Source organism: Gadus chalcogrammus, chromosome 6 (assembly GCF_026213295.1).
Source record: "Gadus chalcogrammus isolate NIFS_2021 chromosome 6, NIFS_Gcha_1.0, whole genome shotgun sequence".
In the NCBI taxonomy this organism is placed as follows: Eukaryota; Metazoa; Chordata; class Actinopteri; order Gadiformes; family Gadidae; genus Gadus; species Gadus chalcogrammus.
In genome coordinates, this window is record NC_079417.1 from 22,034,705 (window position 1) to 22,106,793 (window position 72,089).

At 44.7% G+C, this 72,089-nt stretch overlaps 1 protein-coding gene and 1 pseudogene across 1 annotated transcript; both read right to left on the bottom strand.

Annotated features, from left to right (window-relative positions):
- Nucleotides 1-511: 511 nt before the first annotated feature.
- LOC130384901 (monocarboxylate transporter 13-like) lies at nucleotides 512-6,330 on the bottom strand (annotated as a pseudogene).
- A 313-nt stretch (nucleotides 6,331-6,643) lies between these two features.
- LOC130384902 (tyrosine-protein kinase JAK2-like) lies at nucleotides 6,644-44,889 on the bottom strand. Its single transcript, XM_056593299.1, has 23 exons — nucleotides 44,352-44,889; nucleotides 42,040-42,278; nucleotides 35,084-35,207; nucleotides 34,579-34,696; nucleotides 32,317-32,462; nucleotides 31,636-31,927; nucleotides 28,125-28,244; nucleotides 24,893-25,050; nucleotides 19,733-19,844; nucleotides 19,393-19,579; nucleotides 18,711-18,835; nucleotides 17,784-17,918; nucleotides 15,545-15,635; nucleotides 13,884-14,011; nucleotides 12,632-12,770; nucleotides 12,035-12,186; nucleotides 10,361-10,511; nucleotides 9,960-10,096; nucleotides 9,562-9,751; nucleotides 8,814-8,938; nucleotides 8,138-8,310; nucleotides 6,987-7,104; nucleotides 6,644-6,670 (listed from the first exon to the last, which is right to left on the bottom strand). The coding sequence occupies exons 2-23, from the start codon at nucleotides 42,260-42,262 to the stop codon at nucleotides 6,644-6,646; spliced, it is 3,171 nt and encodes a 1,056-aa protein (XP_056449274.1). The 5' UTR covers nucleotides 42,263-42,278; nucleotides 44,352-44,889.
- Between the last annotated feature and the right edge of the window lie 27,200 nt (nucleotides 44,890-72,089).

A 72,089-nucleotide genomic window follows, 5' to 3' on the forward strand; every position in this document is an offset into this window, starting at 1 on the left:
TAGGAATTACACTCTATGTGCATGCGTTCCTAACTACTAAGGCAGCAACATCATGTAATGCTACAACTATACACCCAGGAGAAGGCTACTCTCAACATGACCTAGAAGGGAGGGCCCCTTGTTAACCACTTGGTGGGATGTGGATTAGCCATTACAAGACTCACTAATCAACGTCTTCCGTACTAAACACTGCGTGCATCTCTAACCCACTTATATTTGTTCCCGCTCTATATCATACTGCTAACATTGCCTTCAAACATGTTTCCTCATAAATAACATAGGCATAATCCTGATACTACCTCCAACATGTTTAGAAGTCATGTCAGCTGTCCCAACTCATCATGTGCAATGATAATGATTGAGTTGCACCTTAATTCAAAACAAGCAGTGACAGAACAATGTGATTGGATGTATTTGAGTTGGAGTAGCCTAGTTTCTTGGAATACCAGGCGCAGTTTTTACTACATTTGCTCTCGACAGCAACCATGGCTTTTCTAATAAGGTGAAAGGTTAGACACATGTCATTTATTAAAATAATATGCTGGAAATGTACAATTTACATTTTCTGCTACAATATAAGTAGACCCCTTAATATAATACCAGATGAATAGTTAAACAGGACTACCTGACCACATTAAGGGTTCCAACTTAGTTAATTATGGGGCATAATTAAAATCTCAAGACATACTATTGAGGTACCTTCGACAAACGGGGGAATGCAGTCGTCTACCCATCCAGCTACGGATTGGTCAAATATGGGCTACTGAGTCGATCTTGACCTCCCTGCTTGGGAAACAACAACGCTGGTCGTTTAATTCAACAGTTCTTCATCAAGCAATACATCCATTCCAGCCGCTCCCATTCTAGACTGCAACAGAAATATTGCATGCATGACTGCAAAAATATTTCTCTTTTTCCACACTCTCTCTGGCAATCATACCAAACACTGATTTAATAAAATGCATGGCTTGACATGAAATCAACATAACACGTCTAAGAGATAAAAGTTGAGGTAAAACGAATGTCACAGCAATAAACAAGCCTTGCAGAGTGTTTTGACAAAAACAATTAATTGAGCAATGTTTGTATTTAAAACAGTAATCCTGAAATAGGGTTATGGTTATATTCATAACGATTGATTGTGGAGCCAGACTCCACAGTGATGTCACAGACTCACAGAGCTGTGCATCTCTGCTCAGACTAGAGCTTAACTCAATAGAGCTAGAACCTTGCACCTCCAGTTCATACTGCATTAGCACAATTTTAACAGGAGACCGCACCTTTCTATTGTTGGTTTGTTGTTGGAGAGGAGTCTCCTTTTAAGCAAATAAAATCATTGTGCAAAAAGTTTGCTCATAAAAAATGGAACGACATTAAAACCAACGGTTCTCGCTCTACAAGAGGGGGTCTGGACAGACGATGTGGGGGGGGTGTGGCTCGGGGGTCCGGCGTCGGCAGAACTCAGGGGACGGCGGCTCCGTCCTGCGTCGCCGCGTTGGCACGCCCGCCCAGTTTCTTTTGGACGAGAACGTCGACCGCGAGCACAAACACACCAGAGCAGAGCAGGCAGAAGCCCGAGAGGAAGAACGCAGCGCTGAAGTCGTTCGTCTCGTCCACCAACCAGCCTTCAGACGCAGGAGGAGAAGGAGGAGACAACGGTCAGCCGAGGTCGATAAATAGAACATTCAAAGTCACCACTGTTGTGAAAACAAGTGCATCAGTATAAAACTTGGGGATAGAGAAGGTATATATAATATACATGAAATCTAAGAATTAAAACGCCAGTTAAACGCAAGAAATCAACAGAAAGGACTCAAGAAGAGAGATGGAGCCTAGCATTAGTGCATCGATCATGTTCAACCTGACTGGGGGAGGGGCTTGTTTCAAGGCCCACAGCAGCAGACCCGCCCCCCTTCTCACCGGCGGCCGGGGGGCCCAGGAAGCCCCCGGCGGTGCGGAACATCATGAAGAGCCCCAGGCCGCTGTCGAAGCGCTCCAGCCCCCCCACCACGTCCACGATGGCCGTGACGTGCAGCGCCACCACGCAGCCGAACAGGAAGCCGTAGAGCGAGGAGAAGGCCAGCGTGGCCCAGTAGCCGCGGGCGCCCAGGGGCAGCAGCACCACCACCACGCCCAGCGCCGTCACCGCCAGCGTCAGCAGCTGCAAGTTCCTCCAGTGCCGCCGATGGGCCAGCCAGCCGCAGAACAGCCGGCCGGCCAAGTCCGCCGTGGCCAGCACGGACAGCACCGAGGCCACGCGGTACGGGTCCATGCCCAGGCGGGCGGCGTGCGGCACCAGGAAGAGGGGCGGGATGAAGAAGCCCGCCGCCGCCGTCACCGCAAACACGATGTAGAGCAGCAGCTCCGGCCGGCGGAGCAGGCTCCAGTGGAAGATCCTCCGTGGTGCCTTGGGTGGGGCGCACTCGCCCCCGGTCTCCGGGTTCAGGGCGCCGGACCCCAGGGGCCTCATGAGGGCCCGCAGACGCACAGGTTCAGCTGGAGGCCCCCGATGAGCAGCAGGGCGCTCTGCCAGGTGTAGGCGTCAATGAGCCACTGGAAGAACAGGCTGAAGAAGGCGGCAAACACGCACTCACCGCAGCTGGCCAGGGCGTACGCCACGGGCCGCCAGTGCTGGAAGTAGTGGCTCACCATGCTGTTACAGGGCACCCAGGCCAGGGACATGCCCGTGCCTGGAGAGAGAGACATGGGGGGGATTAAGAAATAAAGAGAGCAGGGAGGAGGGAGGGAGGGGGAGGAGGGAGGGAGGGAGGGAGGGAGGGAGGGACGGACGGACGGACGACGGACGGACGGACGGACGGACGGACGGACGGACGGACGGACGGACGGACGGACGGGACGGACGGGCGGACGGACGGACGGGGACGGACGGGCGGACGGACGGACGGACGGACGGACGGACGGAGGACGGACGGACGGACGGACGGACGGACGGACGGACGGACGGACGAGACAGACAGACAGACAGACAGACAGACAGACAGACAGACAGACAGACAGACAGACAGACAGACAGACAGACAGACAGACAGACAGACAGACAGACAGACAGACAGACAGACAGACAGACAGACAGGGGCTCCTGAACACATTCAAAAAGCAACTGCCGAGTGTGGATTAGCACGCGTCGGTACATAACACTGCTAAAATAAATCAAGAGCAAGAAAAACACGCGCGCACATCCAACCCGTGCTCAGACACAAAAAGCGAAGAAGCAGCGAAATGACCTATAAAGTCAACGCAAAGACTGAAATAAATGCCACCTGCTTTTCTCCCCGTTAAGCAGGCGGAGCGGATGGCTTGGATGGCACGACGTCAACGACATGGTTCAGGTGGAACGATACTAATTCATCATTCGCTCGAGTTTAAACATTAAAAACAGTAAAAGAGTTTGTGCAATTTCAACTTTAGAAATATTCAAAAGAAAAGTGCTGAACAACATTGGCAAAATACAACTGAAACAAGAACAGTTAAAGAATTTGTGCAATTTTTACTTCAAATATTGTAAACCATTTTTTTATGACGACGTAGTTAAAGCGGCAGGCGTGTTGGAGCGGCCGCCTAAGCTGTAAAGTGCCCTGGGAAGCAGGTGTGCAGCTATAGAGCAGAGTCTTGGTTAAATGTCAGCCTGTTTCATGTTACACCAAGGAAACTCCCAAGCACTTAATGAATGTGTTGGGCCTCCAAGAAATTCAACCCCGGGGTGGGATTGAAGCACCTGCCTTGGTCAACGCAAATTTCGAAAAAATAGTTTGGAGGGTAGTAATTATGAAATATTTGTTGTTAATTATTGAGCGCCTTATCTTCAAGACGGCTCATAATTAACAACGCAATATTGTATAATGACCCTCCACCGAAGTGCGGATTGCAGGTGTGCATGGAGGGGACGATCATTCAGAGCCGCCCATAAAAAAAAATTGTGCCCACGAAATAAGTATTAAAAAAATCAAATAAATTCATAAAACATCCCGTCGACTGCGTTAAGTTCTGTGCGCGCGGGAAGTCATTTCTGTTCGCAAATGATGCGTTTCCATGCCCCCCATACGGTAATACGCGCTTCATTGTACCCAAGAGACATATAAACAAAGGAAGAAACGGCCGTTTCCTACAGGAAATATTGATTCCATGGCTAAAGAATGTTATTTAACTTTTCCCACTCTTTGGCAAAATTATCATACCAGACATTGATTTAGTAATAAATGTTTTGCTTAGCATGAAATAGGCTAGGCTACTATACATAACATGTCTAAGAGGTAAAATTTGAGGTAAATTATGTTTAATAGCATAAGCGCTTTTACAAAAACAATTAGTTGAGCAGGATTTGTATTTAAAACGGTAATCCTGAATTGGGGTTAGGGTTAATTCAGAACAAGGATGGAGGTAGAGCACAACAGTGATGACCACAGACTCGAAGCGAGTTTCCAGGGCAGGCACTACCTTGAGAAGTCCGTAGGCCCTACCTTGCAGGACGCCGAGGCTGCAGTACATCCAGGGGAGGCCGAGGTCCAGGGAGGCCAGCACCTGGCCGCGGTGCTCAGTATACCTCGGCCACGATTACGCTCTGTGAGAGAACAGGAGGCTCAAGGAGCTCGCCACCGGGCTGGAGGAGGATCAAACCGACCACTTTTTCAACTATGTGCAATAATGCTCACTAATTGACTTTGACTGTTTCTCCATTTTGTTGTTGGTCGACTGTAGGCCTACTGTACTGTCTTGCAACTGCATACATGAATTTTTCCCAAGGGGATGAAGTATCTAATTACGTAAGATTTGTAACTGTTCCTCCTTTACAAGTCTTCTAAACGATACGATCATTTACCTGCTAAATGAAACATGGCTATGGTGGTGGAGGTGACCCACGACGCGGTGGCTGTTAAGAACTCCAAAGTGACGCTGGATCTCCAGGAAGAGAGGCCGAGGTTTTTCATGACCCGGCGGTGAGGCCCATGATGATGAAGGACGAGGCGACGACCACCCAGCCATACCGCCGTCTGGAGGTCCACCCTCACGGGGCTTCATGGTGTGACTGTGCTGTAGCCGCCGGGGTTGGACGGGGGTCTGTGGCTACTAATATGTAGCACGATCCTACAGCCAAACGATGTCAGCATGCTTGAGGGTGTGACTGAAGTTATACAGACATGTTGCTGACGCAAGTGTTTCGAAGCCGAACTTGAACTGCTGCAGAATTGACTAGTGTGTTTGCGGTGCAGGATTTATCTTCACCATACTCCCCCTGTCGGTCCATCGGTTGTCACAATCCTGTCGCCAAGTCTGTTAATATTTTACAATTAAAAGTTGCTTTTTAAACTCTGGTGCTTATTTTAATGAAATGCAACTTCCATTGTGTTTTAATGTAAATGTGTTTCAACGTGTCCTATCTGGATTTTCCTGTTTTTAATGTCGCCTTTTTAAAAATTATTATATTGACTTCTGCACATGCAAGCAATGTCGAATTTACTTTTTGCATAAAAGTTAGACTGAGTATTTTCAATCCTAGTATCTTACGAATAGCATAAATATATAAACATCTACAATGGGTTTAGCGAGATGCAGGCCATACATTGTTTAAAATCTTTCCAAATGACTACATAAATACAGTATGGCTCATTTCATTGTGTAGTTAGTTATCTGTAGGAATTGTAATTTGATCTGATTTCTAAATAGATGACACATCGTGAACCACAAGTGTTTATTTAGTAATTCACAGACCACTTGCTTCACAGTGAAAACAAAAGCAAACAAACAAAAATATGTATATAATCACCTCTGTATTTACCTCATTTACAATGACTGCACGTAAGCAGATCAAATATATCCTGTACTATTCCTTTGTTTAAAAACAACAAAAATAAAATTACATTGTACACAAATATATGCATTAACACATAAGAAAACTGCGTTGTTAGTTGTAATAATATTTTAGGGAAAGGGTGACATCAGAGCTAGCCCCGCTAGCTGACATTCTCACTCTCTCACTCACACACACACAATCACACACACACACACACACACACACACACACACACACACACACACAACACACACACACACACACACACACACACACACACACACACACACACACACACGTTGGCCACTGAGCAGGCGCAGGCGTGCTTCCTCTGAGGCACCTTGGCAATGAGGTTCTTGTTTATTTTAAAGCTGGTCCAGGATTTGAACCAGCAACCTCCTGGATAGCACAACCCTGGCTCCACCAGGGGCCCATCCGAACCCTCAGAAGCCCCTGCTGTCTCTGAACAGGTCCACGCCCAGGGCCAGCTCTTTGAAGGAGGGCCCGCATGGCTGGCTCATTGTCCCAGCACTCCTGCATCATGTCGTGGATCTAGGAGCCAGAGAACGCCATCAACAACACCCCCAACGTCAGGCCCGGCGACAGCGTTCAGGACCCACTCGTCTCTTGCTCTTATTGACACAGTGCTTGCCCAATTAATAGTGAGAGCACTTGCTACACACACTGTGCCAACCCTGCTCCAATTGTCTAGTAAATGAATCATTTGATGATCCACGCTCCTCACCTCTGTGGGCAGCCCGGGGCTGAGGGCAGCCGGCTGCCAGACTATGTAGCAGCTCAATCAGATGGTAGACGATCAGCTGACCCTGCTTGTCATTCCCCATCATTGGCCATGAACATCTGAGAGGAGAGAGAGAGGGATGAGAGAGGAGAGAGGACGAGGGAGAGAGAGGAGGAGAGGACGAGAGAGAGAGAGAGAGAGAGAAGAGAGAGGAGAGACGAGAGAGAGAGAGAGAGAGATGAGAGAGAGAGAGAGAGAGAGAGAGAGAGAGAGAGAGAGACGAGAGAGAGAGAGAGAGAGAGATGATTGAGAGAGTAGAGATAGAGAGAGAGAGAGAGAGAGAGAGAGAGAGCTCATCACTGTAGGATAAGAGAGGCATGTATATAGTTGACATTGGAGTCGTACAACACAGGTTCTGAATGTGGGAGGCCTCACCGCCGGTGGACTGCAGTTCTTGTCACTGTGTGTAAACAGCTCATACAGCACCACCCCGAAGCTCCACACATCTGAGGCCACAGAGAACCTGTTCTCTGTCAGAGACTCTGGGGCATACCTGTACAACACAAACACAAACATTCATAAGTTTACTATATATTTGACCCTTATTATTTGGCCTTTGACAGCGTGTCAGCAGGACAGGTCGGATAGGGTCAGGTAAGGTCAGATAGGGTCAGTTAAGGTCAGTTAAAGGGGACATTTTCGACTTTTATGACCTATAAACGTTGTTATAATTATTGATAGTCATGTTTAACCATACTAAAGTGTCAAATAATGACGTACATGCATTTCGACGTATACCCTGCTGACAGCCTGGGGTGGCTGTGCAGAGCGCTAAACACTCGGGACAAAGTTTGCGATTCACTTGTTCACATTCAGGGAAATCATCTACGTAGAGGTACTCCTGCCGCGCCCCCATATGCCTGGTCAATCTGCCCCGCGCGCACTTCAAGGAAGGTAACCAATCACAACGGAGTTGGGTTGCCAGGAGGGGGGCGAGGGGGCGAAGAAGGACGAAACCGAGCGTTGACAGAGAATGCTGAAAGCGCCCAAATGAGAGGAGAGTTTTCCGAATATCTACATCGTTTTTTGTAGGTCCCCTTTAAGGTCAGATAGGGTCAGGTAAGGTTAGATCAGAATCAGAAACAGAATCTCTTTATTTCGTTGCACAAGTGCAACGAAATTGCGGTAGAGGCTCTCAAAATAAGTTATTTTTTCAAAAAAGAAAATATGTTTTTTAAAACAAAAACAAAATCAGAACAGGGTTATTTAAAAAAAAAAATATATATATAATGTTAAATAATTGAAAAAAAACAAAAAACACTTACCTGACCCTAATAGATAGGGAAAGGTAGGGACAGGTAAGGTCAGATAGGGACAGGTACGGTCAGATAGGGTCAGTTAAGGCCAGGTAAGGTCAGATAGGGTCAGTTAAGGTCAGATAGAGACAGGTGAGGTCAGGTACGGTCAGATAGAGATAGGTAGGGTCAAGTAAGGTCAGATAGGAACAGGTAAGGTCAGATAGGGCTAGGGCTAGGGTTATAATTGTTATGGCCAGGACGGGAAGGGTAGGTAAGACCAGTGCTCACCAGAAGATGGGGCTCTCCCCAGGCTCCTTCACCATGTAGTACTCCTTGTCCTGAGGCAGGACCTTGGTCAGCCCAAAGTCCCCAATCTTCACCTGGTTCTCGCTCTCCACCAGGATGTTCCTGGTGGCCAGGTCTCTGTGGATGTACCTCTTGTTGGACAGGTACTCCATCCCCTAGAAGCCATGACAACAACATGGCAAATGGATAGTTACACATCTTTTGGGCACCGGCAGCAGTAGCATTAACCAATCCGTATTAGGTGAGGCGCTCCGAGTTGCATGTGTAACCTCAGTATGAGTTTGAATGTTCTTTAAACGGAAGCCCTGAGACCCAACTCTAGGAGCACTGCGGGGCCACAGTGAGTCGCCTGGGGGCCGAGTCCAGGTCTTAGGCTGACTGGCTCAAGACACTGGAGTATTAACCTAACATGCATGCTTTTTGGCATGGGAATATGAAAACGCCATATAAACAGTGTATTTAAAAGACACGCAGACTTAACATCTGTCAACAGCTCAACGCAAAGGTGACCATTCACAGTGACATGTAGTGACTACAGATACGGGTATTTAGGAAGCCTACCGGGCATTAAGGCATATTATTCAGAGTGGGGCTGGGGTTTTGAACCTGCAACCTTTGGAGGTGAACCCACTGGCCTATTAGAGGAGGGAAGAGGTACCTTGCAGATCTGAGCGGTGTAGTGAACCAGCTTGCTGTGGTCTATCCTCTCCTTGTTCTTGATCAGGTAATCTCGCAGAGATCCGTAGGGCAGGTACTCCATGATCAGACGCAGGTTCCTGCGGCCTACGAGGGGATGATTAACAGAACCATGGCTTAAGAAAATGACGACCACAACGTTGAGGTACGGTTGCATGTTAATGTTTTCTTTCAATTAAGAGTGATAGTTTGACTTGTTTTTGCAACGCAACATGCTACCACAGGGCAAACAACTAACTTTTCGTGAACATAGCAATGGGTAAGACAAACCATAGGGCTAGAGTGAGGTAGCTCCCTCCATAGTGGATTGGGTAGTGATTGTTACTGCTTTGCACTTGGTTCTATGAACATCCTTACTTTACCGACAGCAATATATTGTGTCCCCTTCTTCTGACAAATGTACGTATGAGAGTCGCTTTGGATAAAAGCATCTGCTAAATGCTCCAAATCTCAATCTATAGTGCCTGGACATCTAGCAAGCTGGAAATGATAAGGCTAGGTCCCCTTTGATATCTTTAGCAGCGTCGTTTCCACCCAACAGGTTTCCTAGCTCCATGCTCCTAACATTGTGAAACAACCTGCCATTCACCCTAGCTTTTCTCCTACCCCATGTTATATACAAAACATTGCGGGTAGTTTGCTTTACAAAGTTTGTTAAAAAATCCCTTATTTTTTTTAAGAGTTCTTATTATCAAAACAACCGAGTGTACCTGCACTGTAGCACACTCCTTCGTACTTGACGATGTTCTCGTGTTGCAGCGACTTGAGGATCTCGATCTCCCGCTCAAACTCCCGGATGTGCTCGGCGGTGCTGTGCTGGAGCTTCTTCACGGCCACCACCTCCCCCGTGTTGTCCTGCAGTGGGTCGTACCGGCACATCTCCACACTGCCAAAGTTGCCCTGATGGAATAGACCACATGCACAATGTGGGGGAGGGTCCAGCTCAAAATGCTTTTTCTGTGTGTTACACATCAAAGTTGATCTAAAAGGTTAATAATACATCTAAAAGGTTAATCGTTCTGTGTCATTAGAGTCGCTTTAGAGATGAACCTTTATCTCCGCTACACACAGTTACGTTGCCACGGTACAACCAGTAAATCTCTGTTACCTTGCCGAGCTGTTGTAGAAATATGAGGTGTCGCTCTTCAAACTGGGCGGGCTCTTGGCTCTCAAAGCCACCCGTCACCCAACCAGAGCTCAGCGTCTTGTTGGGCATGATGTCACTCTCCACAATCAGTTCGTAGTCTGGGGACACACAGACTAACCTTCACCCTCAATTCATTCATTCAATCATACAAAAACTCACCATAAACCTGGATTAGTCTGTTGGGACTAGTGTGTCTGTACAGCTGTCTGTCTGTGTAGGTATTGCACTATGTCTGGCTCTGATAAGCCACCTGTCTGTCTGTCTGTCTGTCTAGCTGTCTTGCATATGGTCTAGCTGTCCATTTGGGCGGCTCCCCCCACATGGGCTGGCCAGCGTGGTGCGTGGTGGGGTTGCAGACTGACCGGGGGTGAACAGGCTGTGGAGGTCCCTGATGACGGCCCTGAAGGTGGGCCTGAAGCTGGGCTCGTAGTCCATGCAGCTGGAGATCAGGTTGGCCAGCTCGGTCCACTTGGGCGCAGGGAGCTGCAGCCGTTCGGCGTAGAACATGTGCTTCTGTGGAACCAGTGGGGGGACAACAACATCTGTTGGCTCTGTGCTGCCCCACGCCCTTTGGGTTCCTGGAGTCTTGTCGTTAGCAGATACACTACCGCTCAAAAGTTTGGGGTCACTTAAAAATGTCCTCATCGAAGAACAGTTTTTTTCAATGAAACAGAATATCGATAAAGGTGTACAGAGGCACATTTTCAGCAATCATCACTCCTGTGTTCTAATGGTACATGTTTTAGCTCAACGTGTTAAAAGGCTAATTGATGATTGGAAAACCCTTGTGCAATTATGTTAGCATAGCTGAAAACTGTTGAATAAAAGTGTGAGTTTTCATGGAAATCATGAAATTGTCTGGGTGACCCCAAACTTGATGAGCGGTCATATACTGTTCTATCATGCGTCTGGCATGAAACCGGGAGCACATAGTGTAGATGCTTCGCACTTTTCTCTTCTGACTTGTATTTTGCGTTCTACTTTCCAGTCTTCTGTTGATATTGTAGATACGTTTCAATAAATGCAGTATTGATATCACTGCAGAAAGACTCAGCATTACAGAGTTGGACGCCTCACCCGCGATATTCTGCATACTTTCTGCGTCATTTCCTGCCTCCTACACTTGTTTAGAGTTCACGCCCCTACCCCCTTACGCACTTATTCTATGTTTTACGTCCTGGAACTAAAAATTTGTTCTTAGCATTCTTAGTTCTGAGCATTCATCTAACAATTGTTAGTGCTTGGCACTTGGTTCTATACCATATATTGTTTCTGTTCTTCTGACAAATGTTCTTATTGTATCGTTTGCTCATTCGCGTAATCGCGCACAAAATACATTTCAAAGTGGACCGTCCCACTTCCACATCTCCAGCCTCTGCTGCAGAGCGAATTCAAATCACTGGCAGAACGGGCAGGGGTTCTAACACCGTAATATATACATAAACTATAACCGCATTTCACATTAATCGCAAATATCGCGCTGCTTCGGGTTTTCCTTTGTAAGCGCTTTGAGAGGAGGAGCGGGCAAATCCGCTGTCAGTGTGTGTGCATGTATCAGTGATACGCAGGTTTATCCAATAAGTGGTAGTGTACCCGCGCACCATCGGCATGTATGCGCGCTCGTCTCTGTGTGCTTGTGCGTGTGTGAACGAGAATGACCAGGAGAAAGAGTGCTATGCAGAGATGAATGAAAGGAACAATATTTATATTTCAAAATTGCGTAAAAAATATATAAATAAAAGCAGAATCAACTTGTGGCGCTCAGTGTTCATTCTGTGGCGCTGCGCCACACATTGGTCTGTGTATGGGAAACACGGCCTGTATGTTAATGTAAATGTACACTCTCTGCCCAGGGGCCACCCCTCGCCTTAAGTATCCGGAGTATCTCCGATACGTGTGAACACGTCTGATGTCCCTCATCTCCGGCTGTGTGTCGCACGTGTGAAAGGGCGACTCGGGGTCGTCTCTGCAGCCGGTGCACTGGAGGGGATCCGGAGTTCATGGGCTAAAGGTCTAACGTTGTGCAGGGGGCTGACCTTGGTGTGGTCGAGGGCGGCCAGGGGCTTCTCCCCCCCGCTGCAGATCTCCCACAGCGTGGTGCCGTAGCTCCACTTGTCCCCGGCCAGGCTCAGGCTGCCGGGCTCCTCCACGCACTCCGGGGCCATCCAGGGGATCCGCTCCGTCAGAACTGGGGTTAGGAGATCACCGTGGTTAGGTCGGACACGTGAGGATGACCCTCTTTGTACAGTTTTAATATCAAGTGGTATGTATCAATACGCAGTGTCATTGCTGCATTGTTATATATGTAATAATAACTGAAATAAAGAATGCGTTGAACGTAAATGTTACACTTTCCATTTTAGGCGGTGAGCGCACTATACAGAAATGACATAACCCATGGGGTTTTATGTTGTGTACAGCAGTGGAAGTGTGGAAGATGCCATAACTGAAAACAAAACTAAAATGGTATACTTAATACTTCTCTTTTGAGGACAATTGTTTACCTTGGTACAATTATTATTGTTAACCGAAAAGTGGAAAAGTGTATTCACAGATGAGTCTAAATGTGGCCACCTGCTGGTAAAAGAGTGCAATGACAACAACACGGTGGGAGGAAGTGGACAGGGACCCACTCTCTTTGGGCAGGACGGTGACGCCGATGCCAGGGTCGCTGAGCTTGATGAAGGGCGGGTTTCCATTCCTCCTGTCCTCCTCCCTGATGAGGAGAACATTTTTGGCACAGACATTCCCGTGGGCCAGGTTTTTCTCCTCCTACATTCGACAAAGGAGAAAGTGAAAGATGGTTGATCTCTTGTGTATCATCATTGAACATAGAGAGCCATTTTTGTCATTGGTCCTGGGACACAATGGTAAATTTTAATTTAAGGAATAATCTGACCTGGCTTCATTGTTTTCCTGCCAAAGACAACGACTTTTACGTTGTTTTCATAAAAGGGGACATATTATCGAAACAACACTTTTCCTGGGATATGGGGTGTTTTTTTTTTTTTTTGGGTCTCTGGTGCTCCCACACGCATACAAACTTTGAAAAAAGTCTGTACATGATTTTTTGAGTGATATGCTTTTCTGAAAGTACCCCGCCAACAGTTACCAAACAAGCGAGTTTCGGTGCCCCCTCCTACGTAGGAAGTTGAATACTACCTCCCAATTCCCCTATCCCCTCCAATCAGAGCATAGCTAAGATTTTGTGGACCAGCGGACGAGCAGCTCCGGCGGGGGGAACTCGGCGGCAGCTCAGCTCTGGGATTGTATTCCCGGAGTTGAGCTGCCAGACTGCCGCCAGGAGCTCGGTACAATCCCTTTCTGCTCCATGTCGTGGTTCATAGACTTCAGAGAGTCAAGGCCAAAGTTAGTTTTCCCCCAATTCTTCTCAAACATGGCCGAGATATCCCCCAGTGCGAGTCTTTACTTGTTGTGGAAGTGCCAGAGACGTCAGACGCAGTCTTTATGATTCATAATATTTTCCGAGCCGCACATAGCTTTTGGCTGTGATATTAGATATAATATTATACCCATATATATTATATTATATAAATATAGAGCTCCAGGAGTCCGCAAACAACAACAATCCCTTCTCCTCCATGCTATTGTTCAGTCTGACAGCTCATTGGTCAATGGGCAGCAGCTCATTTGCATTAAAGCTACAGACACCAGAAACAGCGCATTCTGAAGTGACTGAAACAGAGGGGAATAGTGGTAGACAAGTCTTTTTTTCCTAAAAGCTATTTCCAGCAAACAGCTTCAAAAACATGTTTTCTGGAACTCAAATACTATGTTTTCTTGTTGGGAAAACACCATAATATGTCTCCTATCCACATCTGGATTGGAAAATCGATTTTCTCAGGAATACATATTGGTGCTTACCAGGAAGTGCATGGCCCAGGCCAGCTGCTTCGCCACCTCCAGCTTCCACAGGATGTTGACTGAGTTCTTGTTCTTCTTCAGGTAGGTGTCCAAAGAGCCAAACTTCACATACTCCTGCACCATGATATCTGGAGATGGGTGGAGCATGGGCGTGAGCGGACACATGGCGTTTGAAGCTTTTGACACAACGACAATAGGCTTAGCGATAGTTAGCCCGGCTCGCTACTCAAACTGTGGCCCCTGTCTAAAAGGAAGGAAGCACACATGAAGCGGGGGGGAGTTGGAATAATTGTATTTTTATATCTTAAATATAAGCTCCCCAAGTACATGACTGAAGGGTTCTGAGCATTACGCTGGAGGCTTTTGGGTATCCAGAAGATACAAAAGGAGTCCCGAGACATTGACGTCAAAATGCTTGTCCATACAACACGGATTTGTATCCAAACTCCTCACAGACACAAGGGCCGATTAACATTTACGACATCTTTTCAGCCTCGGGGCATCGGGGTCGCTCCACAAAAAACGCAAGGGATGAATGGCAAAAACAGCAAGGCTCTAAGCAACTTAAATGCAGCGAGCAAAACGTTCAGTTCCCATCGATTTCAATCACGAAACGGCTGCTGCTGGCCGCCACCAACGACCCGTCACGGTAAAATAAATCCCCAGTGGGCTGTGAGGGATTAGGATGAGAATCCATGGACTTCCATCACTTTTGCAGACATGAGCTGTTGGGTGGTCACTTCTGACAAATGTACTTAATGTAAGTCACTTTGGATAAAAGCGTCTGCTAAATACCCTGACTGTAAATGTAAATGTCCAGGTCAGTCCAAACAATAGATCAGGTTCTAACAGCCAAAACTTTTTCATTTATTTTTTTATTCCTTAATTTCAATTAGTAAACATGCTTTACTTGACCAAAGCAATGTAAATTCTTCACCACGTTTTCTCCATTGCCGCCCATTGTTGGAGATTGTGCTAGCCTGAACCCTGTACGTGTGTGTGCGTATCAAGTTGGGATCCCTTTTGAACTGCATCCATCTCAACAGGCTTGTGAAAGCATTGCTCCCTTCGATACGTTTTTAAATCTAAATATGGTCAAGATTCGAATTTAGATTCCCTCCTACAATAGGGGATGTGCACCCACAGAAATGCAGGACCGATTGCCCACTCTGTGCTTGCAGAGCCATCGTATTCCCCTGCCCTCTCTGCATTAAATGAATCCACAAGGGGGGTGTGAAGCCCTGTCTCATCGGATCGCTTTAAAGTGGGACATGAAAACGGGAAGATGGTTAGAGAAGTCATGCTGGTGTAAATACTACCGCAAGAGCGTTCTGTTTTTAAAGGGGTTGGATGCTTGCCATATCGCAAATTTCAGCTTTTTCATCATTGTTATGTGTGGTCTGTGTGGTAACGGTGTGGTACTGTATTTAGCTTCTCATATTGTAAGCACTTCCTAATGTATTCTATGAACATGACGTGTTGTTTTATAGGACGTTTTAATGTTAAGCAGCACATGAGGGTACTTACCGTTTATATGAAATGTGCAATACAAATAAAGTTAGATTAAATTGTGAGTTATGCAAACCGAGCACATTTGACTCCAAAGACAGCAGTCCCTCCAGAGGAGTGAGTTGGGTGAGGCTAGTTGCAGAAAAACTCACTGTCCTCCCCGGCGCAGACACACACCCCGTAGTTCAGCACCAGGTGTTTGTGAGATAGCTGGCTCATCATGCTGGCTGCCTCAAAGAAGGACTGGGGACAGGAGAAACACATCACGCATTTGGTTTGTTATGCTGTTGGAATCAACGTTTTTTTAAGGGGGTATATTCTTGGGTTTGGATGTGGGAAAATGTCACTTGTTTTGTGTTTTCCACACTAGGGCTGTTCGAAATGATGAGATAAAATCGGGGGGGGAAGGGAGAAAAATTACTATCAATAGATATTTCCATAGTCCATTGTTCCTATCCCTATTTTACTTTACGGCAGTATTTTACGTCTTTCTGCTTCTGTTTTATGTACATTACACGTTCTCTGCGAATACGAAAACAAACATGGACGAGTGTGACAAAAAAAGATACGAAAGATACGAAAAAGATACTAAAGATGTGATCTACGTTGAAGGGAAGTGACAAGAAGAAAACAAAATCTCAAACGGGTTGGAAGAGTCTTCAGTGTGTGGCCATGTGGAGCCATAACCCCAGAGTGTGTTACGCAGAGTGTGTTATCATATACAACATCGCTCATTATAACGCGATAGTGGCCATGGGTCATAACACGCCCCCCTCCACCTAGAACGTTCAGACAAAAACACTTTTTTCTATTGATGTTTACTTTTTATTTTACATATTTATTTTGTTTATTGGCCTCACTATTGAATATTTCTAAGCTTGAAACTGAGTATTTTTTACTTGAATATTTATTTAGTTATTTTATGTTTGATTTGTGTGACAGTTCTTCTCAACATCACTTTTTGAGAAAAGAACGAGTGCCTTTCATTTGTAGTAATTGGGTTAGGGTTAGTCATGATGCAGGTGGTTATTTTGGGTAGTGTTCATCAGATTTACTGAATACAATTATTTGTGATGCTTTGCGAACGATTGCAGATTTGCTTGGAAACACCCCAAAATATATATTTTGGGTCAGGGATAATTGTAACATTTTTGAGGGAGTACAGCACACCAAAAGATTTCTAGGCGCTGAAATTCCATCCAACCAAGACTGGACACGAGCAACGTAGCAGAACTTAGCAAACGGTCCGCACACAGACGTCCCGATGGGTTCCAATGTCCTGGAAGGGCTTTCATCAATAGTGTTGCTTTATTGCCATTTTAAAGTGAACATCTGCTTTAAATCAGGACTGATCAAGTTAAAACGGCTTTTTGGACCATGGCATGAATCCGGCCCTAAAACAGCACTGCGGTTTGTGGTGGAAACTAGGGATGGGCAAAATGATTATTTTCCGGGAACTAGTTCTTTCAATTCAGTTCACTATAACGATTTGTTCGTTTGATTAGTTCGTTTTGATTCGTTCGTTACGTCTGATTACGTCATTTTTCAGGGAATCTCACAGGTGTCTGCCCCCCTACCCGCGAAACGTCCCTGACCATAATTTAAGCGACTTCTAGGCTCTACCCCGCGTGAAAATCGACAAGATATACTATATAATACAACCAAACGTCCCACCAATATTTATTCCACTTGCTTACTATCTATATTTCATTCATGGTTTTATATTTATAATTTTATTTTACTTTACATTTAATTCTTCATTATTCAGGCATTACAGAACTTTAATGGTCATAAATAAAAAATACGAACTGCAGTTTAATATCTTTGTTTGTTCTTGAATTGACGTAGAATGGAGCAAAGACTCCTGGGATTGGGAAATGCGTTTATCCAATAAACAGATGGAGGTCAAGTCTATTTTCGGAAATGTAGGGGGATATACGAGTGGCCCCACGTCGAATGGTATGACCCAAGATACGTCAGACAGAGAAAGCACGCAAATTCGACGGTACCACCTTGTCATTTGTTTACCCAGGTGCCATGGCAACACCATTGCTACCTCTCATTGGCTGAATCTTTGAGAACGCTGTAGACTCAATCGATATAAGGTCGCGGGGAGACGAAGCTCTGTTCGTTTGTATAATTTATTTACGTGACCATATTTTTGTTTTATGTTAAAAAAATGAATCAAAGAACCAGTTCTTCTTGTTTTGGGGAACCAGTTCTTGTCCTTCACGTTCAGGATTCGTTCGTTGTGAACGAATCGGTCGCGACCGACTCATCCCTAGTGGAAACACAAATTCAACATGGCCATGGGACCAACGAGCGGTCAAGATTCCTACTATAGTATGAACACTCAGTGGACCCTGAAAGACGCGAGGTGGGTGCCTCTACCTCGGAGTATGCCCTGTGGGCGTGGTCCAGGACCTTCATGACCACCTCCGTCTGGTGCAGGAGGCCGTAGTCGCCCAGCTCCTTGCGGACGCCTTTGAAGATCTTGGTGAAGGTTCCCTGGCCCAGACTCTCCATCTGGGGGACACAGGCCGACAGGGGCTGGGATTAACGCAAGGCCTCCACAGACGGAAGCTAAAGCAGAGGAGAGGACTATGGAGCCGCGATGGCATCAATGAAAAGACATCCACACAGAAATAAATGAATCAAATAAAAAAATGTGACTGGAATATTCTCCCCATTCAGTATCGCAAAAGGTCAACACCGGCTACCGAAACAGTGATCTCCAACAGGAGTTTCTTTCTAAATGCAAAACTTCAGCTGCTCAATAATAGCATGGCTGTGCTTGTATCACATGTGTATCCAAAGCACCTGAGGGTGGACATTTCTGCAATAAGCAGAAGCTGAAGAGTGACTGTATATTTCATGTAGTGTGACATGACAAGATCTCAGAGGGCCCGGGGTCCCATTGGGTTTAGAAGGCCTCTTTCAGAGCCAGGCGGCAACCGCAGCAGCGTAGCTAACACAACGGCCTCCAGGCAGACACAACTGAGGCTCTTCTTGGCTCAGATGACAAAAGCCAAATCTTGAGTCACCTTTTGTCTTTGTTATATATATATATACATATATATACATAGGATTCGGTTTTCAATTATAGATGCATATAATCGTACATTACTGGGATCCACCGAGGAGTAGATGACAGTAACGTCAGTGATATATTTTATTTATCGCTTTAAAAAGGTAAAGAATGTATAAAAAGCAGGAATGCCAGCATGTCGGAGCGTCCGACCATACCAGGACCTACAGGGGCGAATGATGAGAGCTAGGGTTTCTAAAGTGCAATGAAGCCCAGAGACAAGGCCTTACAAACTGCAGGTCCTCCTTCTTGATCTTGTGGAACACCATCTGGCTGATGTTGTGTCTGTGGAGCGACGGGGAGGCGGCCACGTCCAGACCTTTGTCTCTCCTGCACACCAGCAGGCACGACTTCTCTGTCAACAACAACAACGACAACATCTGTCAGAGTCCAGAAGTTGCTGATTTGATAACACTGAATGACTCAGCATTGGGGTGCATGATTATTTATTTTTTATGAAAGCTCAACTCAAAAGAGGAACCTATTTAAAAGTCTTGCAGTAAATCGAACAATATGTGCATTTTCTATCATAAAAATATGTAACAATAATAATATCTAAATTATTTATTTGAACAGGAAGCCTCAGAAATAATATACTGATACTACTACTACTCATAATAATTCAGTTCTTAGGGTTTTTTCCATTTTGTTTCATGCGTTTTTTACTTTGCAAAAATCTCAGAGATAGCAAAATAACATGGGGGCCATCCCTCTGAACCCCTCTCCCCTCCCCCTGGCCCCCTCACCGGGCCGGGGCCGTCCCTCTGAACCCCTCTCCACCCTCTCCCCCTCCCCCCTCACTGGGCCGGGGCCATCCCTCTGAACCCCTCTCCACCCTCTCCCCCTCCCCCCTCACTGGGCCGGGGCCGTCCCTCTGAAACCCCTCTCCCCTCCCCGGGCCGGGGCGCGTACCTTTGGGTTTGGGCGGGCAGCCCCGGTTGAAGTGGAACACGACCCCGTCGGAGCGCACCGTCTCCTTGTGGTAGCAGGCCAGCAGCTCCTGCAGACCCATGAAGGTCCTCTTGGTGCCGTTCAGGTTGAACTCCCCGCCGCACGACCGGCTGATCTGGCAGTGCTTGTACTCCACCACGTCGTTCATCTGGCCCACAGACAGACAGGTAGGGAGACAAATAGGCAGACAGACGCCCAGCATGATATTAACACATGACTTACACAACAGACTAGACAATTATTGAATGTTCTTTAAACTATAAAGTCATTGAAATATATTAAAATAGTAATAATTACACACCACTACAGGAAAGGTAAGGTAATACTTGTCGAAATCCTTGGGGCTATGTCGCAAAATATACAATCCGCTCTTGTTTCCTGCCTTGTGCAGCCTGTTAATGGCGAAATCCATCCTGAAAGAGAAGAACAAGGACAGAATATTACTGCACTAAACAAGGCTTTCAGTACTGTTGTTACAACAAATTATTTACATTCACACAGAGGGGAACCCTCAGAGCCTTCTACGCATTCAGAGAAGGCCTTTAAAAAATTTGAACCAAAAAATATGCGTATTAAAGGGACACTGGGTAAAAATTACTCCCATCTAGTGGTACAATTGTATATTGCATTCAAATTAATAGTGCGCGCTTGTTCAAAAACTATGGTGGGCAGTATGTGCCAAGAAGCTGTGTCATGACATCCAATACTACCTCATCGAGTCATTCGAGTGATGGTGAGGTTTGTTATTTCAAACTACTTTCAAAATGCATTGAATCATTAGTGTAAGCTAATGTTGAGTATGACTGAGTAATTACTCCTCGAGCAAGATAGTGAATTATTTCAGTCATCATTCACGCTGGCTCAGAGTGAAAACACGTTTGCATTTCCTGTACCACGTGCTTTTTGTCCCTCTCGGCAGTTCATAGACCAGGGGCCGTATTCACAAAGGATCTTAGGGCTAAAAGTAGGTCCTAACTGGCGAATTTAGGAGTAACTCCTAAAAATAATGGGCGTGTCACTCTTAAATTTAGGACTCCTAACTTTTTTCACTAAGAGCAATTCACAAAGTATTTTAGGACTAAAAGTAGCACCTAAGTCTAGGAGAGCTTAAAAGTCCTCAAGAGGACTCCTAACTCAGTAAGACCTATTCACAAAGAATCTTAAAATGCCTGCGAGACGAAATGTTAGGGTATTCAACTTATTGTGGAGTTAATGCGCGATGCAATAACATCCCCGACTAACAGGAATAATCCGATTAGTCCCGAAATAAAATGTTATAAAAATTATAAGTTATAAAAAAATATATATAACTTATAAAAAATAAAAATAATTGCGCCATCAAAAGACGAGGACGTGTTCGTCAATAGTGGGAAAGAAAGTGCATTCCATCAACACGCAGGTTGTTTTTGATGCAAATTTTAACATAGCCTACTGGATGTTGTTGCAAAGTGGCCTGGATCTTCAGCTACCCATGATTCGCGCATTTTAATGGTGAGCGGTCTGAGGCAGCTTTTTGAGATGTACCAGTTGGGTGTCACTTGCTGGGTGACGGTGACTATCCATGCAAGACGTGGCTCTAGACACCCTACCTTAATCCACAACCGGGAGCACAGTTAAAGTGTAACATGTAAGTGATTACGCAGATTACGCTTAGTCCTATGCGTAAAACACATCGTATTGGCTCTTTGCGAGCACAAAAACATACACGAAATGTTGTGGAGAGAGGAATTGGGCAGATGAAACGTCGGTTTCATGTCCTTCACGGCGAAATACGCCTCACCCCAGAGAGGGCAAGCACAGTAATCACTGTATGTGCCATTCTACACAACCTTTGCAAGCGGAGGAACATTCCACAGCCAGACGATGATGATGATGATGATGATGATGGCGATCAACATTACAAGGAATTTGGCCGTGTGGAACCGAGTGGACAGGCATTTAGGGATCACTTTGAAAACACATTTTAGGTAAACACCTTGGCACAAATCAGTCAACACTTGGGTAGTTCGTAACATTTATTTTCTTTTAGATTTTACGTATTTTTATTGTTTGCTTTCTCTCTCTCTTGAACGTGCAGGCTACAACGTCATTATCGTGGTCTGCACAAAATTGTCATCATGCGTGTATTCTGCTAACTGCACTATAACTACTTAATGGGAATTCATTTCTAGCCTAGGCTATTTCCTTGTTTTTCGGTGATTCAGTGGGCTCGTCTGAACAACCAATCACCGAACTGACCGCTTCTAAACTCGTGCACGAGAATCGACGTAATCCATAGCAACGGCGCGTCACTCTTAGTTCACTCTTTGTGATTTATCCTTAGTAAGAGTAGGTCTCAGCGGCTTTGTGAATAACTTTTAAGAAAAAACTCCTACGTAAAATGTTTTAGCGCGAGTTAGGAGCACTCCTAGCGGTAAGATAAAATGCTTTGTGAATACGGCCCCAGAAGAACATGGAAGCCTCCATGAAGCTTACCCGTCCTATGTAACTACATATAAATTATTCCTCGCTCATGAGGATAAGTGAGATTTTTGGCAGAGATAAATTTACAACAATGAGGACTTATGAATGAATACGTTGATTTGAAGTAATAAATGACTTAAAATATTACAGTGTGCCTTTAAATAATATATGTACCGTATATATATATATATAAAAAATCTAACTAATATAATTGAATACAATACATTAAATACAATTTCTCTCATCTATGTTCTAAAGTTAAGTTTACTGTCAAGATCACATCAGCAATGAAAGGGTTACTGTCCTGAAACATGTTATCCAATCAGAATAGTCTGTCTCTATCGAAGCCCGGTTAGCTGGCTCATTAATTGGTTAAGACTTCACGAATCTCGAGGAAGGCCAAGCTATGTGTTTTGGTTTGGAGAGTGATGGTAAAATTGACCAATCACGGTTTGATTTTCAGTGGGTGGGACAAAAACAAAAGATCGTAGGCCTTCGTGAAGTCCGAACAGCGTGCGGGGCAGAGTGGTGAGAGCGATCATGGCGGAAGACGAGAGCAACGTTGTGTCTAGCTTGATACCATCGCCTTTTTCAAGGCGGCCTTCCACAGAAAACTTAAATTAATAAAAAACGGAAGACCAACTCCAGAACTGGAATTAAAAGAAAAGGTTAAGACAGTGGAAAGGCACTTCAAAACCGAAAATTATCGGAGATATCCATGGATGACAGGCTGTAAGAAAACAAACTGTTTTCTGCACTGCTGGCTGTACCGCTGGAGTTGTCTACTTTTTACAACTGAGAAGTCATCCACTTGGGTCAGCGGCGGATTTGTCAGCCTTACAAATCTGACAAAGTCAGCCCACCGACATCAAGATTCTGCGGCACACCTACAAGGGACGGTCGGTTTGAAAACTGACCTCCGCCTCTTCCCTTGACATTCAGTGTCTGACAAACACACACCTGGCCTTATAATACCTGGGCGGTGCAAAACCCGCATACAGACTCCTACAGGTTAAATGCAAGAAATACATTTCCAGCCTGCACTTGTGACCTCTTACTTTTTTCTCTCCAGATTTTTCATTAGAGTATGTTTCTTGTTGCGGAGAATGATATTTATGTTATGGTCTATTCGTTTAGCCTACATCCTTGTCATCGTTAATTAAAGGATTGCAGTTGTTAAACGCTTTCAATTCAGCGTACTGTGTCTTCTTTTTCCCGCGATGATTTATTTTCTCAGCAATTAGGGCTGAGGTGAAGGCCCGGCTGTGGTGCTCACGGTTCGCGCTGCATTCACAATATAAAGCAAAAAGCAATTCAGTCACGGGAACATGATACTATTGTTGCCTTCAAGTGGCAACATCATTTACAATATCTTTATGAAAGGTAATGTAGGAAGATTTTTAAAGTCAAGAGAGGTGGTAGAAAAGCATAAGAGAACAGGATTTTGACAATGGACTTGCCCTAAAACCTGCCCTCCCACGACTGCTCTATCGCTCAATATGTGACACTAGAGGTGTACGGTGTGAACGGTATAGAAAGTACACCGAATTTGCGCTACTGTATGGATTTCGCCGTTACCGTGAGACCGGTGTGAACGGTAGACGTGTTGTGTGTAACGCGTTACAGAGTAAATAACGCGTCATACAGTAACGTAACTACTTTTTCATGTAAAAAGTAACGTTTTTTCGCAACTACTGAAAATACTCTAACGAAACAAAGTTCCTTTTTCAATTTGGCGCAACGTTACTTTTCCCAGGGACAGATTTGACAGCGATACTGCCTTCTCAGGCAGTATGCTATTGCGCAAGCACGCAGGCGTGCTTGCTACGCGCCTGCGTGCTTGCGCACTAGTCGCGCCTGCGTGCTTGCGCAAGATTGCTTGCGGAATTGACTCTCATTTCACACCATATGAGACAGACGCTGGTAGCGTGAAGATGTATCTGCATCTCTTCCACAGACATCGCTTCCGTAGGCATTTTCCACAGCCAGTCCTTACGACAAAAAAAGCAGATATACTCACTCATAAGCTACGGATGTCTGTTGCGTTTCTGACACTCAAATAATAACCTTGACACCTTACCTACAGCACATTTAAACTAATTGAATAAATGTCCTGTTCTGATGAAATATGCATGGGTGTGGGCTGTCAATCCTCCCCTCAAATCATATTCGAATTTCTAATGCTTCTTATGTTGAATATTCGAATAATATTCGAATATTTTGTTTTTTTATTATATCATTATATACACCGATACCATCTTATTATTAGGCCTACGTCCCGCGTCCACCAGAGGGCGCGGGACGGACTCATATGCGGGACGGACTCGGACTCATATGTGCCCTGACCGTCACATATGAGTCCGTGGCCACTGATGTCCATCCATCTTTGGTTAGGGCGATCGATTGTCCACTAATAATTTCACGGATGTTTTCTTTAGTGGTATCATACAGCTTTACAATTCTGTTGGTAATTGTCCCACGAGAGGGAATCGTGTACCGTGGCTCAATCTCGCGGATGAACTCCTTAAACCCGTCCCCCTGCGAGATGTTAACTGGCCTCATATCTTTTCAGATAAACTCAGCTTTTTCGTTATTGTCTCTTGCCGCCCAGCTGGCAGACAACGAGATGAGGAGAGAGGCAAAAACGATGTTATTCTTGGCTGTTTTGACCGTGGCTCTTCCTCAGCCGCTAACTGTTCTGCGTACTCCGAGTAATGCACTAAATGGAGGTGTGCGCTCATGTTGCTCGTAGTCGAGTGGAAATTGAACGACTTGCAGCATAATTTGCAAATGACGGTTTCTCTGGATGTAATCTTCCCGTTTCTCGATGGAAATCCAAAATTTGCAAAAAAAATAAATAAATCGAACGTTAGTTGCCGCACTCGAATGTTCTCCTTTTTTTAAAATTCGAATTGTATTCGAATAGCGAAGTTCGTTTTGACAGCCCTGTGTGCCAGAGCAACGAGGAGGGATAGTCCACGTCCCACTGCAGACTTACGAGATGGGGCCATGGCAGTGGGAGTGGATGGCCTCCATGAGCCTAGGGGGCGCCACCTCCCTGCAGAGGTAGTGGTGTGCGTCTGTGGTAAGCCGGCAGTAGCCGTCGATGAGGGACACGAAGGACAGGGCTTCCGCCAGGTTAGGGAACTCCAGGTCCTGAGACGGGGAGAAACCACAAGCATGAGGAATCCCCATCTACCACCTGCCATCCCCTCATCCCCTTGTAATAACTATACGAGTCCTCCCCTTGACTATCTTCGACTGAATCGAAGATAGTCGATGGCTTGAGCAGCCTCCATGACTCCAAAGGTTTTTGCAACAATAATACAAAGAAAACTGTGCGAGTAAAGCCCAGAAACATAGACAAACACAAAGTCACACAAAAGTTATAAAATTCGAAGTTGACGGAGCAAAAAAACAAAACAAACTTATGCCAACCATTTTTAGAGGATATTCCATGCTGGTTGTTGAGCTATGATGGAAAAACTGCTGCGGGCAAAGTTTACCGAAAACTCCTTGACATGATGTAAATTAGTTTGGAACCGAGTAACTGTTCAGCAAGTGAGGCCTAGCAGACTCATTTAGTAGTAAGAAGTTGTGAAAATGGCTCTTTTGTTAAAAATAATTAACAGAATATGATTTAATATTCATCATCAATGTTATTTTCCAACACAATATTATAGTCAAAATGTAATAAATTGCATATGTCCCTCAAGCCCCTGATATTAATGGACTAAGCAGCGCTTTTCTCCTTTTCTCCTGAAGTATCATCACCAGTGCTGTGTTCCAATATCCATACTTCCATGAGTACACTTAAACGTAGTATACTATCCGCACTCACTAAGGGCCCTATCTTGCATCCGGCGCAAGTGACTTAGTCACTGGCGCATGTGTCGTTGCTAGTTTACAACTGGCGCAGAGCGTTATTTTCCCACCAGCGCCACTCGCCGGTAAATTAGGGATTGATCATGCGCCCCAAGGGGCGGTTCGGCGGAAGTTGGAGGCGTGTTCTGGCGCAAACGGTATTTTACCGTCTCTGAATACCATTGCGCTACTGACCAGGAAATACCTGGTTTAAAGTCAGTGGCGCGTTGTTCAGATGCTATTTTAAGGGTGCATGCATACATGCGCATCAGCGCATGCGATGCATACGGATTGCTTGTGCACCACGCGCATACACTTTGCTTCTCTCATCTACCTAGCCGCACATTCTTGGTAACTTATTTGGGAAAGAACAGCTGATGCAGCGGTAATAAGTTGTACTTTTAAATCAATGCATCTGCAAACACCGTACAGCCAACACATATTTTCTTGACACAGACATCGTGTAGGCCTACATGCCCATAACTTTTAGGATTGATGAGTAGGCCTATTTGATCGTGAAAAACATTGTTTTACCGCGAGTGAGTGTTAAAAAGAATGAATGAATGCGGGCGCGCGTGTGTGCTCTGTTTAAACACACGCAAACTAAACTATCCGGGGTCGGGTCGCGGGGGGAGCAGCTCAAGCAGGGGGCCCCAGACTTCCCTTTCCCGGGCCACATTGACCAGCTCTGACGGGGGGATCCCGAGGCGTTCCCAGGCCAGTGTTGAAATATAATCTCTCCACCTAGTCCTGGGTCTTCCCCGAGGTCTCCTCCCCACTGGACGTGCCTGAAACACCTCCCAAGGAAGGCGTCCAGTTGGCATCGTTGCCAGATGCCCGATTCCCGAACCACCTCAGCTGACTCCTTTCTAAGTAAAGGAGCAGCGGCTCTAATCCGAGTTCCTCACGGATGGCTGAGCTTCTCACCCTATCCCTAAGGGAGACGCCAGCCCACCCTTCTGAGAAAACTCAGTACCCGCGATCTCGTCCTTTCGGTCATCACCCAACCCTCATGACCATAGGTGAGGATAGGAACGAAGATCGACCGGTAGATCGAGAGCTTTCCCTTCCGGCTCAGCTCTCTTTTCGTAACAACGGTGCGGTAAAGCGAACGCAATACCGCCCCCGCTGCTCCGATTCTCCGGACAATCTCACGCTCCATAGTTCCCTCACTCGCGAACAAGACCCCGAGGTACTTGAACTCCTTCACTTGGGCAAACTAAACCCGTAACGCATAATACAATCAATGGCAATGTCTATTACCGCGGGGACACATGCATATTAGGATAGCATACAATACTGATAAGAAACAATGTTTATAATGTATTGCGTCTATCATTAAATAGAACCACAGTTACCGCATATCATATGTTATAGCCTATCATACGTTTTCTTTGCCGAAATTTATTTGAGGATTCAGTATTTCTGAAGTTGTGGAAGAAAACCCCTTATTCCATGTGTGATTTAGGCCATATTATTTGGCAATAAACTAAGCCATTTGCAGTTTGAAATTCATGTGCATCTGTCTCATCGGAGACTGCAGACACGCTGTCAAAATATCAACTTGTCCGATTCAAATGCGCTCATGGCTCTCAAAGGGGATGGGAGCTGGCACTCTCATTGGTTTGTTGCACGTTACGCCCAAACCACACCTACGGGTAATTAGGCTGCTTCAGACCAACCCTTTTGACACTTGCGCCGCACTGCGGCGCAAGCGTCATTTATCCGCCTGTAAAATAGCGATAGCGCCGTAGAACCGCCCACAAAGCTACTTGCGCTTTGCGCTTCCCACTTGCGTTTCAGACCGTTAAAATAGGGCCCTAAGTGCGCTAATTTTCAGATGTCAGTGTTTTTCCAAATCGAATACTCCGTGGTGCACTACCCGGAATTTACGATCACGACTGCCGCCGGGGCTCCTCCACGGCAATAAAAATCCCGCATTGAACAGTGAACTCTTTACGCCTAGCCGCTATAAAAACTACAAAATGACTATTAATTCAGGCTATGTGGAAAATGCGCCGACTTTGGCTCAGCCTGGCTCCGCCCTCTTCTGCTACGTAGCTAAGACGGCTGCTGTTGAGTACGAAAAGTGTACATCGATCCACACATCGCGATTTGACCGTTTTGAGTACACCATCCGGGTCCTTTCAGTAAACTTATTTCGCCCAATCTGAATTGGATCGCCCTACGTACTCAAACTAAGGCTAGTAAGTACAGATAGTATGGATATTGGAACACAGCACAGCGCTTGTCAGACCACTGAGACTTTGGTCGGGGAAGTGCATATTGACCAACCGATCTACCTCCTGACCCCTCACGACTCAGTTTGAACACCAGCAGTGTGCGTGTGTGTCTCTTTCTCTTACCCGGCTCTTCCCGTCGTTCTTATTGATGGTGACCACGCGGTTCTCCCCGCCTCCTTCTTTAATGGCCAGTTTGATGCTGATGTCAGTCACGTCTGGGAAGTCACAAAGGATCTGCATCTCCTGCTGGGAAACAATACAGGCCGCATCAATTAAGAAGACAAAAACATATCTCGGGCTTGCATATGGCAATAGAATAACTTTGATGATAATGGATAGAATCTGCTTTGATAATAACGATTATCTAATACAGGGGTCCTGTGTAGCTCCAATGATTGGACATGGCATTCAAATCGCTCAGGTTAGGGTTTAAATTACCATAGGGGCTACTCATGCTAAGAATGCATGCACTGGTATGGTATATGGTATTATAAGACTTAAGAGTGTTTAATACTGATCCTGCTGATGCTGATAAAGAACAAATTCAGACCTTCTAAACTAACTGGTCAAAACGCTGAAATAAAGGCCCATTAAAGCCTGATTAAAGCTGCTTAAAGGGGACCTATTAGGCTTTTTCGACTGTTATGAGCTATAAACGTTGTTATAATGATTGATAGTCATGTTTAACCATACTAAAGTGTCAAATAATGACGTACATGCATTTCCACGTATTCCCTGCTGACAGTCTGGGGTGGCTGTGCCGAGCGCAAAACACTCGGGACAACGATTGCGATTAACTTGTTCACATTTCCGGGAAACATCAACGTAGACGTACTCCTGTCACGCCCCCATATGCCTGGTCAAATCTGCCCGCGCGCGCGCTCCAAGGAAGGTAACCAATCACAACGGAGTTGGGTTGGCAGGAGGGGGGCGAGGGGGCGGAGAAGGACAAAACGGCGCGTTGACAGAGAAGGCTGAAAGCGCCCAGATTTATTTTGAGAGTTAGGTATCTGGTCAAAACACAGAGGCATGTCATCCAATTCTGTTGCTGATCAAAATGATTCGGGGAGGATAGAGGAAGAAAACAAAGATGATTAAAGGTATAATATGTATTTCTGCCACTAAGAGTAGCTCAAACAAAACATAACAAAGACGTTGTTTGATGCAGCGTGAAGTAGCGTGGGAACACGAAAATTGTGGCCTTCACCCCCATTACCAGTTAAAAAGTTAAAAAGCATTAAGTTGAATTTACTTTACGTTTAGTCACGTTGTGTCATTACCTTCCAATGAAATAGCCGCAAGTAACCCAATTGATGGGAGACGACCAAATAGCCTAAGTAAGAACAAAAACACAACGTGGGCCAAACCTTTTAACAGCACAAAACAACAGACTGAAAAAATCCAGGGACCCACACAGGTCAAGCGTTTATCAATCAAATTACAAATCATCAATCACAACTCATGGATATTAAAATGATGATTAGAAAGAATCTGGAGCCTAGATTATTTAGGGTGCACTCACACTAGGCCATCTGGCCGTGGCCGTTTTCACACCTAACCGTGCTCAAATCTGCCAGTATGAGTGTGGCCAGTCTGGCCAGGCCAGGCCAACTTGGCCACTTGGGAGAGGTGTGCTGCTACGGTACGGGCCGCCACGGTACAGATGCTAATGAGCCGACACGCGCACACGCACGGCTACGCAACCTGAGCTGGATGACGTATAATCCATGCGTCGACCATGAACATAATAAAGGCGACGAGCCTTCTTTCCCATTAAACGGTAAACATGGCGTCAAGCGATTCAACTGTTGGTTCACGTTGGTCCCATAGAGAAGTCGAAAAAGTACTCGAAAGAACCAGCAGTGAGAGTGGGCTCTATCTGAGAACGGCTCCAAATAAGCAACAGACTCAGCAAAGTGTGAACTGTGTTCTCTGTGTTGTTAAAACTCTGACTGGCGGCAGGCTTTATTATGGTCCATGCAGCGGACGCTTGGTGATGACGTGTTACGACGTGATGACGTATGTACAAGAGCCTACCATGGCTAGGCCACAGTAGCGACGGCCAACGGCCACGGCCAGATGGCCTAGTGTAAGTGCAGGCCAGAGAACAATGGGGCCAGTTGAGCACGGTTAGGTGTGAAAACGGCCAACGGCCACCCCAAGATGGCCTAGTGTGAGTGCACCCTTAAAGACCCACTGCTGCGGTTTGCGCTGCTACACACATGCTTTTTTTAAATCTCACAAATGTCATTCAGTTTGACAAGCCCATGCAGCTGTTCAATCAACGGTACAATGTACTTTTCATTCCTTATGGATATTTTAAGGAAACAACATAAATAACCAGCTCATAGAGGGCGTGTATATAGTTTCAATTCTTCACTTACAAGCTCAACCAGGAGGTCCAGCTACAGGAACTTCTATTCCACATTGAAATATGTTGGCATTCAAGTGCTACAGCTGCAATGGTTTTGCCATGCAACACTTTGGTTATGCCATTTAGAGACATCCTTTGGAAGTTACCCTCGCTCCTCTTCCATTGCGGTTTGTTTTACATAAAGCAGAAGGAAATAGCAGGGAGTAGCCTTGTCTTATGACGTTATAGACACTTAAATAGATTCAAATACAAGACAAGTATAGGACTAGCCTTATAGGCACAACAAAATAAAACACGAAGAAGGGGAGATAAGCGCGCTCTCCTGTGCAATAAAGGCTGGTTATTATCCTATAACCGAGATCAATGAAACGGGCTGTACTTTTATGCTTAATTGCAGCTTACCTTTATTGAGACTCGGGGCGATTTAAAGGAATTACTTTAATGCGGAGCATTAGCTGTCTCAGTGACTGAACCTAACACGACGCGGCTTGTCCACAATTCGTCTTGTGCACACTACTTTTGGGTCACAGGATTGGCTCCTGTAATTGTAAAAACGAAATGCTTAGCGGCGCGCAGCACACCCTATTAAATGGCCAGCTGCTGCGTCGATGCGTCCACTTAGTGGTGTTACAACAAATTTGCCCTATTATCGCGGTTATAAGGTTATAAGGATATATGGTTAAGAGCAGTGCTGGAAGTTATGGTGTGGCTGTATGGCGGCGCCCGTGAGGTGCTCTTATTGGAAACGAAAGGTGGTCGGTACATTGGTTGTGCTGCGGCAGTAGGGCTGTTCAAGAGCGTGTGAAGAAAATAATTGGAATTAATACGAAAGCCGGATTGCAGAAAAAGGCAAAAAATAACATTAGAACTTGAGTCCATCACCAGATTTGGCTGTTCCGTGAGCATAACTGAACGGCATAATTGAAAGGATTCCCTGATTGGTTCAGGAAATCAATCTTGCCTGTCAATAATGTTCTGCACACACAGTGTTAACTTAGCTCCACCACAGGCTCTGCTCCTTTCTGCCCCCTCTCTCCCTCCCCTCCAGCACTACAGAGTACCGACCTGCCTCTCTCTCTCTCTCTCTCTCTCTCTCTCTCTCTCTCTCTCTCTCTCTCTCTCTCTCTCTCTCTCTCTCTCTCTCTCTCTCTCTCTCTCTCTCCCTCCCCCCCCCCCCCCCTCCCTCTCTCTCTCTCTCTCTCTCTCCCTCCCTCCCCCCCCCCCCCCCCCCCCCCCCCAGCAGCGCTACACAGCACCCACCTGCTCCGTGTCCTTGCTCTTCTCCCGGCACCAGCGGATGCCGCTGTCGGCCGCCACCAGGATGGTGAGGCCGGCTCCGGAGGGCTCCTGCAGTTGGAAGGTCTCTGTGTAGAAGGCCGCCTCCAGGCTCTCCAGGCTGATCAGGTACTTGAGCTTGAGGTCGCGTGCCGAGGCCCTGCACTGGCTGAACTGCTGGATGAAACGCTTGAAGCGGAAGCGGATGCGCTTGCGCGTCACAAAGTTGAAGCCCTGGATCTGAGACCTCATGTTCTTGGGCAGGAAGGACTTGTAGCTGTTTGGGGGGGGGGGGGGGTAGGCAAAGAGCAGGGAGTGTTACATCAACCCAGCACGCAAAAGCATCAAACAGCAAGCCCTTACCCAAACCACCTTTTTATTAACACTGTAAACAACCTCTTGACTGAAATAAGCAGCTAAAGTTTTAAAAAGGAAGGATATGGATCCCCACCATGACTTCTGATGTGACAGCAATGTGTTGAGAAATATTTCTATTAACAAGGGCGGCTGGATTAGGATGTCAATAGCGGTACATTTTTTGGAAATTAACATTGGGTAATGGGCTGCTTTAAAATGAACGCTTAAAAAATGACACCGTGCAGAGCGACGCTTGCACGGTGGATGTTGAGCAGAGGGCCTGATGGCTACATGCTGGGGCTTTAATACCTTAACGTGTGATATATGTCGAGTGGCGACAGGTGTCTCTCCTTGGAGGTCCTCATCATGTCCAGCACGGCCAGGCCTAGACATTCTTCCTGAGCCTCGTGGGAGCAGGACACCGGCACCACACCGCTGACAAAATCACTTTTCCACTGCAAGCACCCACACACATTATTGATTAGATTTATGAAGGAGATTTTAATTCATTTTTCACAGTGGCCTAAATGCTCTCCAGATGACGACCCCGATCCGCTGAATTATTATTGTTTCATCACTATTTGGGCTGAACGATTTGTGGAAATAATCGAATTGCGATTATTTTGACCAATATTGCGATTGCGATTTAATGTTTTAATAATTTAGTAAGTTCCTTATGTTGTGTATTTTTCACTAAAAAAGAAATAAATCATTCTTTAGTATGACCAACACAACTTTGGAAGTAGTCAACATAAAAACAGCCCTTTCCTTTAGGCAAGGCTGATGTGTTGAGATTAATTTATATTATAAACTTCTTTATTTAACTATTGAATTGTAAAATACGAATAAAAGTACATTAATCTAACTGATTTCCAGTCAGTAACGGTAAATAATCAATTTTCTTTTTTTTCTTTAAATCGCAGCCGTCTCGATTTGCATCCCGCGTTCTATTACATTTGAATTTCATCAATCGTTCAGCCCTACGAATGAATCAAGTGGAATAACACAATACATACAAGTTATTTTAATTCACAATGGTGCCTGTTTGGACGTGAGACCAGCACAACCCTGTGACTGGTATCCAACGAGTGGAGATAAAAGCAGTATCATTCCTTCTTATCAGGGCTTTCAGTGCAAATCCTTGCATAGGTCAAGATTAAACGTTTTACTTCTCATTTTATTTACTTTAGATTAGAGTAAAAAATACAAATAATTGGCGAAGAGTTGCATTGTAAAGGGTTGCATTGTAAATAATTTCGTAAAAAAAACGATGCCTTATTGTTCAATGTTATTGCAAGTGCCTGAATCCGAGAGTGAGTGCATCTGGTTAATTAGGGAAGAGCCAGATGAATCGATGAGAGTGCAGGTCTCTGTTTTAGGACAATCCTTTCTTATTCATAACAATCGACTCCCCAAATCGCCACTAGCTGTGGCCCGAGATGGGGTTGTAGCAAGCGGAGAGGTAAGACAGGGAGATTATAGAACAGGACAGAAAGCAAAAGTTAGGAGAAAGACAGATTGAGAGAGGAAGCACAACAAGGATAACGTAATCTCCAATAGAGAACAACAACAAAATCAAAACATGGTGCTGGAAGGAGAGTGACCAAAAAACAAAGAGGTCCAAAGAAAACTGTGAGCAGGATGAAGTGGAGAAGGGAGGATGGAGGAGGGAGATGGAGGAAGCGGGATGAGGAAGGACGATGAAAGGAGGGAGGAGGGAGGGAAGGAGGGAGGGAGGGGGAGGTAGGGAAGGAGCCAGTAGATTAAAAGGCTTAATGTCAGCAAAGAAAGAGCAAAAGCCTGAGCATACAGAGCCTATTTGCTCTGTGTCCGCAGTACAACGGGAGGGCATCTTCCTAAGCCTTAAGACTCCAGGCTAATGCCCGGGGTCATCCGTCCTTAGAATGAGCCCGACCAGGCTAGACAAAAGCCCAGGGCCACCTCCAGCCCTCCTGGCTGAGAGCTTAGAATCGTGCTCACAGTAGTAGTTGCATATTTGATACATTTTATATGCATACGTATGCATGAGCCTATGAGAATCCTACAATATTTGTTGGTACTACTTTGTTTTGTCTAATATAGTATTTATTTAATACGATTGAATATGTCTAAGACCCATGTAGGAGTAGACTCCAGTAGGCCACGTTTGACACATGCAGGGATGTTTTTAGTTGTTTTGATAAAGAGGTTACGCATTAGTTCCCTCCTTCCTATGCATTCCCTTTAAAAAGACTGATCCGACCATTTCACCATCTCACCTTTGGGTCAAAAAACAAACTGAGCTGCTTATCATTAGATAGCCTTTTCCGAGTAAGGGCCCGTATCGCTGTCCATGGGCAACGGTTTCACCAATGCAAAGGGAGGACTCGGTGACACAAGGACATTGTGGCACCCAGATACAGCCTAATTCATTAGGTACATTTAAGACACGATGTGTGCTTAGCAGCCTACAGGGACTATGCTGAAGAGCCAAAACACCACACACATTCCCCAGCCGTGAGTCGATTAGCATATCCAATCTCACTTCAGCATGTCATTCCCCATGGACGCCTGGGTCTGTTTGGGTTTTACCTGAGAGAAGAGGTACGCCATGACCGAGTCATCCAGCACAGCGCTCTCAGACCCCTTTGAGAGTCCGTAGCGATAGGCCCGCGACCCACCACCACAGTACCAGTTGGGAAAGTAGAACCTGCACAACACAACAAGCGTCACTGAAGCCCATATACAACAGACATGTCACGGTGGAACAGTTTCAGCATTCGCCACTTTAGGTCAGCCATGGGTTTATGGAATATAACTTGTGAACAAGCATCGAAAATACAGGCGCAAAGACTAGCTTCAACCCATTAATGAATTAATGGTTGCAACAGCGGTCGGAAGAATCCTTTGTAGAATGAAACATTAGACACCCTGATATGAAGGCATCTTCATGGTTATGTTTCTGGTGCCAAAAGGGTTGCATGTGTGAGGAACATAACTATGACATAATGACAAATGGTTCAGAATCATCCGGGCAGCACCGACAGAGATGAGCAACGTGCCACAGATAAGGCTCGCCGCGGTAAACGTGGGCTACCTTATCTTAAACGATATGTCCTTTGAGGCCGCTCCGTCCAGCTGGAAGACGTGACTGGGTGGGAACCACAAGGCCTCCTGCTCGCAGAAGAGGCCGAAGAGGCTGGAGTACAGCGGGGACACACCTGGAAGGCATGGAGACAACACGATGACAGCCGAGTTACAGTGGTACTGCACAAACACGCTGCCATCTGGCTACACCGTCACGGTGGGTTAGTCCGAACAAGAAAAAAATGTGGGTTTAGGGTAAGCCGAAAGCCATGCAGTGCAACACTTGTGTTTATCTAGTGACAGTCTAATGATGGTTTTGCAATGGGTGATTAAGTTACACACTTTGGTCTAACTTATAATGCAGTGTTTCTTTGGTACCTTTTGATTTTACTTAAACCTTTAATTCCATAGTCAAATTAAATGTCAACACAAGAGGCCTTGCCCTGGAGGCACTCCGAGTCCTTTCGCATAATAGGTGAAGGAAAGGCCAATGAAGTAGAACCCAAATATAAATTGTTCTTGGCTTGTTTAATGTCATCATCACATCGTTGTGGCCCATGGTAATGGACCTGTGGGAACCTAAACAACGCCTGTTTTACCTGCTTATACAGGGCAAGACTAAATAAAGGTTGACAGACAGGGAACCAGAGGGAGAGCCTGTCCAGCAGGCGTAACAGGAACAGCTCAGCCCTCCAGAGGTGAACTGTGGCACTTCACACCTTCCAGTCAAGTGTGTATTTGGTAAACAAACTAAGATCCAATTTTCGGCGAGGGACCCTTAAAAACCAGCGGCAAAAGAGACAATATTCCAGTTGCAATGATATGATTTTACTGTAAACTTCTTTATGACCCACAAACCTCTCTACCCAAAACACAACTGCTCACTTCACTAATATCATGTATTTTAAAACATTATAAACACCAGCAAGATTCAAAGAAAACATATACAGAACGTTGGTCTTTCATTCTGAAGTCAAATCCACTGATTTGAATATGTAGTGAAATCTATTTGACTAGGGAAAGACAAATGTTATTCTTGCAAGGCTGGTCTGTGGTCTCCTATCACAGTAGAATGAACATCTGGTCCGTGGTCTCCTATCACAGTAGAATAAACATCTGGTCTGTGGTCTCCTATCACAGTAGAATGAACATCTGGTATTTGGTCTCCTATCACAGTAGAATGAACATCTGGTCTCTGGTCTCCTATCACAGTATAATGAACATCTGGTCTATGGTCTCCTATCACAGTATAATGAACATCTGGTCTGTGGTCCCCTATCACAATATAATGAACATCTGGTCTGTGGTCTCCTATCACAGTATAATGAACATCTGGTCTATCACAGTATGATGAACATGTGGTTTATCACAGTATAATGAACATCTGGTATGTGGTCTATAGAGATGCATCGATCAGATTATTTCAGATCGTGATTTGTTTTACGTGTCATCAGCCGATGCGATAGCTATCACTGATTTCTATTTACACAGAAATATAGGTTAAACATTTTCATAAATTCCTTTTAAACTGCATCCAGGTTTATAAACCCAGTGTGGCCTCACAGACCCTGCATTAAACGTATTACTAACTAATTTTATAGCAATATAATACAACTTTTTACATTATTTTATAACTTTCTAGCCTATAGGCTTTATTTGCATTCTTGGAACAAAATAATACAAAAATCGTGTATTAACTGAATGTATTAACTGAATGTATTAACTGTTCAACAAATGTAAACTGCATTGGTGATGTCCAAGATTCCTACTTATTGCCTGCTGTGATGGGGCGTAGACTTATATAATTTATTATGATGATGGGGCTTTCACTTAAGGCTGCAGGTGTCATAAATATTCAAGTCGTAATAGCTTATACATTTTTAAGGGAAATATTACGCATTCAAATGACGATTAGAAGGATGAAAAAAATACCTTCTGCTGTGACAGGAGACATATACTACCCTCCCCAATCTTTTTAACTTATCTTATATGTATCCAAAATAGAACACAAAAGCCTTAGTTTGGCCAGTCCAGCCAAATGCAAGTGGAATATTAAACAATTTAGGAAGCACATACAGTTTCATAGCTAAATATAGGCGGCCTATGCCACTACTTGGAAATCTGAACGTTTTTTATTTTTGCGCAACCAAAAAACTTTGACTGAAAACCATGCCAAGGAGGATGTTTCCAAGTCAAGACTGTTGCAGCCATAGTTTGGCTGGGTAACGCTTTGGTTAAGCCCCTTTATAAACCTAATAAGGAGAGTATTTTTTGAGTCACGTGATCAGCCCCTCAAAGGAGCTGATCACTTTTTTAAGTGGATCAGTATAGCACAGTATATATAGTGAACATCTGGTCTCTATCACAGTATAGAGAACATCTGGTCTATAGCACAGTATAGAGAACATCTGGTATAGCACAGTAAGTGAACATCTGGTCTCTATCACAGTATAGTGAACATCTGGTTTCTATCACAGTATGGTGAACATCTGGTATAGCACAGTATAGTGAACATCTGGTTTCTATCACAGTATGGTGAACATCTGGTCTCTATCAAAGTATAGGGAACATCTGGATCTATCACAGCACAATGAACATCTGGTTTCTATCACAGTACAATGAAGTATTTCCCACAGCTTAAGGAGTGGGACAGTGCCTCTGCTAAACGACTGACCGCTTCCACAAACAAATTGACTATTCGGCATATGGAGACATTGCGCCTCCATTCATGTCAGCATCGACATTCAATTGGACATAAAATATAACCTTTTATTAGCCTGATAAACTACAATAGAGGCTAATATCCTAAACCGTAATTACTATAATGCATCTTTGGAAACCAAACAGTGTCTAGTCTCTAGGGGAGACACAGCTTTCCGCAATGTCTGATTATGCAGATTCAGACCATGACACAACCCTCTTCGATAACGACAATCTAGAACGGTTAGACTGATAAAAAATGGAGATGTCTACATGTGAATGAAGCGTTTCAGCTTATAGAAGAAGTTAACCACCACTCTGTTTTGCAGAACAGCGAAAATGCACAAACGAGTACCGACAGAGGTAATCATTATCATTTCCCCAGCTGGGAGTGTAATTTTACTGTGAGTTTGGGCATAATTCCTGCTTGTTGTGATTCATGCGCTCTCATGTCCTTAAGCACACAATGTCTGCATCCAAGCGAAGTAAAGCAGGGAAAAAAAGGTTTATCTTACCCATGGTTAATAGACAATGTAAGCCAAATGCAATTGATGCATTAGAAAGTCCTGTAGGCAAGATCTATAGCACGATCAGAGCTATCATTTGAGTGCAATTTGTAAAAATAAAGTATCCATCATGTATTAGTAGGGGTGTGACGAGATCTTGTGCCACGAGATCTCGCGAGATTAAACTCGACGATATTACCCGTCGCGTTAAAGATCTATCTCGCGAGATTTGTGATTTATCCAAACTTATATTTGTCGCCTGTGGGGGCATTAATGCGCCTTTGCTACATCTAGCATGCCAGAACCTAAAGAAGGAGAAGGAAAAGAAGAGGAGGAGAAGGAGGGGAAGCAGGGGAAGCATCGAGAAAGCAGCCATAAGCTGTGTTCGAAATCGTTCCCTATCACGGATATAGTGTACTATATAGGGTGCTCGCCATTTTGTAGTGGTGTTCGAATTCTCAGTGGTTAATTTCATGCACAATATAGTGCACTTAAAATACCCAAAATTTGAGTGTACATACGATGTAGCCTACATGTTACTCCCGTATACCACAATGCAATGCGGTGGTGTTTTTCCGGAGGAGAAGAAGAGGATGAATAACCGCGAAAACGAATACATTTAATCAAAGTACATTTTGGCTACTTTGATTTGGTTTTGCACATAATATTGTTTGCAATTGAAAAAAAGAGAATTATTTTAATACATTTATTTTAATTTAACTTTTATAAATTTTAGTTTTAGTTTCAATTTCATGCATGTAAAGAGTTATTTCAAAATGCATGTGCGACTTGGTTAAATAAAAGTCTGTTGGTCCAGTCATATAATTTGTCATTGTAGTTTTCTTAAAATCTCGTCTCGTCTCGTTCTCGTGAACCCAATATCGTGTCATGTCTCATCTCGTGAGCTGAGTGTATCGTCACACCCCGATGTATTAGATTAGTACTTTAAATGTGAGACTATCTGATTCTAGGTGACTGTATGTGCTGTATGAGACAATATAGCTTTTAGACCCACCGTCTGATTTCTAGCCAATCAGGGCATCTCTTTTCGGATTGTTTTGGGGTATTCTTGAATGTTAATCACACACAAGCTGCTAAGCTCGACCACATGTGCCTGAGAACAACACTTCTCCATGGCAGAGAAGGAGGGACTTTGGGATGCTTAGTGTAAAAATCTTGCGCTCTTCCGCTTATTTTCCAAATCTTGCCTACGGCAGCCTAGCTGTTTGATTTGGTAGTTCTAATGCACAGGTTTACTAATTCTTCAATTCACTGAGAAGATTTGCATAGACAGAACGATGATTTGACTATTCAAATGTTACAGTACAGCCCTACATTATTGCTTTAATCTCTCTCAGAAGCATTTCATCCACCACTAAACCTTTTTGTGGGAAAAGCTTTAATAAACATCTGGTCTATGGTCTACTATAACACTATAATGAACTTCTGGTCTATGATCTCCTATCACATTATAAAGAACATCTGGGGCCGTATTCACAAAGGATCTTAGGGCTAAAAGTAGGTCCTAATGGTGCGGCCACACCAGACGCGTATCTCGCGTACTTTTTACGCGAGATACACGCGTAAAATGTTGCTTGACCATTTTGTGTCAAAAATGGTCACATACGCGCAATACGCGCCATACGCGCATACGTCACTCGCCTAGATGAGTCCAGTCCATGTCCATGCAAGTGAACGGAGCGTTCCCTCTTCGTCATAACTATCAAACCAAACATCCTACACATTCACCGAGCGAACATTATGAAAGTAAAATGCACATTTCTCGCTAGAAATGTTTCCATAAAAGCATTTAATGGCGTAACTATGTTACTATTTCCACACAGAATAAAGAAAGATGTCGGCCGTATGCTTCTGTCCAAGCTCACTACTCTCTGCCAGTGACGTCGGGTCAAGCTCAACGCTGATTGGGCAACGCGGCTATCGTCAGACGCGTATCTCGCGTACTTCGCGTAAAAAGTTCAATTTTTTGAACTCTTGAAATGTACGCGATATACGCGATATACGCGCGTATAGCGCGTATTGCGCGTAAATATACGCGCCACATACGCGCTATACGCGCGTACAATGTTGCTTATACGCTTAATACGCGTGAAACGCGTAATACGCGTATTAAACCAATGGTTCCCTATGGAAAAAATGGCGATTTGAGACGCTAAGTACGCGAGATACGCGTCTGGTGTGGCCGCACCTTAACTGGCGAATTTAGGAGTAACTCCTAAAAATAATGGGCGTGTCACTCTTAAATTTAGGACTCCTAACTTTTTTCACTAAGAGCAATTCACAAAGTATTTTAGGACTAAAAGTAGCACCTAAGTCTAGGAGAGCTTAAAAGTCCTCAAGAGGACTCCTAACTCAGTAAGACCTATTCACAAAGAATCTTAAAATGCCTGCGAGACGAAATGTTAGGGTATTCAACTTATTGTGGAGTTAATGCGCGATGCAATAACATCCCCGACTAACAGGAATAATCCGATTAGTCCCGAAATAAAATGTTATAAAAATTATAAGTTATAAAAAAATATATATAACTTATAAAAAATAAAAATAATTGCGCCATCAAAAGACGAGGACGTGTTCGTCAATAGGAAGAAAGTGCATTCCATCAACACGCAGGTTGTTTTTGATGCAAATTTTAACATAGCCTACTGGATGTTGTTGCAAAGTGGCCTGGATCTTCAGCTACCCATGATTCGCGCATTTTAATGGTGAGCGGTCTGAGGCAGCTTTTTGAGATGTAGGAGTTGGGTGTCACTTGCTGGGTGACAGTGACTATCCATGCAAGACGTGGCTCTAGACACCCTACCTTAATCCACAACCGGGAGCACAGTTAAAGTGTAACATGTAAGTGATTACGCAGATTACGCTTAGTCCTATGCGTAAAACACATCGTATTGGCTCTTTGCGAGCACACAAACATACACGAAATGTTGTGGAGAGAGGAATTGGGCAGATGAAACGTCGGTTTCATGTCCTCCACGGCGAAATACGCCTCACCCCAGAGAGGGCAAGCACAGTAATCACTGTATGTGCCATTCTACACAACCTTTGCAAGCGGAGGAACATTCCACAGCCAGACGATGATGATGATGATGATGATGATGATGGCGATCAACATTACAAGGAATTTGGCCGTGTGGAACCGAGTGGACTGGCATTTAGGGATCACTTTGAAAACACATTTTAGGTAAACACCTTGGCACAAATCAGTCAACACTTGGGTAGTTCGTAACATTTATTTTCTTTTAGATTTTACGTATTTTTATTGTTTGCTTTCTCTCTCTCTTGAACGTGCAGGCTACAACGTCATTATCGTGGTCTGCACAAAATTGTCATCATGCGTGTATTCTGCTAACTGCACTATAACTACTTAATAGGAATTCATTTCTAGCCTAGGCTATTTCCTTGTTTTTCGGTGATTCAGCGGGCTCGTCTGAACAACCAATCACCGAACTGACCGCTTCTAAACTCGTGCACGAGAATTGACGTAATCCATAGCAACGGCGCGTCACTCTTAGTTCACTCTTTGTGATTTATCCTTAGTAAGAGTAGGTCTCAGCGGCTTTGTGAATAACTTTTAAGAAAAAACTCCAACGTAAAATGTTTTAGCGCGAGTTAGGAGCACTCCTAGCGGTAAGATAAAATGCTTTGTGAATACGGCCCCAGGTCTATCAGATTATAGTGAACATCTGGTCTATCACACATCTGGAGGGCTTGTGAACATCTGGAAGGCTTCTCTCACCACATGTCTTGGCTGCCTGTATGCAGAGCTCCTCCGCCAGGTAGTGGCCGGGTGGGAAGGTGAGGGGGCCGTCTCTCTCTCCCAGGGGCCCGCTGTGGTAGAGGTGAAGTCTGAGGGCCACAGCGGTTACTGTGGGCTCCTGGCTGTCCAGGTGGGCCGTCCCGTTGAGGTGGACCGGGAGCCGGACGGGGCTTGGCATGTCCATGGCTGAGATACAGGCCATCCACAGACAGCAGAACCTTCCAGAAGAGCCAAGTCACAGTGGATTGTTGAGAGGGTTTAAAATCAAATAATAAATACAGCGGTAAATAGCACATCAAACATACGGATAACTTTGCAGTAATGATTGTGTAATTATATATATATTATATATATATAGGGATTAGGGTGTTCTGAGCCTAATCGGTTGATCACTTTTAGAAATAGGTCTGCCTATTTCTAAAGTTACTAAGCTAGTCATTTGAAAATTTGCAGTTGGATACTAGCAAATAATCTAGCAAAATCATTTTTTCCAAGTACTCTACCCTAGGTTGAACAACTCCATGTCCAAAAATATCTATAAACATCGGTGGAAATTTTGAGCAGACAGAAAAGGGGCTATCAGCTCCCAGTTTTATTATGGGCTTTTCATCATGTAAGCACCTATGGGCTTCATAAGGGATGTGCTGTTGATTTGAGCCTAAGCATACAAATATCCCACACCACGCTTATCTAAAAGGAGGCTTGCATAAAAGAAGAACAGGAGACACATTGTGTCTAGATAACAACTCTCACACACAGTATAAAAATAAAAACAAAACAATTTGCAGAACTAGGCTATGAGGCAATGAGGCAATGAGTCAGTTCAAAAGTCCCTAACCATCTTCTACTGACAAGCTTAAAAGCTTCATCAAATCTTTGACTGTTTTGAATGATGGCATGGCAGACACTCACCCAATCTACTACAATATTTGAGTTTGGATACAATCTAGAGCCAAATAAATATATACATGGATATGTCAAGAATTGCCTGAAAAGGATAAGAAACTGTAGGTGAATGAAAAGCATTCTAATGCTGCTTATTGGGCGATAACATGCTTGTTGTATACACCTGCGTAGTACTGGAGTTGGAGGTCTTTTTATTTATTTATAGTTTGATATTTTGAAAGTTGTACAGCAATGCAGTGTGGTAACCCTTTTAAACAGGAAAACCAAGTTGTGCACCAATGAAAGTTTCTCTAAGGCTATAGTCACCATATTAAAAAAAAATAGCGTATACAACTTTTACACAATCAACTGGTATCTTCACCATTTTATAAATATATGGAAGCCATATTTGCTTTTATTAGATGAGTTATAAAGCCTTTACCATAATTTATTTTTTAATTACCCATTATTTTGGATAAGAAACGAAAGAAATGTAGCAATGGTTAAAAAAAAGGGGGTTTCCTGAATGGCTATGTCTGATATTACATGCATGTTTTTTTAATCAAATTATATGTGAAATGCAATCCTTTGAATGGATGTCTAGTGTGAAGTAAAACAAATATAAATGTGAAAAGTTAATTGTTCAATTGATCATTCGATGTAATGCTTTCATCTTGGTGTCAACACAAACCAACAAGTAAGGCTAAGGCCTAATTTACGGAACCTACAAAAGTCTACATCTTATTAAGTTATCAGAGAATGACGAAAGCAAAATATAGTGCAGTAGAATAGGCCACTGTTCAGTCATTGGAGATTATTTTCAATAGAGAATGACAAAAAAAAGATATAATATATCTCCCGAATGCAGACATGCCGCAGTGCCAGATGTGGGAGAAAAGGCAATTTATAACTTCATACAGAAAAATTCCACACAGCCAATGCCAAACGAATGGGGTACATTTAAAACATATAAAGACTACTAGGCTGAATTAATTTGAAAATGCGATCTAATGAGAATCAAGTTGACAATATAAACAATTTGAATGCAAATGGTTAAAGAAGTCGAAGTCGTCCCAGTTTAAAACACCAACAGTTATTGGCATGTCTGCTGTGTCCTGTCCTGCTTAACACTGGCTTGCTTGGGTCCCTTGTCCGTCGATGGTGTTGTAATAGCATATAATGACATTCATATAACATCATACATAAACAACAGTTGAAACAAGACACAGCTGTCTAATAAAAGTTAACGTCTTATGCAACTATCTGCCTCACACGCCCACCCCTTGAACGGACTGTGCAGGCAGACTTCTGTTTCCATTCCTTCGGTTGATCATGTCCAAGAATGCCAGGCTGGTAAAGCCAAACACACTTATTTAGAAAAACGTTTTATAAAATAAACAACTTACTTTGGTTGATCTGCCTAACCTGCAGCTAGCTTGTTGCTATCTCAGCAAGGCCACCCCAGCTAGTGCGGAGGATGGTTGAGAGCCACTGTTGGGGTTTGACAGCTAAAGCCAAGGACTTCCCTTTCTGTTAGATATGATACGAAAGCACTTCTCCACTGCCCAACCAGATACACGCTCACATCTCAAAACAATGTCTCTATAATCAGAGTGACATGACGTCCAGGGCATACCTATTCGTCCGGCTGGGTCAATACGAGGCTAAAGCTATGCTAGGGACACGGCGGTATTTACCGTTAGCAGTACCGAACTAGCAGTCGATCCTTCGCTGCATTTTAACTAAGTTAAACACGACACCGAATCAACGCCACATACAACGTTATGGGACTACATGGTTAAGACTTGCCCGCGGTCCAAGTAACTTTACTCGAGTTTGAACTCATAGCAAACAACGAGGGGTAACGCTACTAAACTTGCCAGCCGACTATTACTCAGTCGGCTTCCTCCGACCACAACACTGCCGTCGGCGGCCGCCGGCCAGAAGGGGGCGGCCCGGTCCTGCAAACCAAGCGCCCACCAGTGTTGCCAGTTTGGGCGGGAAAATAGGCCCAATCTGGCAACACTGGCGCCCACACGTCAGCGTCATTTAGCCTGCTTCTACAGCACCATGGCACTGGCTGCAACAGCTCAGACTATACGTATTTTGAATAAGCCTAATTTGCCAAAAAGCATTAACAGCCAACACAAAATCATGTGTAATTTAAGATCCCATAGTTGCTACAGGTGTCATTAATCATAAATTATTTGATATTTACTATCTTATAAAAAAATCGATGAACCCATGTGTTGATGAGAAAGGTGTGCAGGCTACCAAAATGTAGTTCTCCAGAAAACTCTACAAGAGCTATGACGAAACGTAATACAATGTTCTATTCAATGCATTTGTTGCCATCTTGTGGCTTGACTTGTGTATTAGACCCCATTTGAACACGTTGTATTTTTACTGTAACACACACATTGCATTTATAAAAATAATTGTGTGTGTCTCTGTGTCTGTGTGTTTCTGTCCCGTGCACGTCAGTATGTATATATATATATATATATATATATATATATATAAAAAGCTCGATATTTTGCAATCACTCTTTTGTATTGTCTAATATGGAGTCACTTCCCATGTAACATGGCTGTATTTGTCCCTGAGGTCTGACTCTAGTGTTTGGTTACTCTTTAACTAGATTGTGGGACAAGGATTCCAGCTTGCGTTGAGGGTCATCAGGGTAAACTTCAATGGTCAAAAGCCCCAACACACACTGTGAATGATGTGAGTGAGTGAGAGAGAGAGAGAGAGAGAGAGAGAGAGAGAGAGAGAGAGAGAGAGAGAGAGAGAGAGAGAGAGAGAGAGAGAGAGAGAGAGAGAGAGAGAGAGAGAGAGAGAGAGAGAGCTTCTCCATACTAGAGGAGGAGATCAACCACTTCCAGGCCCATGGTCATATTCTAATCTGTGGTGACCTCAATGCCAGGACGGGACAGCGGCCTGAGATCCATCAGCAGGCAGGGAGATAAACACATACCAGGAGACCGGACCACCGCCTCCCCAAAGTGTCCTGCCAGATATAACTACAACAAAACTACAAACAAACATGGACTACAACTATTACAGCTGTGCCGCACCCAGGGACTGTACATCATCAACGGTAGATCCCGCGGAGACCCCTATGGAAGATACACCTACAGCTCACATCTCTCCAGTAGTAGGTCTACTGTAGATTATTTTATCACAGACCTTGCTTTCAGTCGAAAACCCCAAAAACAACAACACAGTATTATGTTTCAATGTATTTTTAGACATAAATACTTATTAAACCTAATTGGTTTGTAATTTAACACCTTCATCCTACCCACTGGTATATCTCATTCCATATTTGATTGTTATCCAGACGTACAATTTGTATATGTCTATAAAGATATAGGCATTTTTGTTGTTTGTTTCATTACAAGAAACCTTATTGTGTTTTTTTTTAACAGCACCAAATAAGCATTTGCGCTCCCAACTCATTTTGGTTAATCAGAATGTTACTTCAAAAGCTGCATCTTGATCATTGTGAGAATCAGCCAAACTATACAAAACACACAGGCCTAAAAGACATGGTGAGCCGTTCCTTAGCTTCTTGCTTACTTCTCAAAATGTATATATTCTGATTAACTTCTTCTTGTTTTTTCCTTATCAAATCTGATAAGGAGGTTTCCTGATAAAATAATTAATCAAATATAACAAATAAAATATTGTGTTCCCTGGACACTGGATGTTCACTTAATACATACTATTACGTTTTGTATGTGCAAAATATCTAATATTTGTTAATCCTATTGGTTATTTTTGTATATAACAATGTCTACCCGATGGTTGATTTTATTTCTGACTTCCAAGCGTCTATGCGGTTATCATCCCGTTGCAGGCTCACTATATAAATGAACACGAGTCTGGGAAATCCGATTAACTCAATGTATCCACTAGGGGTCGCTTACTGCACGTAGTTCGAAGAAAGCGCCAGAAAGGTGAAAACAAATACAAATGCATAGAGATAAATAAACGCTATGTGTGCTAAAAGTAGACTGCAGAGATAGAGACCGACAAATAAATAAACAATGAACAAAGAACTAAAGAAAACAGACGAGCAGTGGAAGATGTTCTTTTGTGAGTCCCTGGTGGCCTTGAAGACAATATCCCTCAGGCCTTTCACGCCCCTACTACGCACCTGCGCCTCAGTCACAATCGCACACATTGATGCGAATTGAAATGATTCTGCAAGAAAAACGAATGTTGTGCTTTTCCTCTTGCATATAGGCCATAACAACAAACAACTCACTGACAGCTGTCTGCTAGAATGTAAACATTATTGTTTATCCATATTGGGACGGTCCTTTAATGTAAGTCATTCCAATTTAATTGATCACTGAAGCGCAACCTAATCTAATCTTATAATGTTTTATTAAATAAAATCTTCAAAATAATATGAACAATCAGCCGTAATAATGTAATCTAATCAGATTGCTTGTGACACAGAGAGCCTCACACAGCTTGGTGTGGCTGAGATGTTGATGACATTGATCTTTCCGAACGTCTTGATAACTTGATAACTTTTTTGTTTTTTCTTTGGCTCAAAACAAAGAAGCAGTAGCCTGACTGCTATGTTCAAATTACATTTGTTCAAAGCAGTCGTTTAATTGCACTATAGGCTCTTTTTTGTATCGTCCTGTTTTGATCAGTATATGCCAATGTTGTTATCAATAAAAAATCATTTGCACAAGGCAAGCCGATGCACTTCACCATGTTGATAAGAGAATTAAAATGAGAAGAATTATGGGACAAAAAAATCAAGGGATATTTAGCATAGAAAAATAATTTGTGATTAATTGCGATTAATCGTGAGTTAACTATGACATTAATGCGATTAATCACGATTAAATATTTTAATCGCTTGACAGCTCTAAAGAAAACACTAAGGTTTGTACGTTTCTAGTTCTTTGAAAGCATGAAAAACGTCTCATACTTTCAAAGAAATGACATCTTGTGGTGAGGTTGCAGATTGCAACAGATTGACCACCATGAGATTAAAGGAGACATATGATGGTGTTTTCCCAACAAGTAATCATAGTATATGAGTTCCAGAAAACATGTTTTTGAAGCTGTTTGCTGGAAATAGCTTTTAGGAAAAAAATCGTGCCTACCACTATTCCCCTCTGTTTCAGTCCCTTCAGAATGCGATTTCTGGTGTCTGTAGCTTTAAAGGGACACTGTGTAATATTTTAAGTCATTTATTACCTCAAATCAACGTATTAATTCATAAATAATTCCTCATTGGTGTAAAATGATCTCTGCCAAAAATCTCAATTATCCTCCTGAGCAAAGAATAATTAATATGTAGTTACATAGGACTGGTAAGCTTCATGGAGGCTTCCATGTTCTTCCGGTCTATGAACTGCCAAGAGGGACAAAAAGCACTACGTGGTACAGGAAATGCAAACGTGTTTTCACTCTGAGCCAGCGTGAATGATGACTGAAATAATTCACTATCTTGCTCGAGGAATAATTACTCATACATCATTAGCTTACACTAATGATTTAATGCAGTTTGAAATTAGTTTGAAATAACGAACCTCATCATCACTCGAATGACTCGATGAGGTAGTATTGGATGTCATGACACAGCTTCTTGGCACATACTGCCAACCGTAGTTTTTGAAAAAGCGAGCACTATTAGTTTGAATGCAATATACAATTGTACCACTAGATGGGAGTAATTTTTACACAGTGTCCCTTTAATGAGCTGCTGCAAATGAGAAAAACTGTCCAAACATATTGACATGGCCTATAATTGTATTTACTGAGTATATTTATATGATATATTTATTTTTCATTGATTTAATTTAATTTATTTGAATGTAAATCTCTTTTTTTATTTTTTTACTTGAACTATTCGGGTCGGCTAACTGCTCTTGATGAGCTGGATGTCGCCTTGCAAGGTTGACTCGTCGGTGTGTCAATGTGTGTATTAACCGATGTAAGTCACTTTGGATAAAAGCGTCTGCTATATGCCCTAATTGTGAACAATCCATCCCTTTTGGTATCCTTTTTTTTTTTTTTTTCTTTTTTTTTCAATTGAAGGGCCTCCCATGGCCCACCTGCAGTACCTCGGAGGCCCACAGGGTGGGAACCACTTCTCTAAGGTAATGAAAACACAACAATTCTGGTTTTCTTGGGATTATACACTTATCAAAATAGACGTATGAATATAATTATCAATCCTATAATACAATGGAATATAATTGTAGTATATAGCGGAACGGATAAATCGTTAAATTAAATTCTACAAACTACACCTTTAAACGGGAACGGAATGAAGTGGAGAATGCCACCCCCCCCCCCCCCCCACACACAGACACACACACACATGGACACACACCAAACACAAGCACACACGCCCGCAAAAACAATCAGGCACACTCACAAAATTAAAGATTCCCTATACTGGGATTTTAACTTTAATCCTAACTAACTATAATCCTAACACTAATATGTTAAAAGCTAGCTGCTTGTGTTTGTTTGTGTGAGTGTGTGTGTATTCCTGCATTCCATTAAGTAGCCTGTGATCAAACACACAAGCAAGGTAACAAGAAAGCCAATTGATACAGAATGTTTGCTCGCCTGACCAATCAAATCACATTAGTCGCCAACAGCAGGACTGTTCTTCCGCTGAATACAGAGACACAGGTTACATAACCACATGGATTACACAGAGAACATAGAACACAACGTTTATAATGAGAACAAACGTCACATGGTTCCACACAGAGAACATAAAACACAGGGTTCCACACAGTGAACATAGAGCACATGGTTCCACACAGAGAACATAAAGCAATGGATTAAAGAAGGAATAGTTAATACAATGTTTGCCCAGAGAAAGTAATACGCCCCAGCTTTATGTGATGCCCCAGCCCCATGCTCCTCCCGCCTTGCAGTCATGCGGTTGCTGTCTGTGCTCTATCCCCACACACCAGGCCTCCCCCACACACCACGCCTCACCCACACACACCACGCCTCCCAACAAACACCACGCCTCACCCCCACAAACACCACGCCTCACCCCCACACACACCATGCCTCACCAACACACACCAGGCCTCACCCACACACACCACGCCTTCCAACAAACCCCAGGCCTCCCCCCACACACACCACGCCTCACACACACAAACACACACAGCAGGCCTCACACACACACACTACACCTCACACACACCTCGCCACCAGGCCTCTCCCCCAGTAGAGGGATGGGCTAGCACTTCGTCGACCATGCTTAAGAGTGATTCAGGTTAGGATGTCAGCATGCCTAAAACCAGTGGCGGCTGGTGGTTTTTAAAGTGAGGGAGGAAGGACTGCGCGCTTGGTTGCCATTGGACTGCTTGCACTGATAGTGGTGTATGGTGGCATAAGTATGTGACACTCAAGGTGTTTCAGGGTGTTTTGGTGAACTATAAAATAGCAGGATGGGATAATTATGTGAATTGATACAAATCCACCAGTGGCAGCATTGTTTTTGAAAGCTGGTGGGCAGCATGAGCATGTCTTGGACTACGAGGGCAGAAGGAAAGGACGCAAAGCCAATTAGTCAAATCAGGCCTACCCTTGATTTGTAAAACTAAATAAAAAAAACTGGGCCCATCATTGGGCCTATTTTTGCCCTCAATGACTGAAGCTATTGGCTGTAATTTGGCTATGTATATTTCCACAATCAGTAAAAAAAAATCCACAATCTGTCACTGTGCAAGCACTTGTGTATCTCACATCTGTCGGTGACATGGGCAGTGGGTTCAATACACTGCTAGGGCTCTGGAGCAATACACAATACACATTTCAATATACATGTTTCATTTTGTAGGCCTTTCAATGTACAGCACATTGTCTTGCATTTCATTATGAATGAAATAGGTTTCATGAATCAAACGTGATTAATTGCTTGATTTGATGCCTGGTACAGTGTGGAAAATGGTGCCAGTTTTCCTCTACTGAGTTTGAAAATCCTGTTTCTGCATTGAACTGTGGAAAAACTTGTTTGATATAATGTGAGTTATCCCAGTAGGGGCTGACAGCTGCTTCCATCACAAGGCAGAGGTCTGTAATCGATCTGTCCGAGACCCCCCGATTGGTTTCAGTTTGTGGTTCAGGGTCTATTTCTGTCCTGATCAGATTAGCTGTTGCACCGGTCTTTTGTATCTAGCCAGGCCGGTTGCAGTTTCTCTTTCAGGGGACTTCCTCATAAAGCCCTGGCGATGATAGTTCTGGGGCCGTATTCACAAAGCATTTTATCTAGGAGTGCTCCTAACTCGCTCTAAAACATTTTTTTTCTTAAAAGTTATTCACAAAGCCGCTGAAACCTACTCTTACTAAGGATGAATCTCAGCGGCTTTTGTTATTCACAAAGCCGCTGAGACCTACTCTTACTAAGGATGAATCACTAAGAGTGAACTAAGAGTGACGCGCCGTTGCTATGGATTACGCCGATTCTCGTGCACGAGTTTAGAAGCGGTCAGTCCGGTGATTGGTTGTTCAGACGAGCCCACTAAATCACCGAAAAACCAGGAAATAGCCTAGCTAGAAATGAATTCCTATTAAGTAGTTATAGTGCAGTTAGCAGAATACACGCATGATGACAAGTTTGTGCAGACCACGATAATAACGTTGTAGCCTGCACGTTCAAGAGAGAGAGAGAGAGAGAGAGAGAGAGAGAGAGAGAGAGAGAGGGAGAGAAAGCAAACAATAGAAATACATAAAATTGATGGAGGAAAACAGATATTGCGTTATTTCTGGAAGAAAGTGGTCCAATCCTTGGTCGCTTTTAACTCACTTTATTTGTTAAAGTAGGCATGTTTCGGTATGGTAACTATGAAGCTTAAGGGAGGGAATTGTATCTAATGCGTGGAGGGACAATATCGTGAGCTTCAAGCCCCGGGCTTAAGCCCGGTTCTCTCCGCGGATACCTATTGATCTCTGTCTTCTCCCCTTGAATCACGCGCTAATATTGCCCGTCAAGTGGGCGTGGCCTATGTGAAGTGGGCGTGTCATATGTGACGTATTAGCCTCGGCTTCCTCCCTTGTCTGAGGTGCTGCCTTCTGTGGATGGAGTAGCTATTGCAGCCTTCAGTAATGTCCTGCTCCCCTTGTGGCTATGTACAGTATTTACGGCTTATATGTTCGGTCCTGCTTCCTAGTGGCTATGTGGGGGCAGCTTATGTGCTTAAAATATGTAACACAGTAAACAATTATAATTATGGATTCAACAAATAAAAGGCGTCAAAGAGCCATTACGATGTGTTTTACGCATAGGACTAAGCGTAATCTGCGTAATCACTTACATGTTATACTTTAACTGTGCTCCCGGTTGTGGATTGAGGTAGGGTGTCAAGAGCCACGTCTTGCAGGGATAGCCACTGTCACCCAGCAAGTGACACCCAACTCCTACATGGTGCCTCTCAAAAAGCTGCCTCAGACCGCTCTCCATTAAAATGCGCGAATCATGGGTAGCTCCAGGCCACTTTGCACCAACATCCAGTAGGCTATGTTAAAATTTGCATCAAAAACAACCTGCGTGTTGATAGAATGCACTTTCTTCCTATTGACGAACACTATTTTTATGTGCGTCTCGTCAATAGCACCGACCACACCGGGCATACCTGCAATTGCCATGAAGTTGGCTTTGATCCTCCTGTGTAATTGTTGAATGTCCAAAGGAAACCGGATAAACTGTTGGATGATATGTGGTCTAGAGAGCGCGTTGATAGATTGGTTTATGGCACGGCTGACTGATGGTTGCGATATTCCTAAATCGTCGGCATTGCAAAGTTGCATTTTCCCTGTTGCTAAATAACGTAGTGTTGCCAAACATTTTATTTCGGTACTAATCGGATTATTCCTGTTTATCGGGGATGTTATTGCATCCCGCACTAACTCCACAACAAGTTTAATACCCTCACGATTTAGCCTATATCTCTTCATTAACACAGTCTTCCATTGTCTCCAGCCAGTTTACGATTCTTTGTGAATAGGTCTTACTGAGTAAGGAGTCCTCTTGAGGACTTTTAAGCTCTCCTAGACTTAGGTGCTACTTTTAGGCCTAAAATACTTTGTGAATTGCTCTTAGTGAAAAAAGTTAGGGGTCCTAAATTTAAGAGTGACACGCCCATTCTTTTTAGGAGTTACTCCTAAATTCGCCAGTTAGGACCTACTTTTAGCCCTAAAATCCTCTGTGAATACGGCCCCAGGTCTCTCTTGAAAAGAGATTTTAATCTCAATGAAACTTTTATCTGTTTAAATAAAGGTTAAATTAAAAAGAATATCTCGGCTCTATATCATGTTCAACATTGGTATATAGATATATAATTTGTCTCATCTTCATCTTAATGCAATTTAGCTCTCTAACATAACGTGAAATCTTAAAAAGGTTTGTTGAAATTCTTCTTGTCCTTTGGTCTACACTTCACATCTGTGATGTGGATGTTATCTGAAGACTGCGGCTCAATCCTATTTTTTCTATTATTTTCCTAATGCAATTTTAGAAAGTTTTAATAACCAGGCAGTCTGTGGTTTTCCATTCAACACACAGTCGATAACCACCATTGGATGTCAGGTTAGAGGTGTCATCAAATTATTCTAAAAAAGAATTGCATCGTTTTTTTCTGGGGTATATTGCATAGATTAAATCTGATTGGGTTGGTTTTGTAGAAAACAAGCAGGTGCTGTCACGGTTAGCAGGTGGCAGGCAGGCAGGTAGGACCCAATCGGCAGGGGCGATTCTAGGGAGTGTGGGGGCCCTAGGCAGAGGATTGTTGACGGGGGGGGGGGGTACGGAGCGATTGTTGACGGGGGGGGGGGGGGGGGGGGGGGGGGGGTATGGAGCGATTGTTGACGGGGGGGGGGGGGGGTATGGATTGTTGACGGGGGGGAGGGGGGGGGGGGGGGGGGGGGGGGTATGGAGCGATTATTATTATTTTTTTATTTATTTTTTTGGCTCTAGGGGGCCCCCAGCAATTGCGGGGCCCCAGGCAATTGCCTGGTATGCCTAATGGGATGCAGCGCCTCTGCCAATCGCAGACAATTCAGGTAAAAGGATAATTTATTAACTCAAAAGGCAAGGAACACGGGTGACGCGGGTAACACAGGGAAAACAGGGAACACTGGGCACACAGGTAACACACAGGACACAACTCACCACAAACTAAAATGATCCGACAAGAAACAAAGGAAAGACAAGGGCTTAAATACCAAACACACAGGGCACGCAATGAGTAACAGCTGAAACACATTAGGGGAGGAAGCAGTAATCACACAGGAGGGAAACCTGACATGGGGAGAAACAAGACCGATACCAAAGTAAAACAGGTAACACACCAAAACAAGACAAGGAAACAGACAGTCCATGACAGTACCCCCCCCCCTCAGGAGTCTACTACCAGGTGACCCACGACATGCAAAAAATAAAGAAAGTCAACTCCAAATAGGGTGGGTGGAGGGGAGCCAGGAGGAGGGAACAAAAAATGTTTTCTGGAGGCCTGCAATCCTGGAGGCCTGCAACGGCGAAGACCCACAGGTGGCTGGCGAAGACGAAGGCGAGGTAGAAGGCGGGCCCCTTCTGGAAGGTCTGGATTGGAAGGTTTGGAAGGCGGAACCCCTCGAAAAGGCAAGGTAGAGGGCGGGCCCCTTCTGGAATGTCTGGAAGGCGGGACCCCTCTGGAAGGGAAGGTAGAGGGCGGGCCCCTTCTGGAAGGTTTAGAAGGCAGCACCCCTCTAGAAGGCAAGGTAGTTCTGGAAGAGAACAACAAAAAGAGTGTCCGCTGGGTCCAATGATGGTCGGATCATTCTGTCACGGTTAGCGGGTGGCAGGCAGGCAGGTAGGACACAAACGCAGACAGTTCGAGTAAAAGGATAATTTATTAACTCAAAAAGGCAAGGAACACGGGTGACGCGGGTAACACAGGGAACAACGGGAACACAGCTAACACACAGGACAGAACTCACCACAAACTAAAATGAACCGACCAGGAACAAAGGAAAGACAAGGGCTTAAATACCAAACACACACAGGGCACGCAACGAGTAACAGCTGAAACACATGAGGGGAGGGAGCAGTAATCACACAGGAGGGAAACCTGACATGGGGAGAAACAAGACCGATACCAAAGTAAAACAGACCATGACTGGTGCATTTTGCAACCTGGTGGTATTTTGAGTGTTCGGTGCGTGTGTGTGTGTGTGAGGGTGGGAGTACGTTTCTCTATGTGTTTCAATGTGTCCGCCTTGTATGTACATGGGTGTCGTCCTTTTTTGGGACACTACTGTGTGTGTGTGTGTGTGTGTGTGTGTGTGTGTGTGTGTGTGTGTGTGTGTGTGTGTGTGTGTGTGTGTGTGCTTAGAGAAGTATGTGTGTGCTTTTCCATGTGTTTTGTGTGTGTGTGCTTCTTAAGCCTCAAGTCACTTCCTCATCTGGGCCGATGCTTTGTGTGTTAATGCAAGTCTGTGTTAATGCACGTCATTTAGAAGCATGCAAACGGTGGGTTGGGGGTCCTCAAACCTGGTGATTTAAAAAGCCAGTTTTCAGGTGTCTTCCTACTCAGACAATGTGTGTGGTGGTGGTGGTGGTAACGGTAGTGCGGTCAATTTCACCTTCTTCTCTGCAGAGAACTGACACAGACAGTGATGTCAGACATGAGACGAGGTGGCACTGAAGGAGACACCCACCTCCAGTTAGAAGCCAAGACTGTGTACTATATAAACGTGTAATGTAAATCCGCCTGTGATGTTCAGAGCCCTGTACATCCCACTAGGCCGGGGTTAAAATCCCACTTTCTGCTTTGAGAGAGTATCTGGTGGTCTGTCTGAAAATATCAGTCTGGGAAAATATGCTACTTGGGGTTTACAAGCACTTATCTGCTGTCCGTCTTGTCCACAGTTTGTGTTTGTGTGTGTGTGTGTGTGTGTGTGTGTGTATGACTGTCAGTTTGTGTGCGTGTGTATGTGAGCCTTTCACAGGCATGGGAGGGTGACCTTACACAACAGCATGTGTGACACTGTCCCACTGCATGTGCATCGATGGCCATATATTCCTAGGAAATACTAAAATATGCACAAATATGGAATGAAAAGGAGCGGCGCCAATTGGCTGGCTATTCCCGTCCCCACGCCTGTCACAAGCATGTTCACACGTCTACTCCACACACCCACTATTGCTGTGCTCTCTGCGTGTGACAGATACGAGTGTGTGTGTGTGCCTCGTCTGTGTGTCTGCAGTGCATCTTGCCCCAGGGCTCATTGTGCGTGATTCTTTTCATGTGCCCATGCGTCTGGCTTGATCAGCTAATTTTGTCTGCCAGAGAACGGCCCCGAAGCAAGACTTGCGGAGGAGAAAGTGACGCCGACTCTGTGGCTACGCGACGCAGTGCCAGCACGGGCACGCAGCCACCCTCACCGAGAGCGCTCCAGCGGTCCGATCACTGCCAGAAACAGATTCAGGTTGCTGTAAAAAAATAAAGAAATAAAAAGAAATGTGGCAAATGAAATGGATAAAAGCTGATACATAATGCTATGTGTAACCGATAGCTTTGTCATTTTACTCGACGAACGGGATGTTGGTTTAGGATAAATATTGTAAAGTCGACATCAATACGCTTGAAGCAGGGTTACCACTGTGAGCAGGACAGAAGGCATGCTGCTACTTGGCAAGGGATCTTTCTCTGTCACCAATTATAGGCCACATTATCAGTAATTACTATGTTCTATTTGAACCCTTTTTGGGGTTGTTTTTATAGTGCTGCTAATGTTTGTCTGCTTTGTTGTTTGACATGCCCTGCTATCCATCTGTTTGTTTGCGTTGCCTCCTGCTCTCTCTCTTTCTCTGTCCATCTTTCTCTCTGTCTCTCTATTCTCTGTGTTTCGATTCTCTGTCTCTCCCGCTCTCTGTCTCCGTCTTTCTCCCGCTCTCTTTGTCCCTGTCTCAGTTTCTCTCTCTCTCTCTCTCTCTCTCTCTCTCTCTCTCTCTCTCTCTCTCTCTCTCTCTCTCTCTCTCTCTCCACAATCCTCTTTTGTCTTGTTTTCCTTCAAGCATGTCTACCATTTATCCTAGCAAGCACCGTCTCCCAGCTATACATGATAGTATTTCCATCCTGGTTAACAAGTCATCCGCCCCCCATCACGTCCCTCATCATTGCCATAATTTTCCAGCATCACGTAAAATATGAATCCACGGTTGCTATTCATGCAGACCCATACGTCTGTCAGTCTTCCACTCTGCCTGCATAGATCCCCCCCCCCCCCAGCTCATTTTCTTTATTCAGCCCTCCACACCTCTCCTCCCTCCACCTCCCATGTCATCGTTATTCTCTGTCTTCCCTTCCCTCCTGCTGTTCTGGCGTTTCCATCAATGGTATAGATGTGATCCGCTATGAAGGGTTGCTTCATATCGTGAGCGCTCCTCAGGGTTGTTTATTTGTATCGCATTTTTTTTTCTTGAAACGACTCATGACTCGCAATGCAGCGATGCCGCTGCAACAAAGAAAACAACATAGGACGTGTTGATATTCATGTGCACTGCATTTGTATTTGAGTGTTTATCGTATAGTATTTATGTTTATTTCTTTTAGACGGAATCAGAGAGAGAGAAAAAATAGAAAAGAGAGAATAAAATATAAATGCAGCACATTTTTACCAGAATACAGTTTGCACTATTTTCAGTGGTTTGTAAAGTGTAGGGCAAACAATTAAAATATGTGAAAAAGTGTTTTGCCTAGTTTTTTTTCTAGCAGTGGTGCTGTGAGTTGGTAATCGAGCAACGCTAGGGGGGTCCGGGGCATGCCCCCTCTGATGATTTTTCTTTTACAAATAACCCTTTAAATACGGTGGCGCATTGCATTCGACTCACAAAAAAAAAGTATCAGGTTATCTCGTAATTATGACATAAATATCTCTAAGATAATTATGAGAAAATATCTCATAATTACGAGATCTTTATGTCATAATTACGAGATAATTAGCTCATAATTACGAGATCTTTTTCTTTCTCATAATTACGAGATAATTATCTCATAATTACGAGACCTTTTCTATCTCGTAATTATGAGATAATTATCTCGTATTTACAACATCAGAATCCCATAGCCTATTCTTCCACCACATGTCGTTCAGTTGATTGTTGGTCGGTTGGTTGTAATATAGGCTACTCGAAAGATACAGTATATGCTCGAAACAGGTAAGCTGAATAACTTCAAACACAAACCAAAGTTTTGAATGAATAGACATCTCCTTGATAGTAAACTGAATGGTGCCTAACAGGTGGCATATAACAATGTTAACTTTAATGTTTGCAGGGTGATATGAAAAGTGACGATGATGAGTTTTGGGATTTTCTTCGAAGACTTGGTATCTCCGAAGACACAGTCGAAAGGATGCAAAAAGACAAGGTGAGACAAAATCGCTTACAATGTTAATTAGCTGTAGGCTAAAGTCTGACAAGCTGATGGCTATGGGCTCATTAGTTCTACGCGACCATATTGTTGAAACAGAACCAGCCAGTTAATACGATCTATTTGATACCCACTGTCCGAAAACATGAAGGGAAATTCGACTGATGATCGCACAGGAAAAAATAGCTTGCTAGGAATAGGCGAAACTTCAAGCCAACCACCGACATCATTGTAGCCCGCATAAGATTAGCGAGCTCAAAGCGAACGGACCCAAACCAGTAATGTCTCCAACCCTAATAGGTCTATTGGCCAATTAAATATTGTTTGCGTGTAATGACTGCTATACACCGAAGTCTCCCGAGCTGACGGTATTAGATTAAGTCAGTGTAAAATTTAGCCTGCAAAATGGTCCTGGTCTTTGAGATTTTGAAATGATTTCATCCAGTATTGCGCATGGTGTGTTCTCAGAAATCCCCACTATTGTACAATTCATCTTTTGGAAAACACGGGTACCTCTTGGACACTGTTGCATTTGCCCCAATACACAATTCTCAGTGCCCAGATCTGTAGGATACGAGAAGAAGTGCCGCCCCTGCTGGCGACCTCATCAATGAAGTAGCCAGCAATGACCCTTGGATTGTTCTTAGTGGAATAAGCGTGAAGCCATATAGTCATACGCGAGAATCCATCCACTGCGGCATTAATCCATATACCATATGGTTTAAGCTTGTCGTAGGAGTCAACATGCCACAATGACTTCGGGCCTGGGATGCCTTCTTAACCTCAGCTGCACTCCTTCAGATCGAGAATCTTGAGCAGACAGCGAACAGTGGACTGGGTCACAACCAAGCCAGCTTGGATGCATTTCAAATGCATAAATCTGTAGCCATGCAACATGCCATATTGGTTTAGTTGCTCCTGCAGGAAGAGCGCGATTTCCAGCAAGTCAGACTGGGCTTTCCTCCTGTGCAACCCAAACAACTTCAGTCGCCTCTGTAGCGTTGACATGCTTATTTGAATACCATCCATCCTAAGACATGTTAATATCTCCCAGTGTCTCATGCCATGTAGGAAATAAAAGCATATACCGTGAGAAACATCCATTTCCATAGACAATTCCGTTGCCTGCAATGAAGCAGAACTGGCTGATTTGTACAATTAGATTCAAGATTCAAGATAATTTATTGTCATTTCAGCCATATACACAGTATACAGTGAAATGAAATAGCGTTTCCCAAGAACATAAGGTGCAACATAGAGCGACAATAATAACAATAAATCAACAACAACAACAACAACAACAACATGCTACACATAACTTGTGGTATCCCGGTGCTCGGTTGAGCCGGAATCCACTTACAAAACTCGCTCCGGCATTTGGGGTTAAAGCCATTTCAGGCATTTATTCACAAACACACTTAACAATCAACCATAAAGGAGACGCGGTCTCTCGGGCCTCCGTGGGCCTCTTGGCTCTCTCACTGCCACGAGCACTTCCTTCCTGACTCCCGTGCCCCTGCTGTGCTGGGCTGGTCCTCTTTTAAGGATGGCCCCTCCGCTTTTCGGCCAGGTGTCCACCAATCACCCCTGATGGGGCGCCGAAAGTGCTGCTCTTCATCGCCGGCTGGTGGGTGGTGGTGGTATACCCTCGTCCTTTACGTACCCCGGGCCTGTCCAGGCCGAGGCTTCCGTGGCGGGATGCCACAAACTGCAAACCAGTAAAGTGACTCTGTGGAATTTGTAGTGCGGGAATATAAATATAAATATGACTGGTCTGAGTAGTGCGGAATATAAATATGAATATAAATATGAATATAAAGCATAGTGCATAACCACGTGTAACAGAGATGATCAGATTGTCCCTTAGAGTTGAGGAGTCGATGGCCTGGGGAAGAAGCAGTACTGTAGTCTGGTTGTGCGGACCGATCGCCGGTACCTTCTGCCAGACGGAAGGGGGAGAAGAATTTGTGTGAGGGGTGAGAGGGGTCTCCCCAATAAGGTTGCCCTTGCGGTGCAGCGAGTGGTGTAAATGTCTGAGATTGAGGGGGATAGGAGACGCCGATGATCTTCTCAACTAGTCCTCACTACTCGCTGCAGGTTCTATGCGGTCAAGTGTTGGTGCAGTTTCCGAACCATGGAAGTGATGCAGCTAACCCAGGATGCTCTCTATGGTCCCTCTGTAAAAGAGTGGTGAGGAATGGGGGTTGGGAGATGGGCTCTCTTCAGCCGTTACTCATGAAGTGGTAGGAGCGTAGCTGGGACTTTCTTAACCGTGGAGCGCGGTGATTGAGGGACCAGGTTAAGCTCTCGGCCAGGTGGACACCAAGGAATTTGGTGTTCTTCACGATCTCCACCGCGGAGCCATCAACGTCCAGCGGCTCGTGGTCCCTCTGTGCACTCCTGAAGTCAACAACAATCTCTTTGGTTTTGTCTACGTTCAGGGACAGGTTGTTGACTTTGCACCAGGTTAGCAGTTGTTTCACCTCCTCTCTGTAAGCTGACTCGTCGTTCTTTTCTATCAGACCCACCACGGTCGTATCGTCGGCGAACTTGATGATGTGATTCGAGCCCCTGTGCTCAGAGTGGTGGTGTTGGAGGTGTTTTTCCCGATCCAGACTGTCTGGGGTCTCCCCGTCAGAAAGTCCAAGATCCAGTTGCAGAGGGAAATGTTCAGGCCCAGCAAGCCCAGCTTCGTGATCAGGTGCTGGGGGACGATTGTGTTGAATGCTGAACTGAAGTTTATGAACAGCATTCTAACATATGTGTCCTTTTTTTCCAGGTGGGTGAGTGCTAGGTGGAGGGTGGTTGAGATGGCGTCATCGGTATAGCGGTTTGCTCGATATGCAAACTGCAGGGGGTCTAGGGTGGGAGGCAGGAGGCTCTTTATGTGCCTCAGGATCAGCCTCTCAAAGCACTTCATGATGGTAGAAGTGAGTGCTATGGGGCGGTAGTCGTTGAGGCAGGACACAGGTGACTTTTTCGGCACAGGGACAATGGTGGTAGTTTTGAAGCACGATGGGACGTTGGCACTGCTCAGGGAGATGTTGAAGATGTCCGTGAGAACATCTGCCAGCTGGTCTGCACATCCTTTGAGCACACTCCCGGGAATGTTGTCTGGGCCAGCAGCCTTACGCGGATTCACTCTGCGCAGTGACTTTTTCACCTCAGCCGTGGTCAGACGTAGCACTTGTTCGTCGGGAGAGGGAATGTTCTTTTCCGCCACCACATCATTTTTTGCTTCAAACCGGGCGTAGAACACGTTCAGCGCATCAGGCAATGAGGCATCGCTGTCACAGGCTGGTGTAGATATCCTGTAGTTGGTGATGGCTTGGATGCCCTGCCATAGCTGCCGTGTGTCTCCACTGTCTCTGAAGTGGCCGTGGATTTTCTGAGCATGTGCACGCTTAGCGTCCCTGATAGCCCGGGCCAGTATTGCCCTCGCTATGCTCAGAGCCTCCTAATCACCTGCTCTGAAGGCTATGTCTCGGGCTCTCAGCAGTGCACGTACCTCTGCAGTCATCCATGGCTTCTGGTTGGAGCGTGTGGTGATGGACTTGGTGACAGTGACGTCATCAGTGCACTTACTGATGTAACCAGTCACTGATGCTGTGTACTCCTCCAGGTCAATGATGCCGTCGGTGGTTGCTGCTTCCCTAAACATATGCCAGTCGGTGCACTCAAAACAGTCCTGGAGGGCAGAGATGGCTCCTGCTGGCCAGGTTTTCACCTGTTTCTTGGCTGGTCTGGAGCGTCTGACGAGCGGTCTGTATGCTGGGATCAGCTTGACGGAGATGTGATCCGAGTATCCGAGGTGGGGGCGGGGCTCAGCCCGGTACGCACCAATTACGTTGGTGTAAACAAGGTCCAGCATGCTCGCCCCTCTCGTCGCAAAATCCACGTTGATGAAATTTAGGAAGCACAGTTTTGAGATTTGCATGGTTGAAATCTCCAGCGACAATAAGCAGTCCTTCTGGGTGAGTGTTTTGGAGATCGCTAATGGCTCCGTAAAGTGCGGCCAGCGCATCCTTAGTATTTGCACTGGGGGGAATGTAAACAGCTACCACATGCAGGGAGGAGAACTCTCGTGGCAAATAAAAGGGTCTACATCCCACAACCGCGTATTCCACCAGCGATGAACAGTACTTTGAGAATAGGGCAGAGTTGTTGCACCAGTCAGTGTTGATGTAAACACACAGTCCGCCACCTCGGGTCTTGCCGCACAGTGATGAGTCCCTGTCGGCTCGATGCGAGGTTAGTCCGTCTAGCTGAATGGCCGCATCCGGGACTCGATCGTTGAGCCATGTCTCTGTAAAAACACAGACACAGCAGTCCCTAGTCCCCCGTTGAGTAGTCCGCTGTAGTCGGATGTAGTCCAGTTTATTCTCCAGGGAGCGGACGTTGGAGAGCAGGATAGACGGGAGAGCCAGCCGGCTAGAGTTGGCTCTTAGTCTAGCACGGACGCCGGCTCTCTTTCCCCTCTTACAGCATCTCTCACATCGCTTTCGGCGCCTCCTCAGCCAGCCCTTGCCAGGGCTGGGGCTGGGGGTTTACATAGCAAGCCAAGAGCCTGTAGTTCGTTGAGAAGTTCCCCCGATGGTACAACTGCCGGACTGCGTTTGAGTTCCAGTAGAAGAGTACGATTTATAGATTTAAGACACATAGTTAAACGTATAAGTAGTTATAATAGTAATAGTTTATAGTTTATACTTTTAACATAGTTTAAGACACATAGATTTCGATTTAAATACACATAAATAACATAAATAACACCGTATTTTTGCTCTCGGGGGGTCGCAGCGAACCAGTCGCGCCGCCGCCATGGCAACCCAATTAGCGGAGATAATATCATTTTGTCGTAATTACAAGATAAATATCTCGTAATTACGAGATATTTTCTCGTAATTATGACATAAGATCTCGTAATTATGACATAAAGATCTCATAATTACGACATAAGATCTCAGAATTATGAGATAACCTTTTGTGATGTGAATGCAATGCACCATTGTATTTAAATGGTTACTTCTGGTGAGATTTTTTGGGGAAAAATGTACAGATTGAGCTTCCAAATATGACATGACAAGCAACAGAGTCAAGGTATCTGCTGAGACCAGATCATTGTGCAAATCTGCCTCGAAATTGGCAGAAACTAACTACTTCATCTTTTATGTTAGTTTTTCAGCTATTTCTTTGATATTTATCATAAACCTTAGAAAAAATCAATGAATGCAGATTCTTTTTTTTTTACCTGATTTATTAAAACAAGTAGCTACACAAAGCCAGATCTATCGGCACAAGCTACACTCTGCAGCTGAGCACTTAATTTTGTTTGGCTTTAAAAATACAACATAACTTTTATATTTCAGACTTTCCTCACTCAAATCATTATTTCAGTATTTCAAAAAGCAACAGAAAAAGCAGAAAAACATAATAAACTGTAGCTGATAGTACATGATGCGTATAATTTCCACTTCATCACCCAACTTAAGCAAGCCTCCTACACTCTGATTGGTTCTGCTTCACACCAACAAACCCGGTTTGTACTGAGCTGCACATTACCCGTTGGACCTTTCACACACTACATTCACCGATATTACAATGCCTTTGTCTGGGGATATAAGTTAGGTTTGCCCACGGACATGTTTTTACAGTAGTAGGAGAAGCCTTCAGAGTGTGTCCTGCCTCCTCGATGTGGCTTGGGTGAACAGAATGTTGAGGTGGAAGACAAATGTATCAGCCCCTAAGGTTCCGTTATTGGTTATTAATATGCCACTGGTTATACCTTGGTAACTCAATAAAAAACACTATATGTACAGTATACTATATGCGGTGTATGTATGAATATGTATCTTTCAAAACAATAATGCATTAACAATTAATTATTGTCACTTCCTTGACAAAAAAAGATGCAGCAGTGGTAGCTGCTGGAAGGTCTTTTCTTTGCTCGTCTCACTGTGATTTCCGAGTGCGTCGGAGCACTTCAAGGGTGCTGTCTTGAGTTTGAATGCGCTGAGTGCTTCACCCTTGAGAGGCTGTTTATTTAGCAGGTTGTTAAACATCTGCTTAATGCTCAAGGGGTGAACCGAGTTTGGCATGATTATGGATGATGGCTAACACTGACTGCGCTCTGTAAAAGGTCCCGGAGAAAGAAAAAAGGCGTAAAAAGGTATAATTATTGTGTTCCACACACAGCGCTGATTGTCTCTCGGCAGAAGGAGGGAGTCTGAAAAGATTCAACAGCAGGTTCAATCAAAGGTTGTCAAAGATAACAAGTCAATTTAGTAATTAACATAGCCTTCGAGTCTTTTGTGCTCAGTGACACAACACAACATCTATTCTTTTTTGTTTTGTTTTTTTGTAGCATTTTTCATTCTTTATGATAGAGTGAGATAGACAGAAAGATATGTGAGAGAGATGCAGCAAAGGACCACAGGATGGAATCCAACCCTGGTCTCTGCGGTCAGGACGGGGCCTTAGTGGTCCGCGTACAACCCGATGAGCCACCGGGGCGCCCTCACAATATTTATTCTTTCACAGTGTGTACAATGCTCTTAATAGCATCCTATTGACAAAAACATGCATTAGGAATTGGAACATATTGTGCCCCGTTCTCTTGGAATAGAACACATTATTATGAACAGAAGACAGGGTTATATAGATTGCATGACACTCGTTTAGGCTCCAAAAATGTGAGATAAATCATTGATTTATCTACGGGGTCTTTAACATTGGCAGAATAGTGTCAGAGTCAGAGCACGTATGAACAAATTGGTAATGAGGTGACAAGTTTTGAATCCCAGAGCAGATTCATTCACAACCGGATGCTGTTTGCCTGAGACCCAAACCTCACCCCTGCTGTTTCGGCTGCACTCTGCACTTTGAAGCACTCAGTGCCGGTGAACCCAAAGTATTTTTCTTTTTTAATATGCTAATATATCTTCTTTAATGTTAAAATTGTTATGCTCTTTTCTTTTTTGTGACAGTCACACAAGAAAGCAGCATAATACTGTAAAACAGTATTTGATTCCTATGTGTCTACGTCTGATTTTGAGCGTTGCACTGCTCTGCTCAGACCTTGTTGTGGTGACACGGACACCGAAAGGGTTCCCATGACAGTTGTTGTTGCGGGGTGCCCTGTCTGCGGAGCGGGGGATACAAGAGGCTGCGTATGAGCGGGTCATGCTTCTAGGACAATTATCACGCCTCGGTGTGTGGCTTCATATTCATTATTACTACACCACCACTTGTTTTTTTTTAAAACCCACAGTGTTCGAACTTGAACAAAAACACTGCACAACTCAAACCCTTAATGTGTTGTGCAACAGCCTCACAGGCCAGCAGCCAACAGGCCTTGGGTGGAGACAGGTTGGGAACCCCCGGTGTTCCCATGATGTCCTGTCATATCTCGATGTGGCGTATGATGTTTACTCCTCTGGTACGGTAACACTGTTCCCTTGGCTCATAGTGGGTCCGGGTGTAACTTGATATCCAAATGGCAGCCATCTCTTCTTGTTGTGATCAAGCTGCGTGTTTCTAAAATGAAACACGTACACACACATATGCACACACGCAAGCATGAAAACGCACGCATGCACACACACGCATGCACACACACACACAACACACACATCCCCATCTCTCTCTCTCTCTCTCTCTCTCTCTCTCTCTCTCTCTCTCTCTCTCTCTCTCTCTCTCTCTCTCTCTCTCCTCCTCTCTCTCTCCTCTCTCTCCTCTCTCTCTCTCTCCTCTCCTCCCTCTCTCTCACTCTCCTTCGTCCTCTCTCACGTCTCTTCTCTCTCCTCCTCTCCTCTCTCTCTCTCTCTCCATCCCCCTCATCTCTCCTCTCTCTCCCTCCTCTCTCTCACCCACAACACACCCACACACCCACACAAACAACCCACACACCCACACACACACACACACACACACACACACACACACACACACACACACACACACACACACGTGGAGATAATAAGTCTTAGCAAGCTCATTGGGCAGCTGTTGAGAGCAATTAGTGCTTCATCTTGGAGAGGGGAGCGGGCCGTGAATATTCACACTTTGATCAGCTATCTCCTGCCGTCCTCCTCCTCCTCTCATTTGAGTAACTCCCTCCCTTAATTCCTCCCCTCCTCCCCCACTCCCTCCCCCCTGTGGAGCTCCGCTACGTGTAAACACTCCCACGGGAGCAGCGAGAGGTTTGAATCTTAATGGAGGCGAGATCCCTCTTTAACTTGTCCTCTCTCTTTCCCTCTCTCTTGTTCTTGACTTGATCACATGCCTCCCTTCGCTCGCCCCAAGGGGCTGATTAGAACTTTATTACATTAATGTTCAGCCTCCATTACACCCCCCCAACCTCACCCCCCCAACACAAACCTCCCACCAACCCTCCGAATGAGAGAGCCAGGGAAGCTGCTACAACAACCCCTCTCTCTCGCTCTCAATTTCCATATATATATATACATATACACATGTACATATATTTGTGAGGATTTCAAATGTGTTCTTAATTTAGACCCTAATAAAGAAACCATGGGAGGATGGACAGACTTGGGGGACTTACAGGCTAACAGTGTTAGGATGTTATGTGTTAATCGCCAGCCTCAGGTCATTTAAACTATTTTAATGTATTAATACTACAGCCATTTACCAGAATATCCCCTTCACAGACTACAGATATTTGCAATACTTCCCTGCAAACAAACAAATCCACGTTTAGTTTAGATTTTTTGTTTCCACATCACTGCGCATGTTCATGGACTGAGCGAGGATAGTGGCTGCGTTACCGACCGGCCAGCAGGCCCTGAGTGGATAAAGGTTGGTCACCATGATGTTGTGTCATATTACAGAGTCTGATGATTCTGAATTCTGAGTGCAGGTCGACATTTCAATAAGTTGCAAGGGTAGTGTGAGGGACCGGCGTGGTCGCCCCACGTATCTGGGATACGGCCAACCAGATTCAGAGAGTGTGGGCGAAAACGAGGCCAATTGTCTCAGGACAAGTAAAGTGAAGCTTTATTTTCTCTCTTGTACTACTCTAGGCTTGGCATACCTATACGATTTCTGGACAGGCACTCTATTGGGCTCATTAATCTTTGGACCACTCACATGACCAAAACCCCCAAACCTACTTTGGGCTGCTGGAATAGAGTAGGACTGCTGTCAGAAACTCTTTTGGCCTCGCCGCGCCGCCATGAAGTTCTCCACCAGCTCTGCTGCACTCTGGCCACTCTTGGGTTGGTGCTCTTTCACCCAGATTCGGATGTCTAGAGCCAGGATCCGGATAAAACTGCTCCAGGATGAGCACTTCTGCCACTTCTTTGACTGATTTATCTGCCGGCCTGATCCACTTTTCAAAGAAATCCCTGAGGCGGGTGTACAGCTCTCGGGGGTACTCACCAGGTCTGACGTCCGGTTCGCGGAACCTCCTCCGGTAAACCTCCTCGTTGATTGCATGCTTGTGAAGGATGGCCTCCTTCACTCGGTTATAGTCAGTGGCATGATCCATGTTCATCGCCACATAGGCGCTGCGTGCTTTGCCGGTGAGGTAGGGCACTAGAAAGACTGCCCAATCCTCTCTTGGCCAGTGATAAGCCATTGCTAACCTCTCGAATGTTATGAGGTACTGCTCAATGTCGTCATCCTCTTCCAGCTTGGGAATGGCCGCCCTGTGCCAGGTCACGGGTGCTACTGGTGCAGGTGCTGGTGCAGGTGCTGGTGCATGTGCCAATGCCGGAGCTGGTGCTGGATCTGGTGCAGGTGAAGGCCTCCGGTCAGCCTCAACGTCCTCCCTGAGTTGGTTCAGCTGCATTTGGACACTCCTCCAGCGCTGCTCCTGCTTGGACGCCTCCCGCTCCAAGAGCCTACGCACCGCGGCAAGGTCAGACCCCTCAGGCGGGTCTCCGCCGGTTGCCTGGTCCTCACCATGGCCGTCTTCCCCCTCCATCTCCAGTAGAACCCCTCGGGACAGCCTCTGCTCCATTCGCCGCCAGATTCGGCCTCGTCCTCGCTGTCCACTGAGTCCTCGTCTTCCCCCTCGTCTCTCCAGTTTCTCAGATGGCGTCAAAAAAAAATCCCACCACTGCCACCAAATGTGAGGGACCGGCGTGGTCGCCCCACGTATCTGGGATACGGCCAACCAGATCTGAGAGTGTGGGCAAAAATTAGGGCAATTGTCTCAGGACAAAGAAAAGTGAAGTTTAATTTTCTCCAAAACATTCACAGAAAAATAAAGCAACGTTCCAAAAGAAAAGAAAATGACTGCATCAGTCAGCAAGCATAACCTAAGATAGCATAACATAGCATAGCCTAACCAAAACATACGTCTCTCGTACTGGCCTCCCGTCAAGCCAGCATCACCTTCAGCCCCCAAACACCAAAATTGGCAGCCCTTAAATAGGTTAATGAATTGGACCAATCAAGGCCGTATGGGCCAGACCACTAGTTTGGGGAACATTCTTTAGCTAAAGCTACCAATCCTACATAACTGAACAGAAAGTACATTGTGTGAATACAAAATAAACATGACACTAAATAAACAATCACCAAAGACATATATACCCACACCTTGTATAGATATTTACAAAACAGCTGTTTATATCAACACCCCCTGGGCTATTCCCTGATGCCATGATCCTGAGCTTCCATTACCACACTGCCCCCTACCGTGGCGGAAGTCCAATTTTACACCATCCCAATTAGCGGCCATTCCCAAGCTGGAAGAGGATGACGACATTGAGCAGTACCTCATATAATTCGAGAGGTTAGCAATGGCTTATCGCTGGCCAAGAGAGGATTGGGCAGTCTTTCTAGTCGAAGCAATAAAAAATACACTGCTTGCCCAAAGATTTCACACCATGCTCATGGGCAGAACATTGAACATTCACAAATTCTAACTGCTCGCCTCTCGGTCTCAGTCAGAAGTGGACCCAAATGCTCAACACAGAGTGAGACTGAAACAGAGAGTAAATTATAAGGATTTAGGGCAAGAAATAAGTAAAGGCGGGACAGGCGAGGGTTCGGCAACAGGAGGGTAGTCAGACAGGCTACAGGCAACAGGAGGGTAGTCAGACAGGCTAGAGGCAACAGGAGGGTAGTCAGACAGGCTACAGGCAACAGGAGGGTAGTCAGACAGGCTACAGGCAACAGGAGGGTAGTCAGACAGGCTATAGGCAACAGGAGGGTAGTCAGACAGGCTACAGGCAACAGGAGGGTAGTCAGACAGGCTACAGGCAACAGGTGGGTAGTCAGACAGGCTACAGGCAACAGGAGGGTAGTAGGACAGGGTACAGGCAACAGGAGGGTGGCCGGACAGGCGAGGGTTCAGCCGCACTGTACACAGGGAGAAGATTGTTTGGGCGAGCGACGGAACACAAATTGAAATACTGTGTGCTGATGGAGGATTGCTGGCAGGTATGTATGGTGCGGGAGATGAATGGATGACGTAGGATGAGAGACTGGCCCCCGCTTGGTGGCAGAAGTGGACGCCATCACAGAATGCTTATGCTGTGTTGAAATCACTAAAAGAAAATCACCCCCATTTCCTCACCCTCGCGGCTTGTTGAAATGTCTGATTCAGCATTCTGACTAGGGTGACCAGGCGTCCGACTTTAGGCCGGACAGTCCAGATTTTCAATGCCCTGTCCGGCGTCCGGCGCAGCATCAAGCCGGACGCGTATTTGTCCTCCTTTTTGAGGCATAGGCTTGAAGAGCGGAGTTTTTTCATCTCTGCTGGGCTGCAGCAGAGATGAATTTTTTTTATTAATCTCAGTGGTCACTTTTTGAACACCACAATGTATTGAATAACTACAAATATTGTGAACAAACACTTTTTGACTTTTCATTAATATTTTTTCCTATTAGCTACACAAACATCATCTTTAAACCACTCAAAATTGTACTATAAATGAGAGTATACCAGAGTCCTATGTTCACCATAGTAATTTATTGATATGCCGCATAATGTCCTCCTTTTTGGTGTTATTGAAATGGTCACCCTAATTCTGACTCATCCCACGACCAATGACGCAGCCACTGATATTGCACAGTATTCTAACCTCAATCTCCAAGCCCTTGAGCATACGTAGTGGCATGTTAACACAGAGTCCAAACGTGTGGATTACTTCATATGTAGGCTCCGTTGCAGAAAGCTACGGAGCCAGAGCAGCATGTTAAAAACAAAGACACAGCTACAGGATCTACTAAACACTTGTCTGGAACATCATGGATGGGAAAAGATCAACAACTGCCCAATTTGGGAGCGAGATAGCCTGGGAACCAGATGAATCTAGCAAGCTCATATTAAATTTGCTCTGCAGATAAGCTCTGGCTCCCCTCCCATACAGAATTTCTGTCCTGTACGAGATAGAGTGACCAATCACAACCGTTTATCCAAAATGAGTTGGGATAAATCCGATGACGTTGCAGGAGCAGCACCATAGAGGCATTTCAACAACAACAAAGATGGCTGCCGCGGACGTATAAAGGTCTGTTGAATACGCCATTGAGGCAGTAATAAATGAACTGAACGGTGTATTTTAACTTAAAGAGACTGCACTTAAAGATGTGGTTGGTCAGTGCTGCCTCACCTGTTTCGTTGCTATTATCGGTAGAGGGTCGCTCCACCTGTGTCCAGAGGAATTTTGGTCTTTGCCCGATGGTGACGCCCTTTGGAAAGCGAGGTTCCAGACTAATTGCAGTTATAACTAGAACTGCAAGCAGTTATGCAGGGGTCCAAGAAGTGTGCATTTCGCCGGCACAACGTGACAAGAAATGTGCATTTCGCCGGCACAACGCGAAGCATGTGTTCAAAACGCTACCCTGAACCTGTGGATACAAAGGATTTGACTGTGGTAGGAGTAGCGAGAAGTCAGTGCAGCGTTTTCGAACTTCGGCAAATTTTGTAGAAGTATATACAATTTCCTGTTTATGGCCGCCCCCTACATGCGCGAAAATTTTCCGTTTTTTTATCGAACAACTTAAGTTAGAACCAACATGTTTAGTGCTACAATTTTGGACTCGATCCGATGTCTACTTTCAGGATTTTTTGCTGCATTTTTCATTTTCAGTCATAATTTAGCTAATATACCCAAGCACTTTTCCAAAACGGCCTACCATTTCGTCGTCGAAGGTCGGATCAAAAAAGTGTCTATGAAGCGTCTGAAGATGTTGTGTGCAAAGTTTGGTGTCGATCGGTCAAGAAATGTGGGAGGAGCTAGCGCAAAATAAAAAACCAGTTTTATGGTTTCGCCTGTTAGCCCGAAAAATTATTCAATAGCACGCAAATTGGGCAGTGGCTGCCGGCAAAAGCATGCAGTCAGACTCAGTTGCCCATCTGTGTCTGTGCTACAAGTTTTTGGCACTGTGCAGGGCAGCGTTGGTGTGGGAGTTATAGCCACATAACGCGTTATTCATGGTTTATAGCGACACTAGTGGACGGCCATGTCTGGAATTGCGTCGTCTGCAGCTCACGACTCACGCTACCTGCGATCCATGTCATGCCAATGCGCACTGTGTAAGTGCACCATTACGTTTGGGCTGTGGTACCACTTATATGTTAGGGGCAGAATCATAACAAACACTAAAAAACAATAGGGATCCAACCTGTTGGCCTGAGACCCCTAAAAATGGCTGATTCAATCTAGCACTAAGGGGTAGAGAATATCGAAAATGAACCCATGCCGTCTTCAACACCGGCCAATCCGAGTAACCAGATATTATACCATT

Coding starts and splice junctions, on each gene's coding strand:
- LOC130384902 (XM_056593299.1), bottom strand. CDS start 42,262: ATGGCCTGTATCTCAGCCATGGACATGCCAAGCCCCGTCCGGCTCCCG. Junction 34,697..35,083: donor GACATATCGTTTAAGATAAG/GTAGCCCACGTT, acceptor TGTGTTGTGCAG/GTTCTACTTTCCCAACTGGT. Junction 17,919..18,710: donor AGAAGGAGGACCTGCAGTTT/GTAAGGCCTTGT, acceptor TGTGTCCCCCAG/ATGGAGAGTCTGGGCCAGGG.